Genomic DNA, 56,660 nt, shown 5'->3' on the forward strand with positions numbered 1-56,660 from the left:
GGAAAATGGAAGCCTCACTGTTTCTGCTCCACAGTCCATTATAAACCACATAATACATGAAGTTTACAAAAGCATTGTCAGGTGAGGACCAAGGCTCCTCTCCACTTTGTTCAATTAGATAAGCAATCTACAAATCTTACCAAAATGTCTTTTTAAAGTTTTTGAAATACAATAGAAACACAGAGTAGTACTAATAGCATTTTCATTTTAGCTTGTGGCAAAATGGTGCAATGTTTTTAATAGGTATTTAGCCTGTTTATTATCAAACACATTTGTGAAGCAATAGCCTACAAACAAATTCGTTTTTTAATGCAAACTCTGAAAGTATAAGCATTATTGGTCACTTGATAGGCACACTGTCTTGTTAGCAGTAAAAATAAATATGCTAAGTGTTTTCAACCAGGGCAGTAAAATGTGAAGTTTAGCGGGCTGATCTGAACTTCCATGCTGTGCAGTTTTATTGCCAATAATATTCATCAGTTGTTTGTCGTAGCAAACACACACAGCGCTGGAGAATAACTACATGAAATTACAATCCAACTACATATCTTTTCTACCAGGGCAGTAAAAGTTTAGCTGGCTTTCATGCTTGAAGTTACCATTTTATTGCCACTAATATGATCAGCTGATTGTCTCATGAATGTAAGCTGAGCATTTTTCTGTCCACGTATGAGAGGCAACTTCAGTACCACACGCTACTCGGTTTATAAAAGAGCTTCGTTACTGAAAAGCTATTTGATTCAGAAAATTGCGACGCTACCACCAAGCTACTGAGAAATGTAGTTAAACTAACTTCCCAACTGGTACTCCTCAATCTGTCTAAATTTCATTTCTCCTCTTACTTCTAATAAATCAGATTGACTACTCAGAGACTGTATATGATTATTGTTTACTTTTCTTCTTCTGTGTATGCATTCAACGTAGGGATGGGCGACTACACTGCTGGAATTACACAAGAAGAAAAAAAAAACCTAGTGATGAAACATGCTCTGTAGCGCCGTTTGTCCGTTTTCGGCCACTGTAGAAACATGGCGACACAACATGGCGACGTCCGTGTAATAATGTAGTGTCTTTCTACTCTACCGAAATAATAGTTATGGATCTTATATTGCATGTTTGTCAATAAATCCTTAGAAATATTATATATAATATACACACTGAACCTTTACAGATAGTGATTATATGAAGCCATTTATTATCACATAGTTGTTTGTCTCCTTTTAAAATTATAATGATAACAGAAATCACCCAAATGGCCCTGATCAAAAGTTTACATACCCTTTAATGTTTGGCCTCGTTATAGACAGACAAGGTGACACACAAGAAAAAATGGCAATTAAAGGTCCATTTACCATACCTGTTGCTTTTGAAATTGCAATTATTGTCTGTGTATAAATAGTCATAACGTTAGCTCTCACGTGGATGCACTGAGCAGGCTAGATACTGAGCCATGGGGAGCAGAAAGGAACTGTCAAAAACCTATGTAACAAGGTAATGGAACTTTATAAAGATGGAAAAGGATATAAAAATATATCCATTCCAAAGCCTTGCAAATGCCAGTCAGTACTATTCAAGAAACACCACACAAACAGACACCACAGAGAAAGTACAACACTTGTAAGCAAATGGGGATAGGGGGTGGGGTCAATAGGAAACAACAAAGGAAAATACTAATTACAGAAAGCTAAATAAATAACTTAATGAAAAGCATTAAGAATAGTTCTGCCTGTTGACAACCATGGACAATCTAAATTTGTTTGTGTGTGTGTGTGTGTGTGTGTGCGCGTGTGTGTGTGTGAGTGTGTGTGTGTGTGTGTGTGAATCTGTATGTGAGTGTGTCTATCGGCTGAGTCAGTGAACTCTTTTAAGTCCCTTCTTAAAACATACTTTTATAGGAGAGCTTTTCCCGATCTTATTTGACTTTATTTTATCCCTTTTATTTTATTGTATTTTACTAATTTTATATAAAATTTTCATGCTCTTATCTTTTTTTTTTGTATTATTCTTTACACTTGTTAAAGCACTTTGTAACTTGTTTTTGAAAAGTGCTCTACAAATAAGGATTATTATTATTATTATTATTATTATGTGTGGGTGTGTCTGTGGGTGAGTGTGTGTGTCTGTCACTGTGTGTATGTGTGCAAAAGCCTGTCACAGAATGTAATTGTTAGTGAGTGGGACGCCACAACAGTGACAGGGAGGCCAACAATCCTAGCAGCCAACTTGATTGACAAGTTGAATCAGAGTGAAGCAGTGACTTAAATTTAAAATAAGTCTTGAAGTGGTCTGGAATATTTTCATGACTTGAATATACCTTATAAATAAACACACATATTTGAGTGATATTAATATCATAAACAGTAAGTATCTGAAGATTCTGAAATAGAGGGACAGATGAGGAATGTGACTCAGATCGAGTTGCAATCCTAACAAAGCGTTTCTGTAGGGCCAACATTCTGTGGAGTGGAGTAGGAAAAGTGCTTGCCCAAACTGTATTACAATATGGAAGATATGGATAAATTAAACTGTAATAGAGTGTAAGAAGACAGTTTGTGGTAATAAGATTACTAATCCTCCTAATTATACCAATAGATTTATTTATTTTCTTGTTAACCCAGTCAATTTGTGTTTTCCAATAAAAAATTCTCATCAACAAAAACTCCCAGGAATCCTGTTGTTAAGACTTGAGACATCTCAACAGTCCCTATTATGAGTTTTAGGAGGTCCTTAAAATATGATTTTTTGCCACAGAAAATTATTTAATTAGATTTTCTTGAATTCAGAGATAAATTGTTTAATCTGAACAATGTAGCAAATGCATTAAACCAGCATTAACATTTTTGATCAGAGACTTTAAATTTGAATGGGGATGAACTAAAGTTGTATCATCTGCAAACATTATTGGAGAAAGAATATTTGAGACACCTGATAAATCATTAATGTAAATAAGAAATAATAACGGTCCAAAAATGGACCCCTGTGGGACCCCACAAAGTAGTCTGGCTTAGTTGGAATAGCATCCATTAATACACTGTATTAATGAACTGTTGTCTGTTTGAGACAGTTTTTTAATCATTCAAACGTAACATGATGAAATCCATATTTTTCCTTTTTTTTCAATGAAATATGATGGTTGACTGTATCAAAAGCTGTTGAAAAGTCAATGAATATACTATAGGTAAATTCATTATTTTCTAATGCAGAGGTAACTTTGTCAATCAAATGAAGCAAAGCCATATAAGTGGAGTGACTTTTCCTGAAACCAAACTGATGTTTATAAAGAATTAAATTAGAATCTAAATGAGAAAGGATCCTTTAGTATATAATTTTTTGTAATATTTTTGAAAAACAAGGCATTATAGATATGGGTCTATAATTATTAAAACAACAGGGTCATCTGCTTTAAACAGAGGAATAACTTTGGCAGCCTTTAAATGTAAAAATGTAAACCAGTGGCTGCAAAATAGACTACTTGATCTGTTTGACAAGGAATGAAGAAATGTTATCATGGCCAGCTGAAGATGTTTTTAGTTCATCAGTAATGAAAAAAAGAAAAAGGAGGATAACTTCTTATAATAAATCTAGTGGCTTACCGTAACAAGCGGCAATTTTACTAGCTAATTCATGACCATGTTAAGGAAAGAATCATTAAATCTTTGAGCTATATCAAATGAATTATTAAAATAATTTTCAACTTCATAAAAAATTTAAGGTAATTCTGGGTGAGTCTTATCAGCAACTGATTTATAACTTTCCATGTTGTAACATTTTTCACTGAAATATTTCTTTTTTGCAGATCTCAGAGTATATTTATTTCTATAAGATTGATAAGCACCATGGGTAAGGGGTGTAGGATTTGAGATGTATTTTTTGTACAATTTATTCTTTTTCCTAAGCAGCTTCAACAAATCAACTGTATTTCCTAGTAGAGCTGCCATTTGGAAAACTCATTCATTGATACTAATGCTAATAACTTTCATACAATTTTGATATGCAAAATGAGCTATATTTTCTTTGTATATGTCATTCCATGAAATACTGGAAAGCATATCTTTAAATTTAGAAATATTTAGCTTGCTCATAATTCTTTTATGCATATTTTTCTTTTTTTGTTTAGTTGTATTAAACTTGATTAACGAGTACTGGAATATAGGGAAATGATCAGACAGATCTAAATACAAGACCCCAGATATCATTCCTTCACTCAAATTGTTTAAGATATTATCAAACAAATTTCCTGAATTCTCCTTTACTCGAGTAGACTTATGAATAAGAGGGAAAAAGTAACTAGAATATAGAATATTGAGAAAATCTGCATGTATCTGAATTATTTTTAAAAAGGTTTATATTAAAATCTCCTAAAATGTAACTAAGTTTATCCGCCTTGTTTATCAAGTCAAGAGAACTGGATAGACATTCATTAAAATGAAGAGATTTGACAATAGAGTGAGCAATAAAAACATTATAAAAAAAATTTCACCAAAAGCAAAAAATAGAGATACTCCACCTCCAGATCTATTTTCTCTTACATAGTGAACTGAATTGTAATTAGGTAATTTAAATATTTCTCTAGAATCCATGTTTCAGATAAGGCAATAACAGAGAAATTATGTTTGAGTGAAGATAAATAATGAATACATTTGTCATAGTAAGGAAGGCTTCTTATATTCAAGTGGAAAGTGAAGAATAAATTCAAAGGCATAGAAACATATAAGTCATTAAACTGAGTTTGATCATAAAATCTGCAAAGGTTTTTGGCATCAAACGATGAAAAAAATGTAGAAGAATCAATTGCAGAGGAATCAAAATGCTTAAAAATATTAAAGTCAGATGTATTGTAGTAGTCCATATAGTGTATATTTACTGTACTATAGATATGTCAAGCAATAAAAAACAAAATAAAAAAGAAAAATACTGTATAAATTAGACATGGTGGGCAACTATTGAAGCAAACTCTAAATGTTGGTCCTCCTTTGTTGAGAAGGGTTTTGAGAAGGTGGATGGACAATACGTTTGTCATATCTCAAATATGCAATGTTACCTCTCTCTCGAGCCACCTTCATTGCAGGGAGTTGATCTTTCCTTCTTTGTCGGACGGTCTCAATGAAGTCCTCACTGATGAAGATGCCTGAGCCCTTCAGGTTTTTTGCTTTATTCACAACATGAAGTTTGTCCTTAAGCCGCAGAACTCTGACCCCAATGGGTCTGGGCTTCCCAGTTCTATGAGCCCAGTCAAGCTCTATTTTCAAGTGATCCAATTGTAATTTTTCACTGAATAGTTTTCACAATAATATTATGCCATCTTGACTGGCCCTCCAGCCTTCTCTGAGATTGAATTTAAACTTTTACAGATTGTGTCCAAATCTGATCTGGTTTCACTACAGATCTTGGACCAGGTGCCAAAGGAGATTTTAAAATTATAAAAGAAATTTAAATGATAATAACATAAAACATCAGCAGCTCTAGATCCGTAATCACGCTTTCGTGTCAACCCGACAGCTGTCTGGCTGTGATCCCGTCCTATTCTCTCCCACCAACGCAGTCACAGGAGGAGGTCAAAGTCTTAAAAAAACTCAAGTAAAGAAATGTGCTTTAGCACAGTATCGTTAATCTCTCCACCTTTTCTTTAACTGTTGTTTATGAAGTGTTTTGTAAGTCTATACATCTTGATGGCCCTCAAAATATGTAAAACACATATAGGAGTCCTTACAATAAAACGGTTTTATCTTTTAATAGACCTACTGCTATATCTACATTGTTTATAGACATTGTTTGCGTTATGAGGATGACACAGATTTTAAGGTTCACTCATGCACACTGTTTTAAGTTAAGCTGTTAACACAGTATTTTAGATTATAAACAAAGTCAGAATTCTATTTGTTTAAATAGGAAAAAGTATCCAGTGGACGCCTAGCATCCATGATAACTTTAGGACTAAAATAAAAGTGAATTTTTTTTTTCTCCTCTCTGGTAGCGCTGTAGGTTACTTCAATTGCTGAGAAACCTTAATTGTCTTTATTATTTACAAGACAGTTTATCTACAGTTGAAGAAAATAAAACCTGCAACACCTCTCACCACTACATCCTGGAAGGGAGCAGACTCTCCACTTTTCTAAAACGTAGAAACAGTAACATAAGTAGTATAGTAGTACATAAGTAACCTGAGTTTGCATTCTTTATCTGCGACAGCTGTGCGTCCAACACTAGGATGTGATGTAAGCTGACTGCTTTTGACAGGCTGAAGGGGTCACTTCCAATCCTCTCTCTGCATCAGAAAGTTCTGCTGCATCATACAGCTAAAAGCTGAAAATCACTTTAGGGCCAGTACAGAAGAAACAATTACAGTGAGCCATAACTTTTTCAAGTGTGAGTTTTTAAAGTAGTGGCTCAAATCAAGGATCAATATGCCTGAAGCCTACCCCTTTTGAATCCTGTCACAGGATTGGGAAGGGCGTATGTGTGATTTCTTGTCTGCCTGTGTCACTGAGTGGGTTCCCATCTGTCAGGAGCTTACCATTTCAGATGACACCTGCCACTTCCAGCTGAGACTTTAGGCCACTCCATGCCATGAAGTTGACGGATTTTGCTGGTCAGCAGTAGTACGCTGCAAGAAGAGCCATCAAAAACACGACCCCCAAACAGTTGAAGAAAACAAAAGTTTTATTTTTTTTCCCTACAATACTTTGGGAGTAAAATACCCCCCCCAACATAGTTAACATTTCAATATTTGGATTTGTACAAAATCAATTGCCCAGCAAAGAGACAAACACCAAACAAGGCACACAATGTTTCAAGTACAAGGCCTACCACTGACACATAAAACATACAAACAACATGAGGTCTTGTTCTAAGGAAGTCATAATGTCTCAATGCCATCACCATGAAGTTCAAACATTACCAGGGTTTTATTCTAGTACAGTTTACAGCTAATAAATTAACATAATTATAAATATTAAACCGATCTGGAAAAATATCACTAACCATGAACGTTTAGTGTCTTAGTTTTACGATTTCTACAGGATGTTTTATTGTAACAAGATCAGCTATTGGAAGAAGTGATAAATTAATTGATATTCCTATTTTCTGAGATAAGATATGTAATGTATCGATATGAGGTTAGACAAGAACTTTACATTCATAATATCTCAGATCCCCCACAGACAGAAAGGCATACATTATTATCTGCAGGTTTTATATAAAAATACAACTTTGGTGTCTTCACTTGACAACAAATTCAGAAAAAACAGAAACCACCACAAAACTGACAGGAATAATTAATGACTTTTAAAATAAGTGGTGTCTTATTTAAATTACAATATGTTCCCCACAATCTCTTTGGTTCAGTAAGGCAAAGGTGACACTGAAATGGCAACTTCCACACAGTATGGGAGAGTTGTAGTGGTCTTGGTATATCCTCCTTTCACACACACAGCTTTACCCAGAAGTTAAAGTTGGTCCAGCATCTTTGTTTTAATCAGAGCTGCTTGTCATTTGAGCAAAGGACAACATTTGTATAAATAGTAAAGAGAAACAATCATTTGGGACAATCATGTCACATTGGAAACACAATGTATAGAATTTTTAAAAGCACCAGCTCAATAAAGACATACAATATATTTATTGACTTCCCTCTAGTAGTATCCATCTATAAAGAAAATTTTATTTGTCCAGACGGAGATTTCAGCATTCACCCCAATTCAATAGAATTTGAATTTTTCAAAGCATTAAAACATGTCAATAGAAACACTGTTGCTGTTATTCTAGATAGTTCACAGAACAAGCTGTCAACTGCTTATAGTACAGTACTACTGTGAGTTCCCATGACAACTGTTGACAATGTCAACAGGGACACACAGTTCCTGGAAAGATGTTGCTGCTGAATAATTTTTCAGTGGTATAAGCACCATAAACTTAAAGAGTGATATCTGGAAACCTGGACAAATAAAAGCAAAATGATCTGACCTGACAGACAGGCCAGTGAGGTTTTATCATTTGGGTGAAATGTAGCTTTAAAAGATGCCCTGTGGAGTTTTGCAGTAAAGAAAGTTACACTGAGTGACTGACTGAGTGACTGACTAAGTGATTTTGTGAATTCAGCATTGTTTATATTCATGTGTACTAGCATGCCTTTAAGGCCATCTTCAGATTCATGCATGAAAGGGGTGTTCGCTTTATGTGTGAAAGGGCCCACAGAAGATTACATATTCTTATACTGTTTTGGCCAAAAGTGCACATAATTCTGACACAGAATATCAGACACATACTTATAATTTCACAGATATGCCACTGAATTATACCAGGAACAAATCCATCTTAAGTCCACAGGGATTCAGGTTCGGTGTATAGCAGCTAACTAAAGGAATTTAGTCTAGCTAGGCAGCTACTAGCCAATTCTGACAACTCCATTCTTAATCCCCCCCAGAAAGCGCTGATTGGCTTGGTTGTTTTTTCAAGCCACCAATGACCACAACACCTGATCTATTAGATTTCTTAGAAACTGGAAGGTATGGATGTGATTCAAGGTCTAAAACCAGGGTAGATGCCACCATGGTCCCACTGGAAGGCTGGGTTTGGGTATAAAATTAAAAATGGTCCGTTAGGTAGTAATAGTAGGTAATAGTGTAGATGGTTAAGTTTAGGCATAAACTTGACTGTTAAGGTTAGAGATGTTATGGTTTAGTCTGCCCTTAACTACAGCAGGACCCATGAAAACACAGTCAACAAGATAAATAACTGTTACTTGTAGTTTATCTAAAATCCCATTACACATGCCAAAAATAAGGCTAGTTTTATAAATCTGCCAACTCTTGGAGTCATAGTAGATAGTGGCTTCAAACTTAAATTGGCTGCAATAGGAAATAGGTTCACAGAGCAAGAAAGAGACAGGGTAGTTAAGTACAGCATTTCTGTGTGCAAGTATATACAGTATGTGCCAATGAATTCTCTAGACTGAAATCTGCTGGAGTCTGCTGCTGTTTGGTTCACCAGCCACACCTTCAGCCTCAGGGACGCAAGGGAAGCAACTACCGTAGCTGGTACAGCAATGTGTGCACACACATGCAGCATGTTGCATTATTTTCCATGTGTGCATGTGTATGGTTAATGTCTCAGGTCCAGGACAGTCTACTTACAGTCAGAGCCACAGTCCATTTGAGGCTTAGACAAGGAGGCAGTGCAATCAAAGCGCTCAGTGCTCCTTCAACCTGGGAGGCAGAGACAAGCATTAATGCCATATTGATACATTTTCCAGTCAAGAGCTCTATGAAAAGTGAACTCACAGTTCATGAAGGACTTTGTGGAGTAAATTAATCAAACTATTAAATTACACGTGTCCTGGCTTCAGAACATTTGTTCATCTTCCAAGTTGGATGTCAAATTACTATTTTTGTGAGCGATAATATTGTGAACTGAGGTTTGTTGCTTTCTGAAGATGTGACTCAATGGCTCTTTAAATTACTTGTTTAAGAATTAAATCCATTTCTCAGCCAAAATATTTCTGATCTGCAGTTAAACCAAAATGGCAGCATACAGCCTTCATTCCTTACCAACTGTTGCCCATTATCACTGATATTACATTAGTTGTTGTGTGGGGAATAAATATTCATGCTGAAAACTGGTTTCAGCACCTGACAGTAATCATCTGGCAGCAAAAAGAGAACCATACCCAGCATTTCCTCCAAGCATCTGGATCTTGCTGTAAGCTAAAAAAGATTATTTTATTTGTACTGTATTATCTATTCTGTGCTCATGTTTTGCCATGCCATGCTTTATTTCCAAAACAGTTTTAGGAGTACTATTAATTTGTCATTTTTACAATCATCTTTGGAATTTTATCCATCAAAATGATATAGACAATTAAAAGAAATGACTACATAGCAACTGAAAAAAGTAACTAAACTTTGAAGTTAATTCAGCTTGGAATATGCATATTATATAACCCCTATTTTTTGTTTCAGGGAATTTGAGTGTTTCCCCTTTTCTATTAGAAACAACAGAATAGATTTAGAGGCTCTACATCAGCTTGTTAAAGAATGCAGATGTAAAATGTAGCTATATAATTTCATATCTGGAACAGACAAACCTCCAATACACTTTACCTCTCTGCAAACCTTTCATTTTCATTTTGGATTTTCCCTTCCCATTTGAACTGAGAGATAATCGTCTATACATTTCAAAAACTGAATCAATAGCAATATTTTGCAGTGTCTTGCAATATGTTTCGTGTTTCATCACAGTACTTCCAAGTTCTATGCGTGTAGCACGAGTTATTTAAATTTCTCGATGAATTGTTTCAGCCCTTGTAATGCCCAGTTCAAAGTAAGATTCAATAAGCTGATCCATACTGAGGCGCTGGGAGCAGCTGAGCGGAAATAGAAACAGAGGGAATGGAGGAAGAAAAGTATTAAGGTGATGCAAAACATATTGCAAGGGAACACAAAAGTAGTCCTCAAAAATATTCTCACCGTCACCCTCCATAGGTTCTCAAGATTCTCTCAGGTTACATGTTTCTCCAGTAAATGTGTTTATTGGAGCATGGCTATATCTATATGGTTCCTAACTAGGAAATCTATACAAGCAATGTGCTTTTTAAAGCAGTTGAGTCCTTTGAGGTTACAACTTAAAATATTGAAATACATCACATTAAAGCCGCTTCAACCTTTAAATCGGTTATGAAAAATTATCTGGGAAAAAGGGAAACTTTTTTCTTAAGTTACCCACCCAATTCCCACCTACTCCCCTTAACCCCCCAAATCCTACTTGTCCTCCAAGTGTCTTCCAGGGATGCAGCCTTTCAGCACAGTCTTAAGTCACTAAGCCCCACACCTCACAGAATATTACATATTAATATTATTATTCTATACTCCCCCCCCACCCAAATGATTGTAACATATTTTTGCTTATTATTATTACCTTATTATCATTACCACCTCCATGTGCATTCCACTTCATAAATAAAAAAAATATATATATATATATAATAATAATAATAATTAGAACTGCAAACAGTTATGAGCGGGGTCCAAGCCCCCTGGTGCCAGGTTTACCATATTTATGAATGTGCAATGTATTTAGTAGTTATGAGGCAAAATGTATGAAATGAATAGGATTTTCCCACGGTATCTGAGCATGGATTATAGCGCCACCTATAGATATAACATGCATGTATATCAATGGGAGTTTGTTTTTACGTCTATAAGGCCTTTTCACACGGGAAGCAATTTACGCGCCTCGTAATTCATTTTCAATGAGAGGCGATCGTGTGGGAAGGGGGGCGCGGGCATTGCAACAGGCGTAGCGACAAGCGGGCGTGTTCCTGTGAAACTGTCGCTATCAGCTATATGAATATGAATAATATATATAATAATATAGCCCATCAACTAACGTTACTTATGGTTTTACTTTAAGCTAGGCTATTAAGGAATACAGTAGAAAATGAAGAAGGATGAGAGACTGATCTTCTCTGTCTGTGACTTCCCTGAAATATATTAACAGGACATTAACAGGAGGGCCTTTACATGACTAGATTTATCAGCTATATGAATATGAATAATATAGCCTATATAATATAATAATATAGCTCATCAGCTAACGTTACTTAGCCTATAGTTTTACTTTAAACTAGGCTATGAAGGAATACAGTGGCGCACAGAAGCCGTTGCTATCTATTGAGCGCCTTCAGATTACTCGCGGAGCGCTTGTCTCTGTGTCTGTTCACATGAGAAGCGCAGAGCAACCCCACGGGGCCAGGCGACTACGCGGGCAGAGTGTCGCTTCCCGTGTGAAAAGGCCTTTAATCTGCAATAACAGCACCACCTATGGGCATATTAGGGTCAACTTTGGTCCATGGAGTCAGGAGACTGTCCTGAACAATTCGGCTCAAGTTTCATATCAATGTGATTTGTCGTTATAGAGGAACAAATATTTTGTGTTAAATAGCGCCACCTAGGGGATAATATCACCAAACTTTGCACAGCCACTTAGGGGGGCATGCCCCCATAAGGTCCTCAAGTTTGGTGTCGATCGGCCATTCCACACCTAAGATATGACACTTCCTGTGTTAAGCGTTTTGCACAAACATTTGTTAGCTTATAATTCCAACAGTTTTTCGAGTATCAGTCTGGAGAGCACTAACTGTTATCAGCTTGGTCCAGAGATTATCCGTGCCAAGTTTGGTGCCGATCGGACTCACAGTTTCGGAGGAGTTAATCAAAAAAGGTTTTTCAGTTTTCGCGATGTAGCGGAAAAAAAAGTCTAGGCAGAAATGGGCGTGGCCTATACCAGGAGATTCAGCTCGATCTCCCGAACGCGGGATATAAGGTTTTTAATATGCGTCTTTGTATCCGGGAGTTCCAAGCCCAAATGTGTTGACCTTGCTATTAGAGCCCCCTAGAGTTAGAAGTGTGTGGATTTTTTCGCCTGCCATTGTTTCACGAATCTGAACGTACCCCGTGAGTTTTGTGTCTGTAGCACTTACCGTCTAGGCCGCAGTATCACTTTTAGGCAAAAACGCACGGAAAAGTAATAAAAACTAATACGATTACAATAGGATTCCCAGCTCCGCTCACAGTTCCCAACCCCACTCAGGCTTGGACTCTAATAATAAAAAAACCCTGTAAACATATCCACAGTATAGTCACTGCAAATACATACTGTAATGTGTTCTGCACTATGATAAATTAAATTAATAAATAAATATAGATAGATATTTAGATAAATTATTTTTCAACGTATATGTAGTATTGTTTTTTTAAATCCCCCTGGGGACAACAAAGTCCAACTAACTAACTTTAAAGTAGTTAGTTATATATTATATTATAATATAACAATTTTGGGAGTGAAGGAATGGGAGAACAGACAGTAGAAAGAGACAATGATCAACAGTAGAAAGCAGGACTCACTCTACAGCGGAGATGGGATGGGCTTTAGCCGAGCATAGCTCTTTTGACACGAGCCGTAGCAAAAGCTGAAACACACACATGCACAAAGTCAAATATTAGTTCATTTATTTATTTTGCTTCTATTTGAAACATATTCCTTTTGTGTTCTGCTGGCCTGAATTTAAAGCTACATTCAGTAATTTTACTGGCCACTGTTGTTCATGGTTTCTAAAGCACTCACCAACAGAGCAAGGAAGTCAGCAGTCATCAGCATGTAGAAGACCTGATTCCAGCCGCCTGTAGCCAACAGCCCCGCCAGCAGGGGGCCCACTGCTGCACCTGACAGCATAAACATAATTAGGATCATTTGTTTGTGTGTGTAGATCACCTCCCTATAGAAATATCTCCAAGGATATCTCAGACAGGTTGAATCCAAGTTATCCCAACATGAACACTACTAGGTCATTCAAAGATAAGGTTGGTTGTTGGTTGTCCACAAATCTCATCTGGAGACCCAAACCAACCATGTCTTCTACTAAAAAAGTATTGTGTGTGAGTGTCAAAGACTGATGTTGCTTCTTCCTCTGAGCCATAAAGCTCCATTGTTGTCTAAAATTATTAAACTATTAAAACACATTAGTGAGCCTCACTGTTCTGCTGGGTAACATGTTCCTTCATCACCATGAACATTCTCAAACCCCAAAACACCATCCTGCAGAGCACCATGTATACTAATCCACCGTTGTTTTTATAAAATGACATTTCTAAAATGACATACACTGCTCAAAAAAATAAAGGGAACACTTAAACAACACAATGTAACTCCAAGTCAATCACACTCCTGTGAAATCAAACTGTCCACTTAGGAAGCAACACTGATTGACAATCAATTTCACATGCTGTTGTGCAAATGGAATAGACAACAGGTGGAAATTATAGGCAATTAGCAAGACACCCCCAATAAAGGAGTGGTTCTGCAGGTGGTGACCACAGACCACTTCTCAGTTCCTATGCTTCCTGGCTGATGTTTTGGTCACTTTTGAATGCTGGTGGAGCACTGCCAGAGCCCTGCAAAATGACCTCCGACAGGCCACATATATAACCGGTGACAACAAAAGTCAGTACACCCCTAAGTGAAAATGTCCAAATTGGGCCCAATTAGTCATTTTCCCTCTCTGGTGTCATGTGACTCATTAGTGTTACAAGGTCTCAGGTGTGAATGGGGAGCAGGTGTTAAATTTGGTGTTATCACTCTCACACTCCATGGCACATGGCACCTCATGGCAAAGAACTCTTTGAGGATCTGAAAAAAAAAAAAGGTTACTCTATATAAAAATGGCCTTGGCTAGAAACTGAGCTGCAGCACGGTGGCCAAGACCATACAGCGGTTCAACAGGACAGGTTCCACTCAGAACAGGCCTCGCCATGCTCGACCAAAGAAGTTGAGCGCTCGGTGTCATATCCAGAGGCCGTCTTTGGGGAAATAGACGTATGAGCCTGTCAGCCTGTCAGTGCTCACACCATACGCCACACAGTGGAAACAAATTGGTCTGCGTGGCTGTTGTCCCAGAAGGACGCCTCTTCTAAAGATGAGATGGACTCCAGTGGCAACCTGTGAAGCTCTGGTGAACTCCATGCCCAAAAGGGTTAAGGCAGTGCCTGAAAATAATGGGGCCGGTTTGGACATTTTCACTTAGGGGTGTACTCAATTTTGTTGCCAGCAGTTTAGACATTAATGGCTGTATAATTTACACTGTAACACAAGCTGTACACTCACTACTTTACATTGTAGCAAAGTGTAATTTCTGCAATTTTGTCACGTGAAAATGAAAAGTTATAATCAAATATTTACAAAAATGTGAGGAATGTAGTCACTTTTGTGAGAGAGATATTTTTATTTGTGAGTTGTTTTTAAAAGTCTTCAGTAGGTGTAGAGTGCTACAGATAAGGTTGGGACATTTAAAGATATTGGGAGACAGACTAATACATACAGTTGGCTGGGTTTTTCCATGGGATTTGTTGAACATTAGAAACATAATAACACCAGCCTTCCGTTAAGTAGTTTTATTTTTATCCTTTTGTCCTGTTGATCATTGATACTGACCTACAGATCCTGTGCCATCTATTATTGCTGTGACAGTAGACAATGCTCTAGCATTTCCTTTCAGGCTCTTGTGGGTGCCCTAGGGTCAAAGGTCAAATGAAAGTTTGAGAGAAAGAGGAATGAGAGAGGGGGTCTATGCAGATTGAGTCAATAATCATGTATGAATTTAGTATATTGGAATTAGAGTTAAACACACTTACCAAATCAGCAGACACTGCAGTCGTAATGAGGGCGTAGGGTCCATTGACTAGACCCCCACACACTAACAGCATGCCTGGGAAACACAGACTAGGTGAGTTACATCATGCATTTCTACAGCCATCCAAATCCACTGCACTCCTGTGTAACTCAATGTTTCCCCCAGTACTAAGAACATACCTGGCATTTTTGATAAAGTTTACTCTACTTCACTTAGGGCAAACCAACAATGTGTGCCAAAGTCAAAGTCAACTTTGTTGTCAATTCTACCATGTACAAGGCACACAGAGAATTGAAATTGCGTTTCTCTCATGACCCACGGTGAATGTAAGACAAAACAAATACCAAAAACAATAATTTAAAAAACAGATATTAACAAGTTGTTTACAACAATTAAACAAAGTGCATGTGTTTTATACATCAGAGCGGCTGCTGTTGCTCAGCAGCTGTATCATCTTCTGCTGTATCACAGTGTCACATAATGACATTTACAAATTCCCTTCAGCATATTGTGAGGATAATGAGCCACTGCTGTGACCATTATGAGCTCAGTGGGAATAAGACTCATCAGTTGAGCCACAATGTCTACACTGAATGAACCACTGATGATCACCTGATGATCTAATTATCTGGAACTTGTACATGATAAGCAGATGATGTAAAGGACACAAAGAGGGATAGTATTTGAAACATAACAATATAACTCCAAAACAGTGTTCAGGAGCATTTAGGAAAAGACAGATTCATTAATACACGTCAGAGCAAACCCCCACATCAAGATGAGGGCAGGTGTGTGTGAACGTCTAAAAATGTTCTTAAGAATAAATATGAGTCGAACATAAAGCCTTACAAAATCAGGCAGCTCACAGTAAGTTTGATCTGTCTCAGTGTGATTCCTCAGAGCTGACTGCAGTGACTCAGTTAAGGAATACAACTAAGTCTATCCACAATGTCACAAAGCATCATCCATTTTGTCATAACTGAATTTAATCTGACTTCTTTTCGCAACCAGTGGAGTTGACCCCTATGGAGGACTGATCCTGAACATACTCAGAAATAAATACATAATTAAAATAAATGCTCAAATAAATAAACATCGAATTAAATGCACAAAATGAACAGACCAAGATTAACAGACCAGAAGCAACTGCTACTTGCCTGACCTTCCCCCTGTGGAGGAAGAGCAACAACCGCTACTAGCTAACACCGAGGATGTCCTTGACCCAGCTTTTCACCAAACTATTCAGGAAATAACAGCAAACATATTCAGGGTGATTGATGAAAAGCCGGGGCCACTAACCCAAACTATACAGGGCTTTTATAGGAGAGAACCACCGAGGCAGAGAATAGGATAGCAGCGTCTGAACACACCTCCAAGACGGTGGAGACGTGGTTTCAGGTGCTTGAAAACCAAATACAAAACATGTCCGAGCATATCGGTGACCTCGAGAACAGAGCAGGATAAAAATGTTTACCAGAAGACGCGGAGGGGAGTAACACAACAAAGTTTTTCGAGAGCTGGATACCCAACCTGCTCGGACTGGAGACGAAAGCCGACCGCGTCAAAGTTGAAAGAGCTCACTGCACTCTAGCTCCAAAGCTGGGACCAAACCAGGGACCACGACCCGTCCTAATCAGGGTTCACAACTTCGCTGACAAACAGGGGGTGCTGGACGCCGCAAGACTTAGCAGGACCGTGAAGTACCAGGAGTCCAGCATCATGTTTTTCCTGGATCTGTCAGCCGCGGTACTGCGCAAAGGAAAAGGATTTTAGGACCATCATGTATTTAGGGCTAAATACATGATGCTGTACCTGGCCATGCTGAAAATAATCCACAGTGGAGAAGCCAGGAGCTTCGACTCCCCCGCTAAAGCCATGGCCTTTATTGACACTCAGATGAGCTACACGTGAGTCACCAGCCGATCTGTTTATGTTCATGTTTGGGCAGATCATATATCTCTGTAGATAATGATGATGGCTCACAAGGCTAAAACTGATCAATTTCAAATGACAACCTTTGCCCTACTGTCCTATGTTTATGGTGATCATGGGTGAATGATAACATGGTGTGTAAACCAATATTACAGACAGTATTTTATTTTGTTTTTGCAGAGGGATGGGACCTTTTTTTTTTGGTCTGCTTATCCTTGTTCACAGGTGGATATTAATATTATTCAGGTGGTCATTTGAGCTCGGAGCTGTAGGAGAGGTTAATCAAGTTAGTGTCTGGGTATGGAGATGGTTATGGTACTCCCTGGTTATCGCATGGGGAAGGTTCCTCCCACAGTGCTGTTGGCACGTCTGTTATCTGTCACCTGTGTTGTCTGTTTTTTGTTTTTTGGAATATTAAGGGAAGCCACTCCCCCATTAAAAGAAAAAAAATATTGTTATCTTTAAAAAAGGAAAAGATTATTATTCTTCTCTGTGTATACCAATGACATGACACTGCAAGACAGCAATTATAAACTATTTAAATATGCTGATGATATGGCCTTAGTTGGTCTTTTTTATAAGAATGATGCTGTGTCTGATTATTTTGCTCAGGTTTCCAGACTGGTGCAATGGTGTAGGTCTAGCTATCTGGCAATCAATGCTGTGAAAACAAAGGAGCTGATTTTACATCATGCTGAGCAATCCCTTTCGCTTACTCTCTGTGGTCAAACAGTGGAGATTTAAGAGAGTTTTAAGTATCTAGGTACACACGTGGATGACAAATTGAGTTTCACTGAAAATACTGATTTCATCTGTAAAAAAGCCAGGCAGAGAATATTCTTAATTAGGAAACTGAAAGAGCTTGGTGTCAGTCAAAACATCCTGGAGAAAGTGTATATCAGCTTGATAGAGTATTCTCGTGTTTAATATCTCGGTCTGGTTTGACCTTCACAGTACAGCTCTACACAGAAAGGCCCTGAGTATCATTGGTGACAATAAACACCCCCTCCATATGTTTGAGCTGCTTCCGACGATACAGAGTGCCTCTGGCAAATAGGAATATCTATAAGCGATCTTTTATACCTAGTGCAATAAATTTAATGAATAAATTGCATAGTGTCATATATATGTTCATGTTTGTATAGTGATGTTTTTATAGGTCTGGTGAGACCAAAGACAATTTTCTTTCCAGCCTTGGCTGGACAAAGTGGTACTCTATTCTATTCTATTGATAATGCTATGCTGCAAGAAACACACCTGAATGATGAGGAGCATTTACAGCAGCAACAGTGCGGCTTTGATCAAGTCTATTTTTCATCTTTTACCACCAAAACAGTTTATAGAATCTGTTGTCTCCTATTCAATTTGAAACATTATAATATCAGACCACGCAGCAGTATACATGAACGTTATATTTAAAAAATTCTTAAGAAACCCACGAGTTGGAGAATAGACACCTCAATTCTAAAAGTTCACAAATTCATATCATATTTCACTACAGAATTTAAGCATTTCTTCACCATTAACACCCCCTCTGTTAATAGTTCATCTCTGCTCTGAGAAACCTCCAAGGCCTATGCCAGGGAGTTGATTATATCTTATATTGCTACCAAAAGATGCAAAATTATGGAACAACAAGCTTTATTAGAAAAGAGGTTGAGTATATTGGAGGGGGATTATTTCAAGAAACTTACAGAAGCTAAATTGAAGGAAATTACTGCTATCCGCTCCACATTAGACTCCTTGCTAACACAAAAGGCGGGGGGGAATTAGGATATGCAAAACAAAGAACATGGGGACAAACCAGGAAGATATTTAGCCAATTTAACAAATAAGCGACAAGCCTCTCAACTTATTGAGTTAATTTCAGACGGGTCAGGGACTTGTTCCTCTGATTCTATATTAATTAATGACACTAATGACAAATTTCTACACAAAATTATATCAGTCAGAGCAAACTAACCATGTTAAAACACTAATGGAAGCTTTTTTCTCCAATCTTGATCTTCCAACTATATCACAAGTTCAGAAATCTAAATTAAATGCCCCGATCTCAGCGGCTGAACTGCGTGAGGTCATTCAACTCCTTTGAACAGTCAAAACGCCAGGCAGTGCTGGTCTCGGTGGCTATAAAGAAATTCAAAGTCTTCTATTAGAACCTATTATGAATGTTTAACCACTCCTTTGAATGTGGCACCCTCCCACCATCATTAAGGGAAGCCAATATTTCACAGATTCCGAAAAAAAGGGAAATGCCCCGAGGATTGTGCCCCGTATAGGTCGATCTCGCTATTGAATGTGGATTTAAAAATTCTTTCCTAAGTTTTAGCAAGACGCGAAGGCTTTCTACCGATCATTGTGAAGTAGGATTAAACTGGTTTTTTTTATTAATTCTTATCCCAACATTAGAAGATTGCTAAATATTATCCAGCTATCTGAACAGCAGGAAGTAAATGGTCAAGTGGTTTCCCTAGATGCGGAAAAAGCTTTCGAGAGAAGAGTTTTTTATTTTTTACAATTGATTGGTTCAGCTTAGGTGATAGATGGATGAAAGTCCTGTATGCCCAAATAATGGCTGCAGTCCTAAGCAATGGTTCTGAGGTCCACAAATTTTGTGGTCCAGAGGGGCAACAGACAGGGTGATCCTTTGTCGCCACTTTTGTTTGCGGGGGCTATTGAACCTTTAGCGGAAGCTGTCAGGTGAGACCCTTTAATGGTTTGATGTGGGCGAAAAATTACATAAAATTACACTGTATGCAGACGATGCGTTGCTGTTTATGTTAAACCCCTCTGTATCAGTCCTTTGTCTTATCAGAGCGGTAATGCCTCTAGGTACTTCCAAATCAGAGAGGTAATGCCTCTAGGTAATTTACGACATGCCTCTAGGTACTTCCAAATCAGAGAGGTAATGCCTCTAGGTACTTTACGACATGCCTCTAGGTACTTCCAAATCAGAGAGGTAATGCCTCTAGGTACTTTACGACATGCCTCTAGGTACTTCCAAATCAGAGATGTAATGCCTCTAGGTACTTTACGACAACCACCAGATAATCCCAATCCTTTCCCATTCAAGTGGTCCCCTACAGGTTTCATGTACTTAGGCATATATTACACCTAAATTCAATATTACACCTAAATTTAATCAGTTGTTTCAAGCCAACTTTAACCCACTATTCGATAAAATTACACAACGCTTGGTGAGATGGAACAATCTTCCCATATCATGGCTGGGCCGAATTTCCCTTCTGAAAATGAATATCCTTCCACGTTTGCACTATCCAATACAAATGATTCTCATCTTTTCAACCATAAAATAGAGAAAAAACTGAATGACAGTTCTTTTATCTGGAGTAAACAAAGACCACGGATCAGCATGTCAGTATTGCAGTTACCAAATACTATGGGTGGGCTGGATCTCCCAGATATTAAGAGATACCAATTGAGTGCCTTTCTAAGATACATACAGTCCCCTCCAAAAGTATTGGAACGGTAAGGGAAATTCCCTTGTTTTTGTTGCTCACTGAAGACATTTTGGTTTAAGATCAAAAGATGATTATGAGACAAGAGTTCAGAATTTCAGCTTTTATTTCCTGGTATTCACATCTAGATGTGTTAAACAACTTAGGACACATCACTGTTTGTATTAGACCACAGCATTCTTTGGTGAGCAAAAGTAATGGAACTAATAATCTTAAAGTAAATAACATTTAATATTTGGTGGCATAACCCTTACTTGCAATAACTGCCTCAAGCCTGCGACCCATCGATATCACCAAACTGTTGCATTCTTCATTTGTGATGTATTCCAGGCTTTTACCGCAGCTTCTTTCAGTTCTTGTTTGTTTCAGGCTGTTTCTTAAGGAGGTGAAATGCATGCTGTATTGGGTTAAGGTCAGGTGATTGACTTGGCCAGTCTAAAACCTTCCACTTTTTTCCCCTGATGAAGTCCTTTTTGTTGGCAGTGTGCATTGGGTCATTGTCCTGCTGCATGATGAACTTCCTCCCGATTAGTTTCAATGCATTTCTCTGTAAATTGGCAGACAATATGTTCCTGACACTTCTGAATTCATTCTGCTGTTACCATCATCAGTAAATATTAATAAGTCTATTCCAGAAGCAGCCATGCACGCCCAAGCAATGACATTACCTCCACCATGCTTCACAGATGAGCTTGTATTCTTCGGATCTTAAGCAGTTCCTTTCTTTCTCCACACTTTGGCCTTTCCATCACTTTGGTAGAGATTAATCTTGGGATGTGTTCGAAACGGAAGGCAGTTGCCTCGCTGCCTCGATATCGTAATAGACAGCTGCCTCAGAAGGCATGACTTTCAAGTGAAGGCAGCTCTGTTTAAATTAGTTTCAAACAGCCTTCTAGGGCAACACTTACGGCAACGTGTGACGTCAGCACGCCGTCTTGCGTCTCTTCTGGCTGTCAGAAGAGACGCAAGTCACCATCGATGCTGCCTCCAAAACTGGCCGTTACTGGGTCAGCTTGAAAGCATCTCAGGAGACAGGAAGAGATTGTTAGAGCCGTTTCGAACAGCACTCGATGCCTCGCTGTCCTGTTAGACACCTTCTGAGACAGCAGTTAACCCGTTTTGAACACAGTCTTGGTATCATCAGTCCATAAGATCGTGTTCCAGAACTTTTGCGGCTCATTTCTGTACTTCTTTGCAAATTTCAATCTGGCCTTCCGATTCTTACTACTAATGAGTAGGTTGCCTCATGTGGTGTGGACTCTATATTTCTGCTCTGAGTTTTCTTCCAACAGTGGATTGTGATACCTTCACCCCTGCACTGTGGAGGTCGTTGGTGATGTCACTAACTGATATTTTGGGGGTTTTCTTCACAGCTCTCACCATATTTCTGTCATCAACTCATGTTGTTTTCCTTGGCCGCCCTGTTGGACGTCTGTTGCTCAGTACACCAGTAGTTTCTATCTTTTTCAGGACATCCCAAATTGTTGTGCTTGTTATGCCCAATGTTTGTCCAATGGCTCTGGTCGATTTTCCTTCTTTTCTCAGCTTGACAATGGCTTGCTTTTCTCCCATAGACAGCTCTCTGGTCTTCATGATGGTTTATCCTCTTTAACAGGAAATGCAGTCTTTATAGGTTTGAACCAAGGATGAAAACCTAGACTAGTCATGCAGAGCTATTTAATGTTTGGACAATCGACCTAAAAGGCAACACCTGGGTAACAAGAAACATCTGTCTGTCACATGTTCCAATAGTTTTGCACACTTGAAAAATGGGTGGGTTCAAACAAAGGGTGGTATGTCCTGAGTTGTTTAACACATCTAGATGTGAATACCACGAAATGAGAGCTGAAATTCTGAACTCTTGTCTCATCCTCATCTTTTGATCTTAAACCGATGAGGGGACTGTAGCTCATTGGATTAAAGATGATGCCTCATCAATCTGGCTCGATATCGAGAAGTCCCTATCCAATTGTCCACAAAAAAAAAAAAAGTACTTTTTATTGATAAACTGAAATATATTAAAAGCTTTGCAACCCAGTTACAATTAATACTGTTAGAACATGGAGGATTACACAGCATAAAGAAGGCAGATCAGGGCTTACGTCGGTTTTCACCCTGATCGCTGATAACCGTGACTTTCTCCCAGGAACCTTGTACAGGGCTTTCAAATGCTGGACAGTTAAGGGAATTTCTTCCCTGGGTGATCTTTTTGTTGGTCCAACCCTCATGACTTTTAATCAAGTTATGGAAAAATATGGCATATCAAGAAATTACCTTTTTTGTTATCTTCAGGTCAGAGATTTTATTGTAAAAGATACATCTCTGCTTGCTGATATGAATGTCACACAGATAGAGAAACTTACTGCCTTCTCAGAGCAATGCTTCCATTAGAACCTTTTATGCCAGTCTGAAGGATTGCTTAAATCTCGGCACTCGGACGCTTGGAATGATCTGGGAGAGGGAACTGGGTGTTGTGATAACTGAGGAGATGTGGGAGGACATCTGGGAGAATGCAAGGAAAGTATCTGTTTGTTACCAGACAAGAGTGATGCAATTTAAGATACTGCATAGAAGGGGTGTAACGGTACATATATTCGTACCGGACCGTTTCGGTATAGGACTTTCAGAACGGTGCACATGTGCACCAATTGCAGTCTTTAACTTTATATATTGGGCTTATTGTGTGTGTGTAAGATACGTAAATTCCGAGTTTCCACACGGACATATTAAGGCGGACCAAATCTCTGCCTTGTGGCACTACAGCGCTGCACAGGCAGACTTTAGCCCAGCGTCTCGCTAACTAGTGACTTAAGCATCACGGACAGAGCTTTAAGACCGTCCCTTATTGTTAAAGTCTTCTGTTTGGGAACACTTCGGTTTCCAGTGAAATACAACAACGGACAAGTTGACCAGACGAAAGCATTGGGCCGACATTTCTTAGTAGTGATCAGGTATGTTTCTGGCAACATGTCAAACTTGCTAACTCACTAATGGTATCACACGAAGGAGAAGGTCACTGCAACAAAGGAGAAAAAAATTAAAAAACGCCTTTTGGCATTTAAACAAACTTTACTCTTCGGCAAAGGGTTTTTTTTTGGTTTTTTTTTAAATCTGAGCAGGCCTTCCAGCTGGGATTGATAATACTCATTGATGGAATAAAAGAATAAGAATGCTGCACTGTAATCCATATTATTATTATTTTTATTAGATTTTATTAGCTATATGTGGTATTGTTTTGAGAATATTTTATTTAGTGGAGAACTTGTTAGTAGTTTGTAGCAGTATTTTATTTCTTATTGTCATTTATTTTATATAATTTATTTTTTATGTGTAATTTGGAAGAATGTTTAAAAAACTGTAAACTAATTTAGATTTTAACTAAAGTTCATAATAAACCAGCAGCAATTTAATGTTTGCCCCCCTACTGTACCGAAAAGAAACCGAACCGTGACTTCAAAACCGAGGTACATACCGAACCGAGATTTCTGGGTTCTGTTACACCCCTACTGCATAGAGCACATGTTGGTCCAAATTGTCTTTCCAAATACAGAAAGGATGTCTCTCCATTTCGTCAGAGTAAGACAGAAATTGGCGATCTTACTCACTGTATCTTGTCCTGTGTAAAAATACAACAATATTGGAGTGGTGTTCTGTTTAAAATACAGAAGGTTCTGAGGAAGGAGTTTGAACTTGACCTGGTTTCCCTCTTTCTGGGTCTTCCCAGTGGTCGTGTAACTGATATATATCAGAAAAAAAAAACTGTATAATGTTATGACATTCTGTGCCAGGAACAATATTCTTCAGCGCTCGATCTCAGATAAGGCCCCCTCAGTGGTGGGATAGGACAATAATGGAATTACATACCTCTGGACTTTCTCACCTGTCTTCTGCAGTCCAAAACTAATGCCATTGAAAGAATATGGAAACAATTTCTTGACTATATTAATGTAAATATTTCTGCTATACTGACAAGAGCATTTGTATAAAAAACTATTGTTTATTTCTGCTTTCTTTCCTTACTCAACTCCCATTAAATCCAAATTAGCTTTATTGGCATGAATGTATAGCAATTATATTTCACTTTATTCTGTATAATGTGCCTGTCACATTTACCTGGAATCTGGGTTTTTGGTTTTTGTGCTTCTCAGCTTGTGGTTGTTTTGTCTGGTCCTGTCTTCTGTATGTTTGTTTATAAAAAAATTAATAAAACAGAAAAAAAATTTACTTAATATGTGTGTTTTAATATTTTTGTCTGTTTTATTCTTCCTTTGCATTTTCTTCTCCATTTATTTCCCCAAAGGTATTTATTTCTGTCTCCCCTTTTTACATTTTGTTATGCAAATGAGGAGTGGCTGTGTCTCAAGGGGTCAACTTCTCGCCTATTGGTGGACAAGTCAGACGGCAGAGGTCGACTCTACATGCACGCATCAACAATGCTTGCTCCCCACACAGTCACAAGAGATGGCTTCCTTTAGTGAACTGAGGTGTTTAGCAACTCTATTTGAAGACACTACTACCAGACATGTCTTCCTTATTTTTTTGCGTGGAGCCCCTGACCTACAGAGTTTTCAGTTAATATAAATATGGATCCAGGCTTCTAGAAATCACTATCAGAGCGTATTTCTCGTTTTAACAAGCTTTATTTTGCATTATAAAAAGATATATTTCATGTTATTATGCCATATTTTCCTATTATTACTAGATAGCAAGTTATTTAGTTTTAACAATTTTTTTGTTATGACATATCACTTTTTCTTTTTATGTCAAAAACCTTCTCCTTATTTCACAAATTTTCTTTTATCAGAAGCGACTACCACTACGCACTACACACTGGACCACTCTAAAGATAAATAGGTTATACATGTTTTATGTAGCAAACTTTATAAAACTTGGCAACAAGGAAGTTTCTTGTAAAAAATAAATAATTTGGTATCTAGTAAGAACAAGAAAATATGTCATAATAACATAAAAAGATACCTAATTTTTACAAGATCCTTTTCACATTACAAAAACTAGAAGTAAGTTTTGTCTTGGTGAAAGCAATACGCTACTGTAGTTAGAACATTTTCACCTACACTTTATTAAATTAGAATTTCAGCTGATATTGGTCAGGCATTGAATAAGCCTACATCTAAATTAACTTGAAATGTATGTTTACTTTAGTTAAGTTATTATTTCAACAACAAATTACTGGTTTTGTTTAAAAAATGTCAAAAGGTCTTCAATGTACAAAGTTCAAATGCTTAATTTTGTCAGATCAATGGACCCAAAGACCCACACCTATTCATTATAGGCTAACTTTCATATTTGAGAAAATGGAAGCAGAAAATGTTTGACAGTTTTTATCATCAACAAGTAATTTATTCTCAAAAGTACTACTGAATAATTTTCTCTCAACCAACAAATGAATTAATCATCTAATCATTCAGCTCTAGGCTGAAGAATAAGAGCTGGCTCTTACCGATGGTTGGCCCCAAACCGAACTCACTGATCATGGAGAAGCCATACAGCTGCAGGACAAAAACAAAGCAGACAGTTAAAACACTCACATTTTCAGTTACCATTCATAATTTAAATGTCTAAACAAATAAGCAGCTGCCTGGTGTTATGTTCACCTAAAAAAAATGATATCTTCGTCTCATTTGTCAACACATTGAGTTATTAGAAAAGATTAAAAATGGCATTAAATGTGCCCCATTTCTTAATGTGCAAAACTGTGGTGCCTTTTATATTATGATGTTGAAAATTTTCGTGTCTTTTAAATTGTTTTGTATTACATATTTAATTTATGTTTAATTGCGTTGCTTTGTACCTTGTGACAAACTACCGAGGACTACAGATGGAAAATAGCCTTCGGACAAATTTTGCCTTATTTACATGTGTTCATTGATGTGCACTGTCCCTTTAAAAAAAAAAAAAGTTTCACTGCCAACCAGTGTTGGGCGTAACACGTTACTGTAATCAGATTACTTTTCTCTATAACTTCAGCAATCACATTACAGTTACTAATAACAAAATCATCGCATTACCTAGCAAACTGGTTCTTGTACTATCTGCATAATGGGAGGAGAAAAAAATAAATCAAACGTCCCTTTTCGTGAGTGCAAAGACATCTTTCGAGGGGTGGAAGTATTGTATTAATTTTGTGAAAGGATAGCGATACCCTCTAGTGCACCTGTGGCGAGGCTCTTTAGCCTGGGCAGTCTTGTGCTGACTCTGATGAGGAACAGGTTGTCTGACAAACGATTTGAGAGACTCAGGTATAACCACTCCTTTGATAAGCATGTCCAGTAAGAGGGAAAAATCTACTTTAAAGAGGTGGTATTCTGCTTTTTGGCTTTTCCCCTCTCCTTTATTGAGTTATTTCTCTTTTTTGTGCATGTAACAGGTTTGCAAAGTGAAAAAGCCAAAAGGGAGTTCCCATCTCCCACAGAAAACTCTGCTCTGAACCGCTTCAAAACAGCTGGTTTGTAGTCCAGCCCTTCACTTCCTGTACTTGTGACGTCACAATGAAAACGCGTCATAAAGCTTGCCGAGCGGCTAGCGGGGTCAGGCACGCCCTCAAACCAAGCTAGGCTGAGCGGAGGCCCTTTGGCTCGACTCGCCTTTGTTTGGGTTTCCATTGTAGAAATGTGCAAATGCAAATGCTCCGTACTTGTATAGCGCCTTTCTAGTCTTTTCGACCACTCAAAGCGCTTTTACAGTACATCTGCATTCACCAGTCACACACATTCATACACTGAGCCTAAGTGCTCAAACGGAAACTAACATTCATACACATTCATACACTGGCGGAACAGCCGCCAGGGGCAAATCGGGGTTCAGTATCTTGCCCAAGGACACTTCGACACGCAACCAGGGGGAGCCAGGGATTGAACCGCCGACCTTCCGATTAACGGCCAACCCGCTCTACCTCCTGAGCCACAGCCGCCCCAATGTTGCACCTGTACCTGCTTCCAGGTACTTTTTTTCATATCACCTTCGTCGAGGTTCCAAGCGAGCTGAGGGAAACTAAAATGTAACATGAAAACACGACAGACTGCTGATTGGTCAGAGAGAATATTCACTATTCACTGCATCATCATTGCTGCACCAGACAGAGGCCAGCAACAGAAAGATTTATATTTTACAGTTTGCTGCGGGGGAAGCCTGCGCCGACCCGCGGGAGAGGAAAACACAGCCGGAAGGTTTTCATACCGCTTATCTGTCTTTACATTCTGAACGTTTTACCTTAAAAAAGAGAAAGCTGTGTGGATCGCTGGTGTGTGTGTCGCATTGAACATTACGTCGCGGCACCTGTGTGTGGTGTCGCTATGACGAGAAGCTACGTACTATCTCTGGATACTATCTGCAATGGAAAACAGAGCAGGGCCGAGCAGAGGCGAGTCTATCGATTTGCGCTATGGTAGCATTTTTCAGCAAGACAGCATAGATCGTCAAAACACCGGCAACATGAAGTCCTGATGGTAAGATGTGGAACAATAATGTTGTGTGGTTGTGGACTTGTGAGTAACTTCTACCATCTGCTAGGTTACGGTCGCAGCGGCTTTGATTTGGATCACACTACCTTGTGTCTTACGACCCGCCCTTCTCTGCTTCTGATTGGCTAGTAGTCTTTACCTGGGAACTGTGCGTGTGCAACTCCCAACAAAGATTTTGTACAAGTAAGATGCATCACTCTGTAGCTCAAGAGCGGAGTGTGCAACACACAGGGTGAAAAGAGGAGCTGCAGCAATGTGCAGTATGAGAAAAATATGGTGTTTTTTGAAAACTAAACCATGTAAACCTGTTCTGGTACAACCCCTAAATAGGATTTTGAACCTGAAAATGAGCATAATACCGCCTCTTTAAAGCCATAGTTTGGCAAGTGAGCTACAGTAAGTTTGTTGTGTGGGTTTGGTCTGTTAACTGCACAGTTCAAATTGCATTACATATGATAAGTTTTTCCTTTGAAGTCTCAGCATCATCTGTTATTGTGATGAGGGCCAGTGTCTTATTTTTTTATTGGTATTATTTTCAACAAATTAATATTTACACTAGATGGTTGGAAGGACAACATATTTTAAGTTATGTAGTATTATAATGAAATTCATTATTTAAAAAATAAATGTTTCCAATGAAATAACCAATAAAAGTTTTAAGCATTATAGTACTGAACTCTAGCCTTGTTCTTCTCTTGACAAATGTTGGGCTGATGTTCACAACTCTGTTGTCAGCTTTGTAATATTAAAGACCATAAAAGAGAGATCATGCATATCTTCTCATTATAATAAGGATTTGGGTTGATCTAAGCATTTATCAGGTGTAACTTATTGTGCATTAAGCATGCAGTAATCCAAAAGTAATGTAACTAGTAGTGTATCTAGTTACTTTCAGTAGTGAGTAATTCAGTAAAGTAAGGCATTACTTTAAAAAAAAGTAACTAGTAATGTGTAATATATTACCTTTTTTGAGTAACTACCCCAACACAGCTGCCAACAAACATTTTGCCTCAGTGAAATATGTGTTCACTGAGGCATCTTGCTGGATGCTGGACAGAGGCCGGGTAACTTTAAAAAAATCCTTGATCTATTTACATCTATTTGATGTCTGTCATTGCTACTTGGATGAGTGTATCCGTGCAGTGTAAACTTACTGTGGGAGCAGCCAGCAGCAACATGACTGCACAGGTGGTGGCCCTCTTCCCCAGTTTATCAGAAATCACTCCTGCCAAGATCCCCCCTGTGCATGCATGATGCAACACACACACACACACGCACGCGTGCGCACACACAAACACATTATTCATACAGTGCACAAAAGTAAGTAAATACTTACACTAAGTGAATGTGGGAAGAACATTCATGTAAACAAAGCACCTACCAACGATTCCTCCCACATCAAACAGGGTGGAGAGATCTGCAGCCTTCTTGGCATCTAGATGAGCTGAGACACACACACTTAATTCAATTCTCTTTTTGGCAGTCTTTTGTCTGACACATGAATGGAGGTAACAAAACTGAGCGGGCTGCCTACTCTCTGTAAACAGCATAATAATGTGGCAGGCTAAGATACTGTATCAGCTTGGTCATCACATTGCAGATAATGTTAGAAAGCTGTGTAAAAATGCTGAATGAAAGGTCTGTACAACTGTACAAAAGGTCAGTCTCCACACTAGCCTCAAGTCTTCAGCCCCTTTCAGATGTGCTGTCCTTTACATTTATCTGGTGGCAATTTAACATGTTCTTTATTCTCTTTCAGTCTTTCAATTAGAGAGCATGACTTTTTGATTTCACATTCAGATGTTGTAATGCTTTCGTCTAAACCCACTCAAACAGCCCCTGCTGGCTCTTACATCTGCTCTGAATCTGCTCAGACTGCTTGCACTCAGGTAAGTTGTTACTTGCACAGATTTTGAGCTTCAGGGTGTATTACCTACACCAGTGCCTTACTTTTTACTATAATGGCTACATACTGTATAATATTAGCTGTACTGCACACCGGCCTAACATTGGGTTGTTGGAGGAGAAAACGATGTCCGCTTTGTGACTATGTCGCTGCCAAAGTCAAGGACCTCCAGAAAGTGTTTATTTGAATGGTGATAGTACTTCCTTCAAAATAAATTGATGATATCTTATTTGCAGTACGAGAATACATCCATGTTAATACTGGCTTTCAAGTGTTTTATGTTACAGGAACACTGTTGCTAGGCAACAAACAACAGTTAGTTTTTGGGGATGGAAATGTACCAACAGCAAAAGCAACTAGTCAACACATGTAAAAACACCATAGACAGTATATTACTGGATGAAGCGACCCCACTGGTTTCAATGGAGAGTAGTAAAGTCAGTATTTTCCTATGAAATACTACTACAGGCTACTTCCTGTTGGCACCAGGTTCTAGTTTGCATGATCGCGCAGCATAAGCGTGGTTCAGGACGTAGAGCCACAGCAGAAACCCCATAATTCTGGTAGCTGCATAGCTACACTATGCTGCACCAACAAAAAGTCTCTTGGCTCCATGTGTTTGTTCCTTCCGCTTTGTAGGTTGGCTGATTAAACTGTGATGATCCGAATCAGACAAATAAGGTTGTAGTTCTGTTTGGTTCTCACCTGCTTTGGTGATGTAGAGCGGCAACCAAAAGAGGAAGGTGTAGCTGACCAGCTTGGCAAACAGCAGACATAGAGAGAACTCTATCACTCCCTGGAGACAGACATTAATACAAGATTGTTGGTATAGTAGTTTTTCTGTGATTGAATTATACCTGCCTAGCTTAACTTTTAAAACTGGACTGATAAAATGATTCTGTTCTCTAGGTGCCCAGAAACACAACTCTTAAGAATGATAATGTTGCTCTGTTGCTGCAGTAGGGAATTCTTTTAAAAAGAACTTTCTGTCATATTTGCTAATCTGTCGCTATATACCCTGACAGCAGTACAAGAGACAGATAATTTGTGAAAAAAAATCAGGTTCCTTTGGCTCCTCATACTTTCACTGTGATTTATTCACTGTGACAGAAACAAATCCCAAGTGCTCAAAGAAATATACTGTTGCAGTATAAAAGTAGTGGCATATCTGTGATGTCCACAGATTAGATCTCATTTACTGACTCAGTGATGCTCAGAGGGATCAGTAGGACAAACAGAATAAGTTGTGCCCTGCAAGAATCAAGATGACTCTTCATTAGCTTGGACCTCAGACAAACATTTCCATTGACTTTCAACTGACTGGTATCCGTAGGGCTCCCATGAAGCTGATGGCAGACGGCTCAGATTCCCTCTTCACAACCACCATGGGTTGCATGGGGACACACACGCTGTCCCTGGGCAACAACAGCTCTGTGTCGTAACTCTGAAGGAGAGAGACGAGCAAGGCAAAGGTCAGAGGCTGCAGATTTAACAGTTTTTCTGTCCCAGGCACCCGTTCACCTGCTGATAAATGGCAATCCATCTGTTGATGACAACTGGACTGTTCATTCATTGTAGACATTGACTAGTTAACTGTTTTAAAGAGGTGGTATTACACTCATTTTCAGGTTCCAAATCTTATTTAGGAGTTGTGCCAGAACAGGTTTACATGGTTTAATTTTCAAAAAACACCATATTTTCACCATATTTTATTTGTCATTCTTCACAGTGCTGCAGCTCCTCTTTTCACCCTGTGTTGAAGGCTTCGCTTTAGCTATGGAGTGATACATCTCGTCTCTAAATGATCTTTGTTGGGAGTTGCACATGCCCAGTTCCTAGTTAAGGACTACTAGCCAATCAGAAGCAGAGAAGGGCAGGTCAGTGAGAAGCCAGTAAACACGGCTTCTTTTCAGCTGTACATGTTCCCGTTACCAGCTTGGCAACATGGACTGGAGCAAGAGTTTCAGAGTGGTGAGTTATTAATCTGTAACAACATTATCTTTCATCCATAAAGTTTTAACTGAGCTCTGTCTCTACATCACAGGAACAACTTTCTGTCCACTGACTGCCTGGAGGGTAGCTAGTGTTTGCCAGGGAGAGGAGGTGTGTGCTGCAGCTCACTGTTTTTCCACTGGTGTTTTTGAGGGGGTGTCAGAGTAGCTGCTTGGCGAGCCTTACATGAGGCGTATTTAGCTTTCAAAAGGGAAGCGGCTGGACTGCAAACGAGCTCTTTTCAGTTTAGAGCAGGACTTTGGGCTTTTTCACTTTGCAAACCTGTTACATGCACAAAAAAGAGATATAACTCAATAAAGGAGAGGGGAAAAGCCAAAAAGCAGAATACCACCTCTTTAAAGGTGGAAGGATTAAAGTAGGAGAGTAGGCCTCAGAGAACTGCATATTGATTTAAATGGTGCTCCTAATTTTTGTGCTGGTGCTCCTAAAATATTCAGTTGAGAACACCAGTGCTGCTTGTGGAACTAGTTAGTCTAGATCCCTGAACGGCCCACTCTGGAGTCTGGAAAGAACAATTGCATGTGGTAAGCCCAGCCCACCCAACTATCATTCCAATAAAGTTAAAGAAACTTTGAATACACATGTCCTGACTTTCCCGCACTTGCATACTCATGGACTTAACCGCCATGTTCCCGCACGGGAAGTCCACGAGTACAGAGTGCTGTCTAAATCTAAAAGCATTAGGACTCAGCATAAGAATGCCTTTTCAGTTATCATCAAGCACCCCCAAAATGTGAATGCTGCTGAAGGAACCATGAAACACCTGGAAGCAATGAAGGAACTGACCTTCCTGTTTTGCACACTATCCTTGTAACAGTAGTATGCCTAAATGGATTACAATGACATGTTGGTTACTACATTGTTACTACATGGCAGGAAACTCCACCACTACCGACTCTCACACCGTTAACTATAATCGATTTACACAGGGCTACCAGTTCCCCAGTACAATCTAAAGCAGTTCATTCCTGGACTATTATTTGATTGTTCTTGGGGCTGTACCTACTGGTGATGAAAGTGCTTCTGAATGAATTTTCCCCTGAAAACACATGTTCTCAGTATGCTTCTCACTACATGTAATGGCTCATACATGAATAAGATTTCATTTAAGATTTTCAGTATTTGTGGTTTTCTCAGTGCTCTTCTCACTGGTTTAAAGTGGGAGGGGCTCAGATGAAAAAAAGTTAATGTCAGATACTTCTATGCATCAATCCGGATATAGAAACATCTGAATCAGAATCTGATAATGGTTGGTTGGTTGTCACTATCAATCAAATCTGATTTAACCAACACAGTCCAGATGAAGAAGCTAAAGAAGTAAATTCCTAATAAATAATACCTAAATCTCTTATCTTTTGTTTATTATGTAGTAATGAATATTTAATATTATAGCGGGGGAAAAATCTGAATAAATCCAATTTTTCAGGGGAAACACAGATATACAGAGACAGGAGCATTGCATGTACAATACATTAAGTATTAACATACACACAGAGACAGTCACACACCTGGGTTTTGCTGTCCTTATACTGCAGATACACCTCAGTTTGTCCATTTATGCCATTCCAACTCTTTGTTGGAAACTGCTTGACAAGACAACAAATCGCATTATTAATATTCATACGTTCATGTTCATTTTTTCCAGGCGTTAAATCTGGTGTTATTCTATATCTTTCTTATTGCCAATTAATCCCATGACAAGACCTAAACCAACAGTGCGTTAGTCAGCAGGGTGATAAATAAGCAAAAACACAACATAAATGTCATCAATTCTGTTCAGTTAAACTCCATTATTCCAAAAGACATTTCCTCAGTTTTACACAGAGCATGATCGGGATTTTTTTTAAATCTTTTTGGGGCATTTTGTGCCTTTACTTGATAGAGCAGTGGATAGAGTGCGGACAGAGGGAGAGAGATGGGGGGCGACAGGCAGCAAAGGGCCGCAGGCTGAATTTGAATCCAGGCCAATACAGTAAGGACTAAGCCTTGTACATGAGGCACATGCTCTACCAACTCGTCATCGTGACTTTTATGATTATTTACCCGTATGTTATTCAGAAATGTATCACTCAATCCAGCCTTATTCCACGATACAAAGTTGACCAGTTTTTGGCTAGACAACCTTCTAACAGATGGTTTAAGTTAGTCTCAATAATGGGCCTGCATGAAGTGCCAGTATAAGATAGAAAATAATTTTTTGGAACTTTGAATAATGCAAAGCTGCCATACAGGAGTCACAGAATTACAATATAGGGCTGGAAATGCAGTATAACAGGTCTCCTTTAAGGACGCATTCAAAGTGGATCCCTGTCATCTTGTCCTTTCATGGAGTGAAACTTTATTGAAATAACTGGGGCAATTGTCTTAAATTCACATCCCAGTAGATGTTAATACCTTTGGTGCATCAATTAGTAATTAATGTTTGAGAACCGATGACTGTTTTTTCAGCCCCCGTGCCCTGTATAGAAACATCTGTATAACTCATAATCCTATTATATTCCAAAGATCCAGCAATGGATGTAAATCCTGAGGCAGTAATGGATGCTGATAAAGATTACATGGTAATACATATAAAATACAAGCACACACAGTAATTAATAATCAAAATAAAAAGAAAGAAGACTGTGTTTCCATTTACTACAAAAAGACAAACAAAGAAAAGGGTGTATATACTCACACTCTTGCCTTGACAAGAATTTCTAGCGTACATGCTTTTCAGGTCATTTGGATCTGAAGAGGGAAAATATATAGGTTAATTTGATCCTCTATGTAGAGAAGAAGAAGAAGAGATGCTTGTTTTTTAGTGAGCCAGCAAACTGAAAAGAAAAAAAAACTGCCAAAGAAATCAGGATTCCATAGCTAAATCCACTTCTTTTTTTATGCAAGTAAAATATGTTCTCTAGGAAGTCACAGACCTTTGTACCAACCATTTGTTTGGGAATTAGCAGCGTAAATGGAAACTCACTTTACTAAGGAAGAAAAGGGGTTTACTGTGTCCACTTTGAGAAAGTGCAGGAACTGCACAAGTAGCTAAATTTAAGTTAATAAACAAGTCAATCAGCAAAATAGTAAGATATTGTAGCCCTCCAGCCAATGACAAGTCTGCACGCACGCTCAATGAGGAAGAGGAAGCAGACAACGCCCATAGCTGCAATGATGAGCCCCGGTACGATGAACGACAGGCCCCAGTTTGAGGAGACCCAGTAGCCGGCAATCAGGGAGCCCAAGATGTTTCCCACTGAGGTGTGAGAGTTCCACAGCCCCATGATGAGTCCACGCCTGGCAGGAAGACAAGATAGCAGCAACAAAGACACATCAGGGTAGTGGAGGCTGAGAGTCCAGTTTCATTGTTATTGTGTTAAAATTGAGCTGTTTCATTAGATTAAATGAGTTTGTAAGAGAGAAATGTATCAAACCTTCGCTAAAGGCTTGTGCAGACTACACGACTTAGTTCTGGCAGCAGATCGCTGTGCTGTTCAGACTACACAACCTGCCGTCTTGTGACGGGAGTCTTGAAGTCGTTGTGGCGTTCACACTACGTGAATGATCGGTGACAGGGGTCACACACTACACGAGCTGACAACTGTCACCCGACGCTGGTCTCCAAACCATGTTTTATTGTGTTTTGTGAGGTGACCTTGAGTGTTCAGAAAGGCGCCTATAAATAAAATGTATTATTATTTTTATTATTATTAACTATAAAGACAAAGAATATGGGTGAAAGAATGGATTATCACATGCAGGTAGCAGGGATCGTCTGAGTTCCAACAACGCTCCATCTTTGGATTAGGTGGGAGTTAGACGGAACTTCCAAGATGGTGACAGATGGAGCCACCCACACTGAGCTTCAAAGCCACGCTCAGAAAGCTATGCTTAATGTCTCGGAGTCTATGGCCATGTTTTATACAGTCTATGTGATTTTTGAATTTATAGTTAGTTATAGTTTTTTATTACTGAATGAAAAAAAAGGTGTTGAAGTTAAATCAGAAATGCTCATTAAATGTTCAGGGTGTAAGTTTTAGTGGCATCTAGTGGTGAGGGTAGCAAATTGCAACCAGCGGCTCACGGTGCCTTCACAAGCTCCTCAGGTCCCATTTCCCAAGTCGTTCTTCCGACATCAGTGTGTGTTCATGTGCTTTTAAGTCAGAATGTGGAATCAACATGGACACTGCTACAAAGGTGTGTTGGATTAACATTATCAGAGCAAATAAACACACAGACATATAGTTCACTCTACATGGATAGCAAACTAATCGTTATAACCATATTACGGATTACATGTTTGCAAAATATACATATGCAATACGAGATTTTGCACAATTCAAAGTTCTGTAGTCCCATGTACACTTTATTTCTCTTTTTGCAAAAAGAGAGGAGGAAAAAAAGATTCTGATTATTCCAACACAACATGAATGCATGTCAGTGCTCACCCCTCCCTTTCCGAGCGAGCAGGAGAAGCTACAGTGGCCGACACGCTCTGTTGGTTCTTGTGCTAAATATTATGCATGGTACTCCATTTGTTCAAATTTATCTTCTTTTCTTACTTCTAATAAACCAGACTAGTACTACTATTACTGTTACCTGTGGTGTATGTAGATAGAAATGGCTCATTCTAAGGTAATAAAAACACAACTGTTCTTTATGCAAGGACTTTCACACCAGTGAAAACATAGTTGGTTGGATATTATATCGCATTTCTGTCAATAGATCCTCTTACAAATTACACACTGAACCTTTAAGCCCCTGACTCACTTTTAAGTAATGCTTCATCCAAAACCACAAATGTTCTTTACTACAGAAGCCAAATTGAAATCCATATTGTATTTTTTCCTCTGCTAAATTCAGTCTGAGAAGACCATACCTTCCTTTTCCAAACCAGTTCCCGATGCAGGTCACTAGACTGGGCCAGCCAGTGGTTTGGACCAAGCCGTTAGCTACCTGAAATCATAAAAGGATAAATGAGGACAGCATATTGTTTTATTTGAAGTGTTGTTCTTTTTACTGATAACTTACACTGCACTGTAACTTTTACTGTCCTGTTTTCTTTTTCTTTTTTAGCTTTTTATTATTTTCCATTTAACTCTTTTAACCCTGATTGTAACACTGTAACTTTTATTATATTTTATTTTGCTTTTAAACTTTTACATATTTCCCTGTTGCTTTTATGTTTTATGTAAAGCACTTTGAATTACCTTGTTGTTAAATTGTGCTATACAAATAAACTTGCCTTGCCTTGATTTTATATGTTACCATAATAATGGTTAATATGGTATAACTCTTAATTATAGGCTATGTTGTGTGTGTAGCATGAAGGGACTACAAATTTGTTTCGTTATGCAGCCTTGTGCTGTATAATGACTAATAAACAACCTTGTACCTTGTAACCTGACTATGTAGTATATGTGTACGTGTGTGTCTCTTGTGTGTTAACCATCTCAGATGCTGTGTATATTTGGAGTCGCAGAATAGGTTATTTATTAATTTTCTTATGTGACAATACTTTCCACAGTGTCTTTAATAGGGTTGGATACCAGTACCAAAACCAGTACCCTTAAAGTGATACCGATACCATACAGATACCAACAGTACTTCATTCGATACCTTGCATAAAATCCCACCTGTTGAAGCCATAGTAGTTGATTGGTAGCCTATTATTATTTTTATTGTTGTTATGGACAAGCAAAGTTATCCATTCTATTTTTTCTTGTTTCAAATAACTGTTATATAAAAGTATTGTGAAAATTTATCAGATTGCTCTCATCCTATAATTATAACTAATCTGTGCCCTAAGCAGAGAGGTAAAGAGGATTTCCCTCATAGCAAATGAACCTGTGCCATGACCATGCTGTGACTAGTGCAAGTTGGCACATTAATCCTTGTGGTCTCTGCTTTAACTTGTTGCCAAATGTGATATTTCATGATTTACTAATGCATTATGAGGGTCTCACCTGGACAAATATATAGAAGCCAAGGCTGTGGATGTTGTAGACATAACCCAGTCCAAACAGGCAGGTGAACAGACCACTGGTCAGCATGCCCACTGTTAGGTACAGTCGAATGGGCAAACGCTCCCCAATGATGCCGCTGCATGGGCAGATAGTGGTGACATGATAATAATCACAACAAATTAGTCTCATCAGTTAAGTCGTTAAATATTTACCTACATACAAGCTTTGTTTCATAACCTCCACAGAGGAGATTAGGGGCCCTATACACATTCACTGCAGCAGGCTGTCGCTGCCAAGATAGAGGCAGTGTCTCTATTTAATATGAGACAGGTTTACGCACAAGGCATAGCAGCGTAAGCAGTGTAGCTCAGACACTGATAAACCACAGAGCTAAGAAGTTTCATACACGTCCACACTTCTGTCCATAATCACGCTTCCTCTCTCTCGCTCATCCACCAGAGCGCTCTCTCTCTCTCTCTCTCAGAGACTGCATTTTGATCAATTGGTGGTTTTTATAATGTGCCATTCATCCAACATTTAAAGCTATCAGTTGATATTTTGACTGGTTTCATTCATGTTACGACAAAACACACTTAATTAACTTAAGATGATTAATTAAGAGACTAAATACAACCCTTTGTGCTGTGCACCTGACTTCGCAACCTGATTATGCTAGCAAAAGTAAATCTGGACACACCCTACCTACATGCACTTGCGCATTTTAAAGTTTTTAAATATCTAAACCTGCTGAGGGAATTCAGTGAAAGTTTCACCACAGGACAAGGGACTCATTTACAGTGATGATCCACATCCAGTTCTTGTTATCTCACCTGAGGTACATTCCCACTGCATAGGCACAGAGGAAGGAGTAGTCCATGGCTCCCAGTAGCTGTTTGTAGTTCCTTTTATCTGAAAAATAAAGTGTTGTAAAGCTTATAGTCAGCTGTGTTTATAGGTCTCTATGCTGCCACATCCTTCCGTGATCAAAGCTACAGAAAACAAGCTGTAAAAGCAGCTACGTGCTTTACAAACTCATTTTATAATGTTTTTAAGTGTGTAATTAATATTAGAATCTGACATGCTTGAAGGTGCTATGGGTACTGTATTACAAAGATATCATGTTGACTCAGTAATATCGAGATGGGTTTGTCACTCATTGAAATCCCCCCCCAAAATGCTTAAAAGTCAAGAGTCAAGAAGATACAAACCAAAAGGCTTCCAGCTACAGTCCATGTCTGTGTGGAAAGATGGCAGGGAGGGCAGATGGCTGCCACTGTCGCCGCTGCTAGAGGCAATGGTGGCTAGTTCAATTACAGACGAGCAGTTCTTATGGAGCTCGCTCTGTTGATACAAAACAACAAGGGCACCATTCAGTTGGCCAGAAAACACCATGTGTTACAGGCACAGACTGTGATATAAAATACACAGTATGTTCCCGAGATGTACATCTTTCATCTAACCATATGTTCTTTATCCATCCAAGTTTGACTTGCTACGTGAAATAAAAAGAACAGGGACATTTGATGACATACACACATTTGAAACCACTAAACCAAACAGAAGGTTGACTGGCTTTTTATTTACACCTGTTCAATGATACAGTAAACAAGCAAACATGAGGCAACAACACATAAAAGCATCAGGACATTACATTGCCAACAATGTCTTTTGGAGAGAAAGAGAACCAAAGCTGTGTTCAAGAAGATACCAACCTAGCCTCTAAATCTGTATGTAGATGAACGTGAGCTATAACAATGAGTTATTTACCTTGACAATGCTAATGGGTTTCCTGGAAAGGTGGAAGCTGGTGTAAAGCAGGAAGGTGAGGATGAAGGTGAAAGCTCTGTACCTGCAGAGAAGAAACACAAGAGGGCAGCACTGAGACCTGAGGGTTATTTAACGGCCACATCTGAGTGAGAAAACGGCTGAAAGTAACACAATCTGTGACTATCTGCACAGTCTGAATCGTTTCAGTTGTTTTTTGCCCCACACTGATGCAGAAATATATTTTCCTGTGATAATTGTACTACATATTACTCAATACTGACATAAATCCATATCAGAAACATTAAAGGTTTTAAGGAAAGTAGCCTAATTAATGTCTGTTATTGTTATAATAATCATAACACAGCTGTGATCTGGAAATTGGATTCATGTGCTGCCAATAGGATGATTGAATAAAATATTGATTATTAATAAGACAAGGTTTTGATGTTTATTTTGGATAAACTGTTATATTAATTTTTGTTTAGAATACACAAACATTTGTCATTAGATTAATCAACTGAGCCAACTAAGCCAATCAAGTGGTTTAACTTACATAAGGGTGTACTACGCGTGTGTGACTACTACTACGAATGATAGTCGTAGTAGAACCTGTGGGGAATTTTTTTTTAAACCTTATTTTAGGGCAAAGTCATCAAATATTTTCAGCTTTTTTATTAGATTTTACTGCTGATTCAATACATGCAGTTTTTATGTCCCAGTGACCATTTAAAGTGCAGTTATGACTCTCCCCCCGGCCTGGTCTTGCCCAGAGGAATTCCAAAGATGGCTGCCGACATGGCTTTAAGGACTTTGCAGATACCAAGGTGTGTGGCCGACATTACGCCTCTCCAGGTCCTATTATGTAACACGCACATCTAGAAATATGTATATGTATTAATCAGCCAGAATGACGCACTCTACAACTGAGTCAACCTCCCATTTCTGGCTGACGTCAGATCAAACTGTTGGAAAATATTTAGGCACACAAAGTATAAGCTATTTCAGGTGTGGCTGAGGTCTAATTACACATTAAATATGTGATGAGAGTATTATCCTGCAGACATATTCCTTGTTAAAGGAACATGTCTGCACCTCACGTCTAGACTAAAACGGTGAAAACGAAGACCTAAAATGGAGAAGTTTGAAAACGTTTTTCATTTTATAACTCCGGAGAGCGTTTTATTGCAGACGGTTAAAAACGGAGGACTTTAGAAACAATGACGCACACTCATTTTTGGTCTCTGATTGGGTCTCATAAGTCCTGCAAAGAAGAAACACTGTGCTACTGACAGAGTTTTTGACTTGTTATTTTTATTAAAATATTTTGTACCATGCAAATAACACTTACAGCCTACACTTTTACTGTGCATGTCACCGTATTTACTTTGTTTTACAACTCTGTTTTCCATCGCCACAGCCGTTTTTAAACTCCAGAGTTACATTCAGAAACAGTCCCAGCTCGTTATTGGTCCATGCAAAATAAAATCTGGTGCGGCTCTTCGTCTGCATTACTTTGTTCTTTCAGCGAATCACCGCCACGCACATGCCCAGTGTACCTGAAAGGCCACTTGATATGCGTTTTCAGTCGTTTTAATGTAGATACAGATCAGTTCTGATACATATGGTGTGTACAGGTCAGGAGGTCTGCTGCACTGCTGCTGTAGCCTGCAGTCACAGTTGCACCACCACAGATATCGTAAAAGAGAACAGACGGACTCATTTGTGCTCCTGACAAAGCCTCATTTCATCATTCATCAATGTCAATGTTACACCCATCTACAGTTTAATCCAGGATATCCTGCACCTTGTATGTGTACTTTAATTTGCAATTCTTTTTTTTGCTTTAGCTCTCCCGTCATGTTTACACTCATTTGTGAAATGAACTGTTTGCCATCCTGATGTCTGAATGTGTGTGTGTTCAGTGGTAATGAGTAGATTGACGGTAATCATCGGCAGGGTGAAGAGCAAACAGCTGAAGCTGAGCCAGAAATCTGCCTCTCATCTGTTCTAAAGTACATCAAGATGGCTTTCCAGGCCCTTTAGCAGATACTGGAGAAGGACCAAGAAGCATTTTGAGAAGAGCAACTGCTGGATGGCATGCTGTGACTCTATTCCAGTGTACGTCAACAGCTAGACAGCTGGCAAGACACAGCCTCAGCTCCACCACACAGCATAGTGTGTGGTAAAGCTGCACATGACTAACTAAAGAGAAATCTCCTAATCATAATACAACCTACTGCACTTCATGACTGTTTTAGAACGAAAAACCTCAAGCAAAAGGGCTCTCAACAGTTCAAAAATCCTGAATGAATGAATGAAAGAATGGCATAATATGTAGAGCTGAACAATGTTTATCCAATTGAAAATACATTTAGCAGTTTCACATTTTAATATGTTATTAAGTCACACAGACAATGGTGTGTTGTTCCGATTTTGACTTCCACCAATTAAACAAATAAATAAAAACAGCTTAATCGAATTAAAACATTATTGTGGCATGCTGTTTTGCAATAAGCCCCCCCTAAAAAGCCCCAACTCTCTCTCTCCGCTGTGATGTTTACTTTTGAACTGAGATGACAGAGTTGTAACTGCTACAACTTGCTAGTTACCGATAATAGCTTTAGCCTACATGCATCCTTACATGCTTACTAATTACTTGTTCGTGATACTAACCATTCAAACGGTCCGTTGTGAATGTATTTGTGGGACAGAGAGAGAGAGAGGGAGCGAGCAAAAGGAGGTGCTGAGTGAATATGTGCACACTGATTCTAATCTTGTTCAATTCTAGCTCCGTGTTTTTTGTGTGAACAAATTGAGAAAGAAGTTATATTACCAGGCAAGGCAAAGACCCGTGTTAACAATGGTGAAGCCAATTGCCAACGTTGGACATTCGACAGGTAGCAGGGATCGTCTGAGCTACAGAGAGAGCTCGAGGTCAGTGAAAAGTGTTTTGCGATGAAAAAGTAGCTGCCTGCTCTGCCAGTTACCTGCTCTCATTGGTTGGGGGTGGTGGAGCCGCCACCACCAAGCAAAAGTACTTCTTAAACGACGCATCAATGAAAGAATCTATAGAAGCTTTGAGTACTAAAATCATTGTTAGCTGCAGCCCTAGTCCAACGTAAAACTAATATCCAACTTGAAACTAACTTCACCGCAGTCCGTTCTTCCACAGGTGCTGGTGTTGCAGACATACAATGGGCGAGCCACACAACACTATCCAGCAGTGCCAGCCATTATGTGTGTGTCAGTCAGGTAATGTTAAATGACTTGTCCACGGACATTCAGCTTACTTAATAGTTCGCCAAGACATGCTGTTGTTGTGATGTTATATAGTAGCAGGAAAGCTGTGAGTGTCGTCGTTTGAAGCTGCTGTGCTGCTCTGGGACTGTGTCTCGTCCTCTCATGTTAGCTTCGCAGCAGTAAGTAGCGTCAGTTTGCTAATCCACAACCTAACAAACATTAGTTACATTATTTGCTGTGTTGTTGTTCACTGTATCATGGTATTTGTCATGGTGCAGGCTTTCTCCAGAATCGCATACCCCACCTTTATAATGCAGAGAAGTATCCCAGATACTGTTGTAAATGCCATATTTCACTGAAGTTACAAAAAACAGCATTTGACATTTATTTTTAAAAGACTTACGCTGCTCTATAGTGGACTTTTTATTCAAATGCAATAAGTGAAACAGCGCCCCTAGTCTGGCCCGTATGCAGGAAATACATAGGGCCAGATTTACTAAAGGTTTGCATGAGTAAAAATGTGTGCAAATGTGATATCACCAGCAAATTAACATGTAAGCTGATCTACTAACGGTGTGCATGGAGAATGACGTCTTCCAAAAGTGCAATATAGCACCGGTTGATCATACTTTTACCTTAATGAATATGCAGTTTGGGGCATTTCAATTTTATTGCGCAAAGTACTGAGAGGGTAACATGCAAATACATTTACACGTAATGTGATCTACCAAGCCTAAAAGCAATTTCATGTTAGTGCAAAGTGCAATACTATTGTATTAACATTCATGCCAATAAAGCAAATTTTGTTTTTCTTCGTGGCACTGCGGAGAGCCCCCAGCTGCAGTAGTGCATGGATCACGTGTAAAATTCATCCACGATCACCAACTGTTCACAGCGCGCCAGTCGTAATAGTGACAGAACCCATTGTAGGTATCGGAGAGGGAATGGGGCGTTGGAGCGTACGGGGCCAGGGACAAGAGATCGCAGGGCGACCGGGCACGGTGTACTCAGGGCCTGTGTCCACCAAAGCATTTTTTACCAGCTGAAAACACCTAGCTGGGAGCGCTAGGGTGCGTTTTGGAGGCGCAGTGTTTTTTTTCAAGACGCCATGATTGCTATGGAGAGCTGATCTAACAAGCCCCGCCTTGATGAGAGGACTGACACTGATTCTACTAGAATCTGAAGGCCGGCTGAGCGATCTCAAACACCTGGGTGTGTATCCCACCCACTGAAACCAACCTTTTGTCTTGTTAATCTGGAGGGGGATCTCAGCTAGGTGCAATCAGTCCTAATGCACAATACCAGTATGCAGTTAGGCTCATACTGCTTTAACGAAACCTATCACTGAAGCATCAGCGTATGTGTCTGCTCCTTGGGTCAAGACCTACTTGGGTAAAGACCAGCTAGTCCACCAATCAAGGCCACCTACTAGAGTAGTTTTTTCCAAGCACAGCTACTCCCCTAAAGTCACCGGCTGAAACTCCACTTACGCCATGGGCTACCATACGATTCCTGTTGTCTCCGGTGCACGCAAGAGGTATCATGCCATCAGGCACAGAAATCAGGCACTGCTTGAGCCTTTAAAACAGACACCACCGACATCAGTCTACTTCTTTGTTGGGTCATGGACCTGCCAGTCTGCAGTCAACAAAGCCTTTATCAAAGACTTTATCACTGCTCATGCTAATACATTATCTCTTGGTCTCAATGACACCTAGATCAAATCAGAAAATTCTGCTACCCCACCTGCGCGGTCCACCAATTACTCTTTCACGCATACCCCCAACTGTGCGGAGGGGGGGGGGGGGCTAGGAACTGGGCTCTTAATTTCCTACGAATGGAAATTCACACAACTGCTACCTCCGATTCACTATGCTTCCTTCGAATATCTTGCTGTTCTTAGCCCCTGTTCCACAAAGCTGGCAAGGTGCTTGACCTCGTTCTTGTCTGACACTGAGCCACCGAATGCCTAACAGTCACACCTCTACACATATCTGACCACTATGTCATTCAGTTCAAGGTATGCCTAAAGGAACAGCACCATATGTCTCACATCGTCACAACCTTCTCAACCACTCCCACTCTCTTTGTCTCAGTGGTAGCTTCCGCTCTACCTCCCCTCAACACATTTTCCTCACTCGACGTCAATGATGCCGCACAATCGCTGTGCTCTACACTGAGCTCATGCCTGGATATAGGGCTGGGCAATAAAACAATAATGATAATTAACGCAATATAATTTTCCTTGTTATCAATATAATAAATGTTCAATATATCGTCAATAAATATTTGATTTAATTCATTTGAATCACGAACAAATTAGCACTTAATTTTTCTATTAAAATATTTATTTTGTTGAGGAAAAGGGACTGAAAAAAAGATTTATTAATCATCTTAATTAATGTTATCATAATAGTTTTGAATGTTCCCCCTCAGATTTGTGAAGTAATCCACTGTTTGGCAACAAGTGTTTGGCCCATTCTGACCATTAAGAAAAGTTGAACCACATAATTAACCCTCTGGTTGCTTCAATTTTCAGTCAGGAGCAAAAATCAGCCATTAAACTTGAAAGAAATAGCAATTTGACATTTATCATGATAATTATCAATATCGAATGGTATGAAATGTTTCATCATGATAAGATTTTTGGCCATATCGCGGAGTCCGGTATTGATCCACACAGCCACGTCTCAGCTAGATGCAATCAGTCCTAATGCACAATACCTGTATGCAGTTAGACTCATACTGCTTTAACGAAAACCTATCACTGAAGCACAGAACAGAAGATGAATAAAAGTCTCTTCTTTTCCCCACCAGAAGCTGAACTTGAACACAGTGAGCGCACGTTGGAGAGACATTTTGCCGGTAGCGGTGTGCAGAGTCCACGCCGGTGGAGGCGCACGTGCGACCCGCATCGTTTCACTCTTACGGCACTTCATTCAGCGAACAATAAGGAGAGAGCCACTCTCCCTGGTCCTCTGCGAACGCTCTGAAGCCGTCAGTAAAGTACGGACAATCTCAGTGCTTATAGGCTACAGCGTCGTGCAACTTGTTTTCAACTCAGGCAAATCGCTGGCAGCGCCCAACGTCTTTCTGTGTCTTTGCTTTAACTTTGTATGTAATTGGCCACCCCCAACCCTCGCTTCATGTTTGGTTTGAATGCACAGTAAGAGCACTTTCAAAATTGACGGATGTTTTGTCAGTTAAAAGCCCTCTATTGAATGTAATATACATTTCCTGTTCTCAATAGGCCACTATGCACCAGCCACAGTTCTAAATATCATGTGGATGCATTGCCTGATGTTACTGCTCAACCTACATGGACAAAAAGTATGTACGCTGATTGCTTCATGAAATTTCCATGTTGCGCAGAAACATCTAAATAAGAGCTCTTAATAAACTGCGAAACCTAGTAGAAATTGTTTTGGAGGGGGGAAAATTCTACAAGTTACTGCCTGACTTACACATTTACTGATTGTCAACAACTAAAACCTTATGCAAGCAGTTCATATCAGTTTCACACTGCTGGCAAATTTGCAGTCAGAAATGAAAACTGATACAAAACATCTAAGTGCGTGAATGATTAAACAGTAAGCTGAAATTCAGAGGAAATACCAATATGTAAACAGATGCCACCCACTTACACACACACGCACACACACTCACCACTGGTCCCTGTCAAAGGACACCAGCAAGCGGATCCCAGGAGGAACAGTGGCCATGTTTGGATTTAGGTTTGACAATCAGGGTGACAGGCAGCTGATGAGACCTCACGCTGAAGAGGCTGATGAGGTACATGCCGACATGGTGGTTCTGCCTAGAAATATCAGGAGCCTGAAAAGATGACAAGAGAGGGAGAGGGGTGAGAAAGGGGTAGTGGAGGAGGAAAGAAAAAAAAGAAATGATGAGAGGAGAATGGATGAAGGAGACTTGTAAATGGAGAAGTCCATCAGTGAGGGCATAAAAAGAGTGATAAAAAGCGCCAGTTTTCAAAGCTGGTGTAATTTATGGTTTATTTGTCCTTTTGTTTCTACAGCTGAGCTTATTCCACATTCAGTCCGTGTCCGTCAGCGGTTTAAAGGCAGGCTTACATGTCAAAGTTTGACACAGTTGTTTTCAGAAGTCTTTTACTTTACTGAGGAGGTCTTGCAGTAGCTACACTACAGTCACCCATTTTGAATCAACACACAGGACAAATCTAAAATAACAGAGAGGAAAGCTCAACTATGAGAGGCAGAGCTATCGTGCAGATCCAGTGCTGATAACCAGGAAAACGTGTAGTCATTCTGGTCAAAACTGTAGTGCTGAAATGATTAGATAATAAATCTATTAGTCAGTGGACAGAAAATTAGTCAGCAATTTAGTCTGATATACGTGCATCATCCTAGGGTGCTTCTCACGTCTCTTATTTGTCATCTCCTCGGTCCTCGATTGAACCGGAAGTTGTTCCGCTCCGCCATCTTGAAAGCCGTCCCAAAGCTCTTATTTGCTCTCCGAGGAGCGAGGAGTGATCTCTGAGGAGCTATGAGCGAGGATACCCCAGTGCATCCTTGTCTTTGCCCAGTCTTTGGCTATATTTGATTTGTTTTATGATTCACCGTCTAGAGTTCATTGGAGGTCTGAACAACAAAAGCCCCACACACAACTTTCTTCATTTAGGCTATTAGAAAGATTTTATTGTTCTTTTCTTTTCTGTTTCTTTTCTCTCATCAACTTTTATTATGGAGACAATTTAAGTCAGCAGAGTCAGAGAGTCTGTCAGCAAGAAACACGTTTTACATCATTTTTTTTTTTTTTTTAAAGCGTCCGATTGCTATGCCAAAGGAAAATCCTCAGTGGCAAAATGATCAGAATTGGAAAAAAACAACCTTTCAAATCCTCTGAATGTGTTTTACTAGTCATTTATCAAACAACTATTGAGCAAGCAGAACATAAACTTAAATACGACGTCTTTGACTTCCAGTCACCTTTCCTCTCATTCACAGCGGCTGTATCTTACACATGCAGCTGGCGCTGGATTAATAAACCAGGTGCTGCGTTGGTTTGACCGCACGTGAACGCTCCGTTATGAAGCTCGCGCTAATGACTTCCTGTTATAAGATAAAAGCCGTTTGTGCTTGAAGTGTGATGAGACAGCCTACAGACGGGAGGTTGATCAGCTGGCTCTCTGGTGCGGTCAGAACAACCTGCGTCAGCTCAGGAAGCTCAACCTGCCTAAGGAGCTGCTGATCCACTTCTACACAGCCATCATCCAGTCTGTTCTCTGCACCTCCATCACTGTCTGGTTTGGATCTGCCACCAAAAAGGACAGCAGCAGACTACAACGGACAGTCAGGACTGCAGAAAAGATCATCGGTGCCAACCTGCCCTCCATTCAGGACTTATATATTTCCAGAGACAGGAAACATCACTGCAGATCCATCTCACCCCGGACACAACCTGTTCCAGCTCCTCCACCTCTGGTAAGGCGCTACAGAGCACTGTACGGAAAAACCAACAGACTCAGGAACAGTTTCTTCCCACAAGCCATCACTCTGATGAACAGCTGTTTCTGACTCACAGTGTCAGGAACAATTCCTGTGCAATATCCCAGTAACTCTAACTAATCAGCACCTGTTTACTGGTTTCCACTTATTATTTATTTATTCACAATTCTCTATTTCAGTGCTGTTCATACTATGTCATATTGTAAATACTGTATACCAATACACCTACCTCAGGTCATAGGTCTTATTTATTTTTTCCAGCATCCTTTGCACTATGCTCCATCACACTGTGTACATGTGTATATGTATACACGTATGTGTACATGTATATCATATCCACCTTCAACATGTACATAATGAGAATAATAGTTTACTCTTGCATCCTTTGCACTCTGATCACTGCACTATCTGTCAATATTTCTATATTGTTTTGTTCATAGTGTGAAAATCACCTATATACTATGTATAAATCAACTATTTTTTGTCTGAGTAAGCACAGCGTGAGCAATGTACAATACTGAGTCAAATTCCTCATATGTGTACACATACCTGGCAATAACGCGGATTCGGATTCTCAGACGCTCACCTGTTCCGTTCTCGCCTGCCTGCTAATCTCCGCAGGGAGATCGGGAACCTTTCAAGCAGCCGTGTGTATAGTGGCTCGTCAATCACTTTTCGTTAACCAACCAATCACAGCCTGGAGGAGGCACTACAGCAAACTTTAGAAATGTTTAACTCGTCGTTCTGCATGCAGTTTGTATTTCTGACAAGTCAGACAGAAACTGCTGTTTTGTCCAACTGGAATTAATATTATAGGCTACTAATGGTAAACTACAGTAGCCTCTAGTATTATCTGAAATTATAATGAATTTTACATACAACCTATCACTGCACATTAGCACTAATCAAACCTTAACCACAGTGGTATAGGCCAATATCAGAAAATGGTTTTATTTGTGAACCAGCTAAATCTCTACTAATAAACTATCTGTAGGCAGATCATCCGAATAAAGTTTACATGTAAATATATTATTATACTAACATTATACTTTCTATTTAATGTTATATATGTTATATGTATTATATTTTCTTTATCACATGGTCAGAAATAACAAGAAAATGCATAGATTTCAGTCATTAGGTAAGTCATTGCCTTCTCTGAACGCTTACCCATCATGCTTACTGTCGTGCAAAGTCACCCCCCAAAGGCCCATTCTGAGCCAGGAAAAACCCCGATTAGTATCAGAACACGACTGACAGCTGATCCAGCTGTGATCAGCTGCCGCCGTCATCAGAAACGGACGTCGCTTCATGTGACGCTTCAGAGGAAAGGACATCTCATGTCTCTAAAAACATATTTCCTCATTCTTTCTCTCCTGGCTTGGTTTCCTTGCGTCTCTCCATGAAACCCCGGTGGGCGGGACTAAGACACAAGGAAAAGACGCAAGTGAGAGAAATGTGGATGCGATTAAGAGACTTGAGATGCGCCCTAATTATATGTTTGAGCACATGCTGGTTCATGAAACATAGATGAGCCCTTATCCTTTGTTTTGATAAATCTAAATATGCTAGCTAGAGTACTCTACTGAAAACAGGATGCTGTGACAAACACCTTGTCAAGGTTTCTGACCATTCTCTGCCTTGTGTCTATATGCATCCTTAACTCAAGATGATGACATATGATTATTATATATTAATGTATATTGTCTGCTACGTAGCAGAAGGGAGTTAAAATTCAAATTGACTTTTAACCTGCTGTATTGTGACAAATAAATTTACCTTGTACCTTGTATGTAATTAGCATCACCCTGCTTAAAAACTGAAAAACTACTACTAAAGGTCACTTGAAGGTATTCTCTGTATAAATTTTTTTTAATTCTGTTTTGAAGGCATTCGTGGATTTTTCTGATCTTACAAATGCACAGGATGACATGTTATTTTCAGTGTTGGGCAGTAGTACTAGTTCAATAGCAGCAAGGTGTGTGGTTTTTACTAGTAACGCGTTACTGTAATAATATTAATTTTCCCAGTAACTAAGTAGTGTAACTAATTACTTTTCTAAAACAGTTATATTATTACTAGTTACTAATGCAAGTAACGCTGCGTTACCCGTTACTGAACGCACCATCCTTGACGTGAATCCACGACTGTGCGGAAGGTCAGCGGGACCGGACTTTGTTGTTCATGTCCGCTGTTAGCCAAACACTAAAGGAAGAACGGAGAACGAGGCAGAGAGGCGTTCTTTCCACAGCTGTAAGGAGCTACTGCCATTATTGTGTCATTGTCGTCTAGTGTAAACTCTGTGCGACCAGCAAAAAGCTTTCAACCGCGAACATTTCTACATCTGAGTTATTGAAGCATCTGCAGAAGCAGCACATCAACATGAAACTGACAGAAAGAAACTCCTGCAGTCACTGATGCTTGGACTCGTCGGTAGAGAGTGGCATTAACGTAACGCTTTGTAACTACTGCTCTTATAATAGGCTACATGTGCAGAAAAACAGCCGTTTAAAAGTCGGGATTTACTTGCTTTATTTTTTTATTTCAGCCTCTGGTGTTAACAAGCATTAGGCCTAGGCTATATGCTTTGTGAAAACCATACTCCTTGCTGCTATTGAACATGATGTTAGTTAAAAAGTTGGGAAAGACTGCTTTGTTTGGGGGTGAAAGGGAAAGAAGTGTTTCCCAGAACTAGCCTATAATTTGGATAATTATCAATGCTGATCACCACTTACTGATTTTCCAAACTTTTACTAGGCGTATTTAAATTAACTTTTGATTAAGGAGCTGTATTGAGGAGCATATATTCGTGCAACACCTCCTGGCTCGACTCGCTCCCTCTTTCTCTCCCTCTCTCTCCCTCTCTCTCGTGAACACCGCTGCATAAACCTTTCCAACGTTAAAATTACCCACCCCCACCCCTGCTGTCATTCTGTGAATTCTGGAAAGTAATATAGTAACGTAACTAGTAACGTTACTAGTTACTTTTATCACCCAGTAATAAGTAAAGTAATAGTATTACTTTTTTAAGGAGTAATAAGTAACTAGTATTATATTACAATTTCTGAGTAACTTTCCCAACACTGGTTATTTTCTTAAATGCTTTTCCATTATTAAACTAATCAAAGTAACTGCGTCAGCACTATCTGCTTCCCCCCCAAAACTACACTACTAAATGGGTTTCATTTGTGTTTGTTGTTTTTTTTTTTGGCCACAAAAATGCAGCAAGTTGTTTACTGTCATTACACACATTCCACCAGGAAGCAGCCCCAAACCACTGAAGAGCCTAAACTTACTGAGCAGCTAAACTGGAGCACCTGTTGAGGGTAACATGCCTTGCTCCATAGTACAGCAGTAGGCCTAGCTGTTGGGGGAAAAGAGCATGTTTTTCATATACTTTCACTACCCAGATTTTACAAAGTGGTTGGATCCAAACTAATGTCTTTCACTTAAGTCACAAAGCGTCATCTCTAACTTCCATGCTATTGCGTGTCCCCCTTACCTGCCCACAGTGAAAGACATGTGACCTCACACAAGCTGAGCATCTGTTGCTCTGCACATCCATTTGCCTTTGAGCAGCAGCACATCTCTGGAATACCACATACTTTACAGAGGGAAACATGATGGGCCAAGACTGCATTAGCTGGCCTTCATCAAAACACCTCTGTCTGCTGCAGTAGAAACCAAGTGACAGCCAGGAAATCTATGCATTTCAGTCCTGAGACCTAGATCAGTAGACTTTTATAATCACTGCTCCTATATACAGTTGCAAACCTCATGTGACAGAAATAGCTTCCTGGTTTTGCCACTGAAGTTTGTCTGATCGTAACCTGAGACCGATTCTGTGAAGGTGCAGCTGTAACCTCACCAAACCAGTGGCTCCTGCTGCATCATGGTCAGTTTCTAACGTGAGTTACCAGCAAAAATGTCCACACCAAACCAAAGCTAATAAAAACAGAGCAACAGACCAGACAGTAATAATGCGCTTTAAATCCTTCTTTTTCTCCAAAATGACCACAGTGTTTGCTGAGGCTGAGAAGATCATCTGAAACTTGAGACGTGTAGTAACTTAACGTTACCTGATGCTGTTGTGTGAACTGCTTGGACTTTTAAACAACATTTTCTCTTTTATTCCCTCAAATAACGTTAGCTATATCAAACGTACTGTTTGATCAGTCGAGCAGTAACGTTAACCATTACTGAAAAGAACCCCCCAGTGTTCGGTAATGTACCGGCAAAGTCAAAGAGATTAGGTTATCCACACAGAAACCTTAAGCGTTAACTACATTTCCCTTTAAGCTGGAAACACTCCGGTGGTTAAATCGCAGGCTAGGGGCGAGCTTCCTTTTCATTTAACAACAGTTAGCTAGACCACAGCGCGGCTGGATCAGACGTAACGTTACAACAGACGACCAACGGTCGTTACCCGATTCGCCAAAAACACTCCATTCCTGCGGATGAGCTTACCTCGTACGGAAAAGTCGACGGCTTTGTGTCCGTTTCTGCTTTTAGCTGAACGACACATCCACTTCCTTGATTTGTGAAAGCTAGCGACTGTCACCTCAAAGCCACTCACACACAGCTGGGCCGGAGCGGCGCGCGCTCCTCTCCGCTGCTCTGACGTCACCCCCGGCTCCCGCTGCAGTTCAGACAGCTGACTGATCTTTGACCTGGGCCGCTCAACGTGGTGCACTGTCGGATATCTCCACTATTACTGCACAGCGAGCAGAGAGTCAGCAGAATTTTGTGCAACCCTTCAGTCATTCAGAATATTCATAATGATTTCGGCTTCCTTCCTTTAGCCTATAGCACCACTCAGACTCACATCAGAATCAGAAACAGGTTTTTTTGTCAAACAGATTTACACATACATGGAAATTGTTGGTACTTCGGTGCTTAACAATAAACATATAAGGTAGAATATGTAAGAAAGATAAAGCAAGTACTGCAGGTTAAGAACCATACATATACAATATAAAACTGACGGCTGGTGTGGTGCCCCAGTGGATACTGTGACCTCAAAGCAAGAAGTTCTTGGGTTCAAACCTTTGTTGTCCCAGGCCTGTTGTGTGGCCTTTGCCTGTTGTGTGGAGTTTGTGTGGGTTCTCGCTGGGTGGTAAAGATGTGCAGGTAGGTTAACTGGAGACTCTAAATTGCCCTTAGAGTGATTGTAAATGTGTATGGTGGTTTGTGTCTATGTGTCAGCCCTGTGATGAACTGGCAACCGTCCAGGGTGTACCCCACCTCTTGTCCAGTGTTAGTTGGGATTGGCTTCAGTCCCGCTGCAATGGATGGATAAAACTGATATAAGTAAGTAAAGTAAAATATTTAAAAATATCTGAAATTCACAACCATCTCCACTGTCTTAAGAGCTCCAGGTACTTTGTACCTTGTATGTAATGTAATTAGCAGCACCCTGCCTAAAAACTGAAAAACTACTACTAAGGTCACATGAAGGTATTCTCTGTATACAATCACATTTTTTAAAATTATGTTTTAATATCAGTGAATTTTTCTCATCTTACAAATGCACATAATGACATGTTATTTTCTTAAAATGCTTTTCCATTATTAAACTAATCAAGCTGTTGGGGGAAGAGAGCATGTTTTTCATATACTTTCACTCTGTAAAGCATGTGGTATTCCAGATCCAAACTAATGTCTTTCACCTAAGTCTGAACTACACGCCAGTGGGCAAACATTTCTATACAAGATGTCTGTCTGATAGTGCTGTAGCTAAATTTAAGGATGCGATTCCATCAGCTCTAAATTCATTATCAAGTCACAAAGTAACGGAGGACTCCTATGCTAATTTCAGTCCCTCCCAAATCGATCATCTTGTTGATAGTTTTGCAGGCTCGCTGCAATTGACACTCGACTCTGTGGCCCCTCTAAAAAAGAACATTATAAAACAAAGACGGTTAGCTCCATGGTATAATACTGAAACTCGCAAATTAAAGCAAATATCTCGTTTAATTTGGCAATAGAATAATAGAGGAAAATAGGAACAACCCCAGGTTTCTTTTCAGCACTGTAGCCAGGCTGACAGAGAGTCACAGCTCTATTGAGCCAAGTATTCCCATAGCTCTCAGTAGTTACGACTTCATGAGCTTCTTTAATGATAAAATTCTAACTATTAGAGACAAAATTCACCAAGACCTGTCCTCAACTGGCACCAACTTATCTCTAAACTCAGGAACCTTAGAAACAGCTGTAGAACCAGATATATGTTTAGACTGTTTTGCTTCCCTCGATCTTTACCAACTAACTTCAATAATTTCTTCATCTAAACCATCAACCTGCCTCTTAGACCCCATCCCGACTAGGCTGCTTAAAGAAGTTTTACCCTTAGTCAGCACTTCTCTACTAGATATTATCAATCTATCGTCATCAACAGGCTATGTACCACAGTACTTTAAAGTAGCTGGAAATAAACCTCTTCTGAAAAAGCCCAAACTTGATCCAGATGTTTTAGCCAACTATAGACCAAGAGATGTCCAACTGCAGACCTCCACTCTCAGTTTTTTACATCCCCACAGGATGTAACATGATGCGTTCTCGGTTGTTTCACTCCTCCACACATCGCGACAGCGGTTGGTGACTGGTTAGCATTATACAAAACATTGAGTAAAGTCTGAATGCATTGCTCTTGGTATATGTTCGCCGTCAACAGCTACCACTGTCAATATTGTACATCTAAATTACACAAATTACAGAATGTTACACGTGTGTAAGTTAGGTTATTTTTCGTTCTACCTAGGTAATGTTATGCTGTATGAAGCTTCTGTGTGTTCGTTTTTGTAAAGCATTTTGCAAGGGTATAGGTTTGCATTTGTCTTAACATGTTGACAACACTCAGGTTAGTTATTTGTCCAAAAGAAGTTTAGACCATTTAGACTGTTTCGGTTTAGCTTTTCACAATTTACGTTAAACAGTGTGCAAAGACTTTGTTGGCTGTATGAATTGATCTTGGTTAAATTGAAGTTTATGTACTACGACAGTGTTTCCCAACCCTTTCCTGAAGAAAGTAACCCCCAGTCCTGCATGATTTAATCTCTCCCTGCTTAAACACAGCTGATTGAAGCAGCTTCAGGATTCATAACGAGTTGATAGTTTGAATCAGCTGTTTTGGAGCAGTGAGATATTTAACACACACGGTTATTTAAACAGTTATCCAAATAAAGATACTACTCCTTACCCCAGCCAGAGTTGGCATATCCTAATTTGCGTGATTTACAGTGGATAGAAAAAGTCTACACACCCCTGTTAAAATAAATAAAGGTTCTTATGATGTAAAATAATGAGACAAAGATAAATCATGTCAGAACTTTTTCCACCCTTAATGTGACCTATAATGTGAACAATTCAATTGAAAAACAAATTGAAATCTTTGAGGGGGAAAAATTTAAAATTAAAACCTTCAAATAACCTGGTGGCAAAAGTGTGCACACCCTTAGATTAATACTTTGTTGAAGCACCTTTTTATTTTATTACAGCAGTCAGTCTTTTTGGGTAGGAGTCTATTAGCGTGGCACATCTTGACGTGGCAATATTTGCCCACTCTTTTTTATTTTATTTTTATTTTTTAACCTGTCCTGCCCAGCAGCCTGGTATAGAGTATAATGACCTGGATACCATATTGTGCCAGACAGATATTACTTTAACAAGAGAGTATTAAAATACTCCTTTGTCTGTTTTATTATTTATTTAATTATGTATTGATTTGTCACCGGGCCGGACAGGGGGGCAGACACGGGGATGGGGGGGCACAAACAGACAGCACAGAGAAAGGACAAGACCTGTAAGAGAAGGGGGATGGAAGGTGGGGAAGCAACGAAAACCTGCAATAGAACAGAGAGGGGGCTTGGGGAGGAGAAAAACAACAACAAACACAAACAAAAACAAACAATAAAAATAATAATAATAGTAAAAGACAACCAGCCGAACAGCAGCAATAAACAGCTGACATATTAAGACAACTAAGAGAACAATGAAAACAAGAAACAGTCACACACACTAAATAAGCAACACAACACAGCCACGAGAGCTGGAATAATAATTAATTTAAATAAGTAACTGAAAGAAAGGCATCAGGAATAATTCTACCAGGGACAACCTAAATTTGTTTGTGTCTGTGTGTGTCTGTGTGCGTGTGGGTGAATGTGTCTGTATGTGTGTGTGTACATGTGTGTGCGCATAAGCCTGTTAAAGAATGTAGTTGTTAGTG

The 56,660-nt window shown here is 39.4% G+C and overlaps 1 protein-coding gene across 1 annotated transcript; it reads right to left on the reverse strand.

Moving 5' to 3' along the window:
• Positions 1–6,642: 6,642 nt before the first annotated feature.
• Positions 6,643–53,054, reverse strand: slc37a1 (solute carrier family 37 member 1). The gene is made up of 20 exons (XM_046053294.1): positions 52,901–53,054; positions 46,614–46,781; positions 39,708–39,789; positions 39,149–39,281; positions 38,771–38,849; positions 37,941–38,076; positions 36,854–36,930; positions 35,105–35,271; positions 34,670–34,722; positions 33,501–33,575; positions 31,301–31,423; positions 30,685–30,775; positions 29,455–29,517; positions 29,228–29,313; positions 26,054–26,102; positions 15,183–15,256; positions 14,983–15,061; positions 13,120–13,217; positions 12,900–12,964; positions 6,643–9,203 (listed from the first exon to the last, which is right to left on the reverse strand). The coding sequence occupies exons 2-20, from the start codon at positions 46,667–46,669 to the stop codon at positions 9,188–9,190; spliced, it is 1,602 nt and encodes a 533-aa protein (XP_045909250.1). The 5' UTR covers positions 46,670–46,781; positions 52,901–53,054; the 3' UTR covers positions 6,643–9,187.
• Between the last annotated feature and the right edge of the window lie 3,606 nt (positions 53,055–56,660).

The sequence above is a fragment of the Micropterus dolomieu genome, linkage group LG07 (genome assembly GCF_021292245.1).
Source record: "Micropterus dolomieu isolate WLL.071019.BEF.003 ecotype Adirondacks linkage group LG07, ASM2129224v1, whole genome shotgun sequence".
Lineage (NCBI taxonomy): Eukaryota > Metazoa > Chordata > Actinopteri > Centrarchiformes > Centrarchidae > Micropterus > Micropterus dolomieu.

Coding starts and splice junctions, on each gene's coding strand:
- slc37a1 (XM_046053294.1), bottom strand. CDS start 46,669: ATGGCCACTGTTCCTCCTGGGATCCGCTTGCTGGTGTCCTTTGACAGG. Junction 33,576..34,669: donor ATTCTTGTCAAGGCAAGAGT/GTGAGTATATAC, acceptor CTTGTCAAGCAG/TTTCCAACAAAGAGTTGGAA. Junction 29,314..29,454: donor TGATGTGGGAGGAATCGTTG/GTAGGTGCTTTG, acceptor ATGCATGCACAG/GGGGGATCTTGGCAGGAGTG.